This window comes from Leucopleurus acutus (assembly GCF_964270905.1).
Source record: "Leucopleurus acutus genome assembly, chromosome: 21".
Classification (NCBI taxonomy): domain Eukaryota; kingdom Metazoa; phylum Chordata; class Mammalia; order Artiodactyla; family Delphinidae; genus Leucopleurus; species Leucopleurus acutus.
In genome coordinates, this window is record NC_139163.1 from 25,845,299 (window position 1) to 25,916,318 (window position 71,020).

A 71,020-nucleotide genomic window follows, 5' to 3' on the forward strand; every position below is an offset into this window, starting at 1 on the left:
ACTAACATAAAAGGGTACGGGTATTTCTAGTATGACTTTCCTCTGATCTCTAAACCAGCCTTGCATAAGGCAGTAGGCTAGTGACAACCATCACACTGGTTCTTTACGAAGCAATGTAAACTATGCTTTTAACATACTGTTACCAAATCCAAGCTCCTACTGCCCGCTGCATGGCAGGCCAATGAATCAAAAGATGAGTTACTGAAGCAAGGAAGAGCAATTTTATTCGGAAAGCCAGCGGATGGAGAAGATAGTGGCTTTCTTTACACTAAAAGGGGAAGGGGTGTGGCTGACTGCTGCAAACTTCTTGGGGCCATAATTCTTTGTTCTTGCAGCCGTCCACTAGGTCAGGTCAGGATGCTCCTATTAGCCTCCAACAAGGCAAACGTTCTCTGCTCTGCAACTTTTTATCTCTATATGAATGGGAAAGGGTTACACCTTTAAAGGTCAGAGCCTTGAGGATGGGCTCTCCCGCATATTTCAGGCTACAGGCACCATTCTTTTAATTATTAAGCTGTAGCAAAAGCAAGAGAATACAAAGGTGAACGTAAAAGCAGCAGATCCAATATGAAGTCACATTTGTGCTTCTCTGTTACAATAATACCTGTAGTCCTTGCATACACCCATTTTTCTAATGGGAAACAGCTTTGCTGAAGGTTGACTGACGTGCCCCAAACCATCTAGTAAACTGAAGTTGGTTTTTATAACCTAAATTTGGCTCCCAAAACCAGTGCTAAATCAATGCTTTCTAACAGGGTGGTTCTAATGCCTAGTTTTCATCTGCATACAACAAAATTATACTATTTATGATATACTAAATTATTTTATAATGTGATATGCAAACTAAGGGCCATCCTTATTCTGGGATTGTGCCTTTCTTACTCCACTGGTATTGAAGTGGCTTTTCTTTTGAAAAACGGTATGAGCTGGTAAAGATTTTCTTCTTCCCCTGTCAAAAGAAAAAGCGCGGGGCGGGGGGAAAAATATCTGACCCAGGAATTTCAAAAGTCAGGACCCAATACCACACCAAACGGGGTGGGGGGGTAAGTGCGGAAGCGAGGGTCTTAAGTCTAAAAAGCCCGCGTTTGAGGTCCACAGACTCGGCGAAGGAGCGAGAACACTGCAGCCCCGACGGCCCGGAGCTGAGGCCCCGCCGGCGGCGGTGCGCGCCCCGCGGAGGGAAGGCCCAGCGGCCGGGGCCGGCGGCTAACACTCAGGGACCGTCAAACCACTCGCTAGACAGGGGCGCTCCCGGCGCTCTCGGCCTCCGCCCTTCGAAATGCCGCCGGCTCCTGCGCGGTCTCCCACGGGCCCTTAGCCGGGTTTACAGTCCCAAGGGGAGCCGGGGACAAAACCTAAGCGGTACGAGCGCGCGGTGACAGTCCAGTGGCGGCGGCAACCTGGCGGCGGACCCAGAAGTTAGACCGCTCCTTAGTCAAGGAGCGCCGCGTAATACCCGTTGCAGAACTCAGAACTCTCGCGATAGGCGAGACTGGGATTCCCGGAAGTGATTCTCCGGAAGCAGTATGGTTGCTTCCCTGTCCTGGCCAGGCTCAACCCGCTGAACCGCTGACAACATGCAGTCAGATGATGTGAGTCTTGTTGCGCTGCCACCCGGGTTTTATGAAGTGTGTCTCGCTCGCTTTAGGAGACTCAGAAGCCACCTACTCAGCTGGCCCATTAGCGTAGGGTGGCTCCGGAAGCGAGGCTTCCAGAGCCCTGATTTCCGAGCGTGGGGCCCTCACGTGTCTACCCGGACACTTCGGGGTTAAGGGGTCAGGACACCGCCACCTCAACCCCCAGGGTCGGTGTATCCAGGCCTTGGTGCCTAGCAAGGAAGGACTTTGCGTATGGTCCCCTGGGGACTCGGGAAGCGGCGGGGTAGGGGGTGGGTGGCGGCCTGGGGGACGGTACGGTGAAGTTTAGACACCAAATTTAAGCATCCTGTTCAACCACGTGCACCGTACTTTTCAACCTGCTTTTCCTGTGTTAGGTTTTTTTTTTTTTTACGTTTGCTCCACTCTCTGCCCGCGTCAAAATTTTGGAAGCATCCTAGACTTATTCGTTTAGTTATTTGTATGAGATATATTCAAGCGCCTACAGTGTGCCAAGAGTAATTACTGGAGATTTGGTTGTTATTAAGCCAGGCAAAAGACCTCTATTTTACTGTAGCTCTGGCGGGGGAGACAGTAAACATGTGAACAAATTAAATACAGTTGAACCGTGTAATACTACTATGAAAGAAACATCGGGTTGATGCGGATAGGGCTGATGGGGGAAGGTTTCTCTGAATAGAAGGTATCTGAGGCGAGATCTAAAAGATGAGAAGGAACCGCCACTGGGGGCTGAGGGAAAAGCAATCAATCTGGGCAGTAAGAACAGTAAAATACAAAGATCTGGAGGTAAGAGAGAAGGAATGTGGTAAAGGACATTAGTGTGACTGTGTTATAGAAATCAAGGGAAGAAAGGTAGGGAGTGAAGTTGGGTATCTTTGCAGGACAAGATCATGTAGAGTCTTGGAGGAGGTGTTTTAAGGCTTTTTTTAATGAGAAGTGACATCTGATTTACGTTTGTGAAAATGTCTCTAGTTGTGTGAAAGGCTTTCGAAGGAGAGAAAGAATGAAAGCAAGGAGACTAGAGCATGATGAAAGTAGCTTCAATAAGGTGGGAGTGGTTATGAAAAGAAATGGATGAATTAGAGATCTGTTTTATCATTGTAACCGGCAAGACTTGGTTATGGATGAAATGAAGAAGGGAAAAATCAAGGGATTTTTGGATTTGAACAAACCATTCAGTGGTGGTTTTATTTATGGAGGTGGGGAAGACTAGGGAAGGAACCCAGTATACTTTTGAGAGGTGTGGAATTGAGAGCTCCATTTGGACCTGTGAATGTGTTTGATGCCTTTTAGATATTCAAGTGGAGATGTCAAGTAAGCAGCTGCATATATATACAAATCTGGTGCTCTGAAGAGAAGTTTGACCAGGAGATGACAGTTTGGGAGTCATCAACCTGGAGATGATATTTAAAGCCACAAACCAGAATTAGCTCCTACTTCTCCAGTTTCATTTCCTCTTACCTGTTTCCCACCATCCCCTGCCAAACACACATCCTGTAAAATTCCAAAAAAGTTGTTCCATTCTTTAATGCTTCTTTGTGTTTTTCCCTTTAACTACTTCAGAGCCTTTCCCACTTCCTCCAGGCAGCTCACGCAAAGGCTCTCATGCTGTTACACACCTCTCCTGTGGCATTTAGATTGCTGCTTTGTGATACTTTGTTTACATCTCTTTTTCTGTAGCTAGAAAGAAAAAACTTTTTAAGGATTGTACCTTCCTTCATTCAGCACGTGCCTGAGTGCCTCCTGTGTGTCAGGACTTTGAAATGTCAGTGTCTTACATAAGTATTAAGTGTACAATAAATGCTGAATGAATATAGAGCATATGAGTTAGTGGAGGATAGCAACAGAGGATCTTCCTTGTCAATGAGGTAAAATCATGGCATGTGTGGTACGTATATCCAAAAATCTAGTAGTGTGTGACAACGATGCGTAATGACCACATTACGTAAAAAAAAAAAAAAGTCACTACTATATATATAATCTCATATTGTTTAAAATATACATGTAGGCATGCTAGTTGGTATAATATACAAATTAAAATACTACGAAATTGGGGCTTCCCTGGTGGTGCAGTGGTTGAGAATCTGCCTGCTAATGCAGGGGACACGGATTCGAGCCCTGGTCTGGGAAGATCCCACATCCCGCGGAGCAACTAGGCCTGTGAGCCACAACTACTGAGCCTGCGCGTGTGGAGCCTGTGCTCCACAACAAGAGAGGCCGCGATAGTGAGAGGCCCGCGCACTGCGATGAAGAGTGGCCCCCACTTGCCACAACTAGAGAAAGCCCTCACACAGAAATGAAGACCCAACACAGCAAAAATAAATAAATAAACTAATAAACTCCTACCCCCAACATCTAAAAAAAAAAAAATACTACGAAATTGTATCTCTGGGCAGTAAGGTTATGGTTATCGCTAATTTGTATTTACTTTTCCTACAAGAATCTGTTATTTGTGTAAAAAAACAAATAAATCAGACTGTTTTACAAAGCATTTCTTTGTCCTCTCATTCTTCAAAGACTCATTTCCTCAGTAAAGCAGGGTGCTGCCCTAGCGCATTGTTCTCTTGGATTAATATGGCATCTGCTAGGTAAGAGCAATTGAAATGGGTTTCTACTTTGTCTTGCAGGTTATCTGGGATACACTAGGAAACAAGCAATTTTGTTCCTTCAAAATAAGGTGAGTCTAGATTTTCAACTTGGATACAGATTCCGTCAGTTGCCCTCTTGGCATCCCATCTTAGAATCTTTGCTCTTTTCCTCTCATTCTAGAACCAAGACTCAGAGTTTTTGCAGAAATGAATACAGCCTGACTGGACTGTGTAATCGGTCGTCCTGTCCCCTGGCAAACAGTCAGTATGCCACTATCAAAGAAGAGAAAGGTAACTCCTCGGTTTTAACTTCCAAGAGAAGTACTCAACAGCTTTTAAAAGGATATTTTTTAGTCTCTCCGTAAATAATAATAAAACTATTTATCCTGCAGGACAGTGCTACTTGTATATGAAGGTTATAGAACGAGCAGCTTTCCCTAGGCGTCTCTGGGAACGGGTAAGACTTAGGACATAAAATCATGACGACCGTTGATCAAGAGCAAAAAGGCCACATGCTTTTCTCACTTCCTTGACCACGTCTACCTTAAATTCTTGGAGCCGTCCTTATTAGGCCCCATAAGTGTCGTTAACAGCGAAGACTTAATATGACCCTTGCCCTTCAAGCTTCCTTTCTGTTTAACAGGTCCGGCTTCATAAAAACTATGAGAAAGCACTGGAACAAATAGATGAAAATCTAATTTACTGGCCCCGTTTCATTCGACACAAATGTAAGCAGAGATTCACCAAGATCACCCAGTACCTAATTCGAATTAGAAAACTTACACTAAAGCGGCAGTGAGTACTGATCGTTCATTTATTTGTTTTTAGATTACCTTTCCATGCATCTTATTATGAAGCTGAGATACTGTGAAACCTCTAGTAATGTTTTCTGTTAAGTTCAACTTTGGGTAATTTTTTATGACATGCTAAGCAGCAGTAGCTTTACCACAGATTAAAGTTGTGCCCTTTAATTTTGCAGGATTTTAAAAACAGTAGACTACAACTTGATTATCAGCTTCAGAAAATTGTCTTTTTAACCCTGAGGGAATCCTAAAATTAGGGAGTTGAAAATGATCTTAAAAATGTGAAATGGAGTGTAAGAACTTTACTGTGGGTTCACTGAAAACTTACTTTTTTAAGTGATATGAAATCCACAGAATTAATTGCATGCCGTCTTTAAGGAGTGATAGGCCCTAATTCATTGTGACTGCAGAGAAAGCTAGAGATGTCAATCTTCTGTAGAAAATTATTTTTTCTTATCTTGCGGAAGCATTAATCTTTAGCATTGTAAATGCCCTCAGAAGTTTCAGGATGCCTAAGGCACCCTGAAACAGCCATGTATATGAACAATGTCAAATATATGTAAAAATGCCTGACTTTTTATAGCATTAACTATCTAGAAAATTTTATGTAATCTTGCTATATTTAGCTGAGCCCTACAAAATCAATTCCAATCCTTTTTTTTCTTCTATCTTTTTTTTTAAAGGAACGTGTAGAACATGTAATTGGGGTTTCTGATCATGTGTTTTATTTCCCGTAGGAGGAAACTTGTTCCTTTGAGTAAGAAGGTGGAACGGAGGGAAAAAAGAAGAGAGGTAACTTATTCTGATAATCGTAGGTTCTGTATTTTCATTGAGGGTAGGGCTGTAGTCAGGTAGTCAGGTCTCATGAGAACGATTCAGTCACTGCTGTCTGTGAACCGTTCGGGCCCTAGATTATGGACAACAGTATTAGTTGCATATGCTATCTGATATTCCATATCTGAAGATTATGACTTTCAGGGCAGGTTAAAATGTGGGTACTTTGGGGGTATGTGTAATGGAGAACAGAAAAAATACCTTAAATAGAGATCCACAACTCCTTGTCTGAAATTCTTCAGGTCACATTTAGAATTCTGGTATGTTGCCAATCTTATGTTTTACATATTACCCTCAGCCAGCTTTGAGCATTCTCATTAAGCACACTAGTAGCTGTGCAGTAAAATATAACAATGTTTCACTAGATGAATCCACACTAGATGGAATTTAAAAAATGTTTTTTTAAGGAGCCTCATGTCAGTTCAGGTCATATTAGGCATCTAAACTGGGTTTTTGGGGTTCTGAAATTGCTGGTAAGGGATTAATAGGGATTAATTGGGATTATTTGTTTCTTTGAAGTAAACTTGTCAGCTTTGTTACTGAAGTAGTGAACAGTGATGATAATATTTTGCTATCCATGGAGAATCTAGTCAGGAAATTCCAGCCTTTGTCATAGAGAGCAGTCTGCCAGTCCACCTCATGAGACCTCACTCAGGCTGAGTATTCTTATGCTTTTAAGACCCAGAAATTAGCTTTTCCTGACAAGTTCACATTTTCAGTAATTCTAGCTATTTGCTTTGCTTACCATCCTTCCACCAACAGACATTTACCTCATCATTTGTCATATCCTATCAAGGAATAGCTTTAATAATCTTGATGCTTTTGTTTCCATTAACCACATAGAGTTCTGTATCTCAAACCTGTTATATCATTCGTCTCCAAACTTATTTTTTTGGTGCCGAAACCCAGGATTGAATCTCCAAACTTTTTTGATCACTCACCCCATCAGTAAAATTTTTGAACATATGCTCCCCAATATATTACTTGTAAATGTTATTATACATGTATATTTGCACCAATAGGTGTATTACAAGTAAAAGTTTGTGATGTAGTGAAGTGAAGGTTTGGTTCTCAGCAGTGTAAATTTGCCTTTAAGCGCTGTTATAAGTGAGAGAGAGCTCAGAGACAGAGAGAAAGGAGGGCCTTTTTTTTTTTTTTGCGGTACGCAGGCCTCTCACTGCTGTGGCCTCTCCCGTTGCGGAGCACAGGCTCCGGACACGCAGGCTCAGCGGCCATGGCTCAGCGGCCATGGCTCACGGGCCCAGCCACTCTGCGGCATGTGGGATCCTCCCGGACCGGGGCACGAACCCATGTCCCCCGCATTGGCAGGCAGACTCTCAACCACTGCGCCACCAGGGAAGCCCAGGAGGGCATTTTTGAGTGCCTGCATTTAGTACTTGCTGTTCATTTTTCATTCTCCACCACCAATTATGCAGACATTTTTGTTTAAATCTGGCTAGTGAGTTTTCATCCTCCCTGAGTCAAAACAGGCATTCTTGCAAACCTTTCAGAAGAAATCAAAATTTTCTATTTTTACCAAATAAGTTTGAAGCCCTCTGAAATAGATTTGGAAGATTTTTAAATGGGTTAGAAAATGGCGTTTCCAAATTTTTTAAGTGTGTGATTGCAGCTTTTATAGAAGACACGTTTTCAGCAATGTCACATATAGATGTAATCACTTTTTTAAATGTTCTAGCCACAGAACAAGGTTTTTTTGGAAAAACAATTCTTTCAAACTCACTGTTAAAATATTGCCTTTCCTTTGAAAGAACAGTGAGTGTATTTATTTTTTAAAACTTCTGCTACAGAGGCTTCCCTGGTGGCGCAGTGGTTAAGAATCCGCCTGCCAATGCAGGGGACACGGGTTCGAACCCTGGTCTGGGAAGATCCCACATGTGGCGGAGGAACTAAGCCCGTGCGCCACAACTACTGAGCCTGTGCTCTAGAGCCTGCGAGCCACAATTACTGAAGCCCGTGCGCCTAGAGCCCTGCTCTGCAACAAGAGAAGCCACTGCAATGAGAAGCCCGCGCACTGCAATGAACAGTAGCCCCCGCTCACCACAAGTAAAGAAAGCCCGCGTGTAGCAACGAAGACCCAACACAGCCAAAAATAAAAACAAACAAAAAAACTTCTGCTACGTTACATACTGCTGACAGCCATCTGTCATCTTAGAAAAGGTTGACAAATCTGGAACATTTTTCTCTTTGTGAAAAATGCATGGTTCTTTAAGTTCTACAACTCTTTTTAAAGTACTAAATCATTAAATAACCAGCATACATCTTTAAAACTACTACTCCCTATCTTATTGCAAAGTATTCAGTATCATCTGTAAATCCACTTAACCAAGCAAATAGCTATAGGCTGCAATAATCTGAATAAAGGAGTGAGGCCACCACTTTCAAACTCTTGTGCAGTATTTTTTCCCTTGGCATATCTTGCTCACTGTAATGTGACACACAACTATTTCCTTTATGGACAGAGTCAAGGCAGCTATGTGAGTGTGCATAAAAATGTGTAATAGTTAGGGCTTCCCTGGTGGCGCAGTGGCTGGGAGTCCGCCTGCCGATGCAGGGGACACGGGTTCGTGCCCGGGTCCGGGAGGATCCCACATGGCGCGGAGCGGCTGGGCCCATGAGCCATGGCCACTGAGCCTGCGCTTCTGGAGCCTGTGCTCCGCAACGGAAGAGGTCACAGCAGTGAGAGGCCCGCGTACCACCAAAAAAAAAAAAAAAAGTGTAATAGTTAATATCTTAAAGAAAAAAATATACAAAAAAGTTTTGAGTATTTGCTTGCTACATCTCAGTGGATCACCCCTGAGGTGTGAGCACCCGCTTTAGAGAAAAATGTAGATCACAGTAACCTTCTAACTGCTCTGTGTGCTCCCAGTCTCCCTGCATTGTAATTGATCCTGTGCATTGTTCATCCTAACATAGCTTCAGTGTGTAACACTAACATTCTCTATGATTTTTACTCTCAAATTAATGCACAGTCTTTGGCAAGAAAGGCAGATTGAGGTTACATTTTTATGTTTTGTTTGTGTAAAGGTTGATACCATGTATCATTTCCTACAAAAGACCACTGAAGAGATTTTTTGATCTACTTTCTATCTATCACATGGAATCTAACACCGTTTTAGAAAGCATAAATGGGTGAAGGTCTCTGTTTCCTTTTCGCAGCTTTTATGGAGTCTGCTTCAGGACTTCTAATTTTCTGAGACACTTAAATGTATGTAGACCTACTTGCTTTGTGTATCTGTCAAAGAATTTGTAGAATTTAATTTAGAAATCTATTCGTAAGGGACCTCCCTGGTGGCGCGGTGGTTAAGACTCCATGCTCCCAATGCAGGGGGCCCAGGTTTGATCCCTGGTCCAGGAACTAGATCCCACACGCATGCCACAACCATGGAGCCCACGAGCCACAACTAAGACCTGGTGCAACCAAATAAATAAATTTAAAAAAATAAAAATAAATGATCAAACTATTTTTAAAAATCTATTCATAAAACCATAGGAATTTTTTTAAAGATACATATATCTGGTTGGACAGGCAGAAGTTCCTATTACAGTAAGAGGGAAAAGGGGATTACATCTTTCACATAAAAACTTGATTTCTCCCACTTCTACAGGCTGAAAAATGAGTCTAATGAAGTAAATGGGTTTGCTCTTTTTCTCTTACAGGAAAAGGCATTAATAGCTGCTCAGCTGGACAACGCCATCGAAAAGGAATTGCTGGAGAGACTGAAACAAGATACGGTGAGAAAGCTAGGAACTTTGGGGTACAGATTTTATTTTTTAGGTGGTAATATGCTAGGAAATGTAGGAATAGTGGGAAATGTGTTTTATTTTTAAAGATGCTAGAAAGATCTTCACCTTGATTTTATTACTGGAATAAAATAGATATCATATAGGCCCTGGCTTCCTCATTTTAGTTTCCTGATCAAGCACATAAAATACTTTAGTTACTCTTGATACTTCAGTAGAGAGACCTTTCCTTTTTTGCCATTATTCCCAACTCCCCCTCCCAAACACAACAACTCCAGATCTCTCTATAAAAGCCGTACAGTTTCGATCCTCCTGCCTATTCATCCTAGACTTTTAAGGTTCCTTAAAATGAATTTTTATTGTCTTTTGAAAAATTTGTCATTTACAGAAACAACATGAATAAAACTTACTTTTTCCTTACTATTTCCCCTTTATCAGCAAAATTACATTTGTTCCAATCCATGGGTTTTATAGACTATTAAGTTTTAAGTGATCTGGTATCCATCCTTCATAGAAGGTGCCTGTTTGGTATTAATCGCTGATTATTTAAATGTCAAATATGGGTTTTTGAAAGACACTGCTGGCTCTAGGCCTGACAATAATATAGTAATATTACTAATTATTCTTGTTTGATCACTGAGGAAAATAATATACTTGTTGGACAGTGGACTTCAAGCATAAGATCCAAATGTGGTTAAAGCTGACCCACGTTTATGTTCTTTAGTATGGCGACATCTACAACTTCCCCATCCATGCCTTCGACAAGGCCCTGGAACAGCAGGAGGCAGACAGTGGCTCTTCAGATGCTGAGGAAAAAGATGATGAAGAAGATAAAGTAAGCTTTGTGTTTTTGCTTTGTCAAGCAGTAATCTATGGGATAAGATCTTTTTTTTTTTTTTAATTTACTTATTTATTTATTTTTGGCTGTGTTGTGTCTTGGTTGCTGTGCACGGGCTTTCTCTAGTTGTGGTAAGTGGGTGGCTACTCTTTGTCGCGGTGTGCAGGCTTCTCATTGCGGTGGCTTCTCCCGTTGTGGAGCATGGGCCCTGGGCTCACAGACTTCAGTAGTCGTGGCTTGCAGGCTCTAGAGCGTAGGCTCAGTAGTTGCAGCGCACGGGCCCAGCCGCTCTGCTGCATGTAGGATCCTCCCAGACCAGGGCTCGAACCCGTGTCCCCTGCATTGGCAGGCGGACTCTTAACCACTGCGCCACCAGCCCGATGAGATCTATTTTTATGTAATTGAGAGAGAATATCATTTTCATTTCCCTAACCAAAATAGATATTTGGTTATTTTTTCCTATCATTTTTGATTAATTTGATTCAGAAGTGGCTGCTTTGTTCTCCAGGTTCAGCCAACAAACTATTTATGCATTGACAATTTGATCTTATTTATTAGCATTCTAAAATTTTTCCTGCAAGATGACAAATGAAGGGTCCTTATTAGCTGAGGGAATATAACATTAAGGAACCTACTGAAATTTACAAGGGGCTTAATTTTACTGTTAATATAGGGGAAGTACTTAAAGGGCAAATTTAACAAGTAGATTCACAATAGACTCACACAGGTACACAGATGTAACTTTTCCTAGTAGTAAACTATTTTTTAATATTTGAAATTAATACTTTTTGTTGAATGTGCAAAGAATTGTTTGCTCTTGTACTGTATATTGATTTTAACCATTTAAAATGAGGATGTTTTATCTCTAATGATTTAAATCAGGCATGAGAATTGATATCCCTGAAGTGTTTTAAATTCAGAAGTATTAAACTTGGAAATAAGTTGATTTTGCTTGCCTAGTAAGTAGACTCTCATTCTGTTTATGTTATTGATGCACTTATCAAAGAATAAAACCAGATGTCTAAGCTGAATTTTCATTATGTATCTTGAACATAATAGTTACATTTTATTTTAGGATGTGGGAAAAAGAGAGTTTGTGGAAGATGATGAAGTTGATGAGAGTGACATAAGTGATTTTGAGGTGAGGTTCATGGGTAAAAATCTGTCCTTTGGCTTCGGACAAAAAAGGGGGAGGGGAGTTCTGGTCACACAGAGCAGATAAATTCTCTAGTTTTAGTTCTAAATAGGCAGTATGGGGAATGAATCTAGCGTCTTTCCTATTTTTTTCCCTCCCCACATTAGGACATGGATAAACTGGACGCCAGCGGTGATGAAGATGAGGATGATAAATCCTCCAGTGAGGAAGAAGAAAAGGCCGTTGACACTAAACACAAAGGCAAAGCACCCTTGAAAGGACCTTTGAGGAGGAAAAAAGCATATGTAGAGATAGAGTACGAGCTGGAGACAGAGCCCGAGGCCAAGGCCAAAACCACGTGATTTCCCTTCAGACGTTTATAAACAGGACTGGACATTTTGAACTTCTTCCCTTTTTTTTTTAATCTTAAACACATACACACTTCTGGGTTTTGCTCTTTATCTTGTTTTTAACACAATATTTGTGTTTTTAATATTTATGCTACTTCTGTGGGGCAAAAAATATGGGAGGGAGTGGAGAAAAGCCTAAATTGTGAACAGAGTATTTTTATAGCATTGTTACGTGTGCTGGAGTAACAGCTTGAGCCCAAGAAACGTAACAGATGAGTTTGTGGGTGTAAATATTTCTAAATTTTAAATGCTACCCACCCGTTTCCTTGGTATCCTCCCCCTGCATTCCTCCCCCTCCCCCCTTTATTTAGAGATGTCCAGACTTCAATTTTTTCATGTTTTCTTTTCCCTACTTCTATGGGAGTAAAAAGGAAAGAAGGAAAAAGAAGATCTAAGTTATAATGTTTAATATAAATATACCTTTTTCCTGAAATGATTCCATTTAAAACAATTGGAACAGAAAGAAAATCTTTTCCTCTTCAGGAAAGTAATACAAGTCTTAAGTTGCATTGTAGGGAGCTCCTTCAGAAACCTGCTGCACTCTTCGGATATAGTTCCCCACCTTACTATCTTCACAGCTTTGGGGAATTTTAGCCAGGAGACCCTGAAACATAAAACCAAACAGTGTGTTTTTTGTTTGTTTGTTTGTTTGATATGTGTTTTCCTTTTACCTTGGTGGTTCTTTCTTGGTACCATACTCAAAGAAGGAAGGATGGATGACACTAGGGCACAGTTCACAGAACAGGTGTAACTTTAGAAACGGAAATGTCCTACTGGAGCACAGAGAAGTAGCTTACTACCAGTCAGGGTGAATCAGATTAAATCTAGGGCTTGAAAAGTGCCCAAGATTAAAAAGCCAAGTGAAATAATTTGAATAAACCATGCTACCCCTAAATATTTTTAGGATATGAATTTCTTTTCATGCTGCCTTATAACTTTCAATTGATTTCTAAATGGGGTAAGAAATGAGACAGTAATTTATAAATTATGTATACGTGGACACACAGCTATTGTATGCTATGGCTTTGAGAAGTTAACTTCTGTGGAATATGAGACCAAAGGAAGAATTCCCACATGGATAAGTAAGCATGTAGAAAACACAGTTGCCTCTGAAAAACTGGAAACATTTCTGGTAACTGAATTGCTTACTCTACCTAAATTATTAGTCCTTGGTGGTTTATAGCCCATTATTTCAACCTGTTTTTTTTTTTCTCATTCAGACCACTAGAACAGAACTTAAATTTCTCGATCATGATCCTTTTGCCCATTCTCTGTCCTGGCTCCAGAAACATCCACTGATCCTCTTGCCTTTTGGTCTAAACAGTTCTGAATAGCTTTAAAGGAAGAATAAGGTATTAATCAAACTCCATTGAAGGCTAGAAAGCTCAGAGGTAGAGACTCGAAGCCCCCACGTTCATTTACAGACTTGGTCAGGCACTTAAATGTAAATTAGAATCACAGGAATTACCTGAGGATGAAGAAGCCTATCAGAAGCCAAGTCGCAGACTGTCCCTTACCTTCACCTGTCCTTCAGAGCAGCGGTCCAGGAGAATCAGGCAGTCTGTGGCCTCTTCTAACAAGGCACTCTTAACAGATTCGGGTGTGAGGCTTGAATCCCTTGCCACATCACATATCAGTTTCAAGAGAGCCTTCAGTAAGACCACAAGTCTACAGGGAACTCTGGAATCAAGAAGAAAAATGATGTTCAGACTCCGAATCAGGATATTAAAACTGAAAGAGACTTCAAAGGCCATCTAGTAGAAAACCCTCATTTCATAAATGAAGGAACTGAAGTCAAAATTTAAGACCACAGAGCTGGAAGCAGAACTAGAGACCAGACTCCAGATTTCTGAACTTTAAGGCCCTTGGTTTTTTCTACAGCATGCTGCCCATACACACTGACATTCTGGCCTGCCCAGGAATACCTAGTTTCCCTCCATAAGCATGGTCCTACCGTAAGCAAACAGCCCCTCCTGAAAAGGGAGAACTGGGACCTCCCTTACCAGGGGCCTATACTTTTGACCAGAGAACAGGAAATGGTCCATAGTTCTTTAGCTTTGATGCGGTCTTAGGCCTGGAGATTAAAAATAGAGTGAGGGAAATAAGCTTGGCTTTTGAGACTTACGTGTCAATTTGAGTTTTCTGTCACTATATTTCTAGATCCTAGATTACCACCAGTTAGGCCCAGTCTATTTACTTCTACTTAGTGTTTCTAAAAGTTTTTATGATAATGATTACACAAAATTGTAAATGCACTTAATGCCACTGAATTGTACACTTTAAAATGGTAAATTTTATGTATTTTTTAACCACAATAAAAAAAAACTAAAAAGCCTTAAGGAAGCTGAAAAATAATTTAACTTGTAGTGTGGAAATATAAATAAACTATACTTCTGGGCAGAAATGTGACTGGGAGAAGAAAAGTTTCCATCCCTCATCTTGATCTAAAAAACATTAAGTGTTTTCCTGTAACTTGTGTGCTGCTCAGCCCTCCACCTGTCATCACTCAACACACAATTTGCTGTTTCCCACTCCCCAGGCCCCGGCCCCTCCATAATTGACATTCATTTTCTGACCTCTACGTTTGCTTGCTGACCTCTTCTACTTGGACAGTATTAGTCTGATTCAATTTCATTCATGCATCTATTCCAGTCACTTTAAAAATATCTGTGTACTTAATACCAGGTTCTGAGTAAGTTCTGGAGTTCTCAGTGTACTAAAGTGGTCAGTCTTCCATCCTCCTGGAGCTTCTAGTTCAGTAGAGGAGAAAGACAGTAAGCAAATAAATGCAGCCTCATTACAAATGTGACTGTGGGGTACATTATGAGGAGATGAGAGAATACGGCTCAGAACAGAGACACGCACGTGTTGCTGAGGCACTGGACTCTCGCTGAATTAAACATTTCATGCAAGAGAGCCTTCTGCAGACCCAACATGTTTGGGTTCCAGCTTGCTGTTCGGGACACCTACCTCGAGCCAGAGTTGGAATGCTAAGCAAATATATCCCAGATCAGTATTCTGATAACCACAGATGTTCAGTGATGTGCTATGAGTGCTCCATTCTCTATCAGATTTAAGAAACATTATGGTGAACAAAGTTAAGTACGTCTACTGTAGCACTGCTAAATGGCCTTTAAAATTCTAATATACATTATAAATCCAGAGAAATGTACACCTGAAGGAACTGACTATATTATATCTTCAATGCCACTTTCACAGTTCAAAATCCAATTGGTATGGAAAAACAGGAGGTATTCAAATATATGGCACGTCCTTAATACTTTGTACTGAATGTACACCTGGGCAAGTTCTGAAGGGAGTATCGGCTGAGTTTTGCCCCTCTTAGCACACCTGTCTGCTGGCTGTCATACCTGGGCCAAGTATACTGCATGAGAAGTTTTAGGGCTTCCAATATCTTCAATCTAGCCTCCTCCTCGGGTCCATCATAAACCTCCAGATAACCAATGATGACTCGATCCAGCCTCTTCAAGTGCCGGACAGTTAAGATCCCCAACCTAAAAATGACAGAGAAAATGTGACTCCAAAGAGTGAAGTTGAAGTTGAGTATGGCCACGCCCAGCTGCCCTGGGACTCACCTCTTCACGAAAGCCGGTAGGTTTCTTGCGTAAGTCCTGCGTAAGAGAAGGCGGTGCTCGGGCTCCATGTGCGTCAGAATCAGCTGCAGGACCTCGTCACAATGTGTGGTGGGTCGGGCTGCATCTCCCTTCCAGTGCAGGGCTTTCTCCAGGATGGGGAATAAATCCAGCAGACACAGGAGCACAGCCTAGGAGGAAGTAATAGAAAGGAATTGTAGTAAACGAATTTGTATTCACAACACAGATTTTTCTAGCAACTTCCACTAATCTACCATCCTTGGGGTCCATGTCATAGAATTCTAAAACAGTCTAGTAATAAGTTTAATGTATATTACTTTACATTTTCAAACTTTTTTTACATTCTTTTATCTCCATCGGACCGTCTCAAGTTAATACCTTCTCAGGATGATTCTTTGCTAATCTATAAAATTGGAAGAATAGCAGAGCTAAGACTTTAATCCAAAACTTAGGAGTCTAAGTCTACTGTCAGTAAATTCCTGAGTCTAAGTGATATTTACAAGTATTTACAATAAAACCACTCCCAAACAGAATCTCAGATGATCCTATTTGTATCCACTTCGACAGCCCTATCTGAAATTTCAATGTCTAGGCACTCCCTTTTAGCTCTCCCGGGATATTTGTTCTTTCTTTTATGTCCTTTTTCCTTTTTTTTTCCCTTAAATCACCATCTCAAGAGCCCTAACACCTTTCTGGCTGTTAGCACAGCCTGGGTTCTCAAAACCAAAAATAGTATTTAAAAAAGAAAGGTGACAGACTGAGGTGGGAGGAGGGAGACTAGGCATAAAATAAGAAACAAGGTAATTTCGACCTCTGATTTTATATAACTTGTTTCTTCTGTCTTCAGAATGTTCTCTGCACACCCCCCATAGTTGAAACTTTTTTTTAACATCTTTACTGCAGTATAATTGCTTTATATTGTTGTGTTAGTTGCTGCTGTATAATAAAGTGAATCAGCTATATGTATAAATATATCCCCATATCCCCTCACTCTTGCGTCTCCCTCCCATCCTCCCTATCCCACCCCTCTAGGTGGTCACAAAGCACCGAGCTGATCTCCCTGTGCTATGCGGCTGCTTCCCACTAGCTATCTGTTTTACATTTGGTAGTGTATATGTGTCCATGCCAGTCTCTCACTTCATCCCAGCTTACCCTTCCCCCTCTCTGTGTCCTCAAGTCCATTCTATACGTCTGCGTCTTTATTGCTGTCCTGCCACTAGGTTCTTCAGAACCTTTTTTTTTTTTTTAGATTCCATATATATGTGTTAGCATATGGTATTTGTTTCACTCTTTCTGACTGACTGCACTCTTTCTGACTTACTTCACTCTGTATGACAGACTCTAGGTCCATCCACCTCACTACAAAAAATTCAATTTAGTTTCTTTTTATGGCTGAGTAATATTCCATTGTATATATGTGCCACATCCTCTTTATCCATTCATCTGTCAATGGACACTTAGGTTGCTTCCATGTCCTGGCTATTGTAAATAGAGCTGCAATGAACATTGTGGTACATGACTCTTTTTTGTATTATGGTTTTCTCTGGGTATATGCCCAGGAGTGGGATTGCTGGGTCATATGGTAGTTCTGTTTTTAGTTTTTCAAGGAACCTCCATACTGTTCTGCATAGTGGCTGTATCAATTTACATTCCCACCAACAGTGCAGGAGGGTTCCCTTTTCTCCACATCCTCTCCAGCATTTATTGCTTGTAGGTTCTTTTATAATGGCCATTCTGACTGGTGTGAGGTGATATCTCATTGTAGTTTTGACTCGCATTTCTCTAATGATTAGTGATGTTGAGTACCCTTTCTTGTGTTTGTTGGCAATCTGTATATCTTCTTTGGAAAAATGTCTATTTAGGTCTTCTGCCCATTTTGGATTGGGTTGTTTGTTCTTTGCATATTGAGCTGCATAAGCTGCTTGTATATTTTGGAGTTTAACCCTTTGGTAAGGATTAAATCCTTTTTCCCAGTTGCTTCATTTGAAAATAGTTTTTCCCATCCTGAGGGTTGTCTTTTCATCTTCTTTATGGTTTCCTTTGCTCTGCAAAAGCTTTTAAGTTTCATTAGGTCCCACTTGTTTATTTTTGTTTTTATTTCCATTTCACTAGGGTCAAAAAGGATCTTGCTGTGATTTATGTCATATAGAGTGTTCTGCCCATGGTTTCCTCTAAGAGTTTGATAGTGTCTGGCCTTACATTTAGGTTTTTAATCCATTTTGAGTTTATTTTGGTATATGGTGTTTGGGAGTGTTCTAATTTCATTCTTTTATAGTAGCTATCCAGTTTTCCCAGCACCACTTATTGAAGAGGCTGTCTTTTCTCCATTGTATATTCTTGCCTCCTTTATCAAACATAAGGTGACCATATGTGTGTGGGTTTATCTCTGGTCTTTCTATCCTGTTCCAGTGATCTATATTTCTCTTTTTGTGCCAGTACCATACTGTCTTGATTACTGCAGCTTTGTAGTATAGTCAGAAGTCTGGGAGCCTGATTCCTCCAGCTCTGTTTTTCTTTCTCAAGATTGCTTTGGCTATCCGGGGGCTTTTGTGTTTCCATACAAATTGTGAAATTTTTTGTTCTGTGAAAAATGCCATTGGTAGTTTAATAGGGATTGCATTGAATCTGTAGATTGCTTTGGGTAGTATAGTCATTTTCACAATGTTGATTGTTCCAATTCAAGAACATGGTATATCTCTCCATCTGTTTGTATCATCTTTAATTTCTTTCATCAGTGTCTTATAGTTTTCTGCATACAGGTCTTTTGTCTCCTTAGGTAGGTTTATTCCTAGGTATTTTATTCTTTCTGTTGCAATGATAAATGGGAGTGTTTCCTTAATTCCTCTTTCAAATTTTTCATCATTAGTGTATAGGAATGCAAGAGATTTCTGTGCATTAATTTTGTATCCTGCTACTTTACCACATTCATTATTAGCTCTAGTAGTTTTCTGGTAGCATCTTTAGGATCCTCTGTGTATAGTATCATGTCATCTGCAAACAGTGACAGTTTTACTTCTTTTCCGATTTGAATTCCTTCTATTTCTTTTTCTTCTCTGATTGCTGTGGTTAAAACTTCCAAAACTATGTTGAATAATAGTGGTGTGAGTGGATAACCTTGTCTTGTTCCTGATCTTAGAGGAAATGGTTTCAGTTTTTCACCATTGAGAACAATGTTGGTTGTGGGTTTGTCATATATGGCCTTTATTATGTTGAGGCTAGTTCCCCTGACACCTACTTTCTGGAGGGTTATCATAAATGGGAGTTGAATTTTGTCAAAAGCTTTTTCTGCATCTATTGAGATGATATGGTTTTTCTCCTTCAATTTGTCAATATGGTTTATCACAGTGATTGATTTGCATGTATTGAAGAATCCTTGCATTCCTGGGATGAACCCCACTTGACCATGGTGTATGATCCTTTTTTTAAAAAATTTTTTAATGATCCTTTTAATGTGTTGTTGGATTTTGTTTGCCACTATTTTGTTGAGGTTTTCTGCATCTATGTTCATCAGTGATATTGGCCTGTAATTTTCTTTTTTTGTGACATCTTTGTCTGGTTTTGGTATCAGGATGATGGTGGCCTCGTAGAATGAGTTTGGCAGTGTTCCTCCCTCTGCTAAATTTTGGAAGAGTTTGAGAAGGGTAAGTGTTAGCTCTTCTCTAAATGTTTGACAGAATTCGCCTGTGAAGCCATCTGGCCCTGGACTTTTGTTTGTTGGAAGATTTTTAATCACAGTATCAATTTCAGTGCTTGTGATTGGTCTGTTTATATTTTCTGTTTCTTCCTGGTTCAGTCTCAGAAGGTTGTGCTTTTCTAAGAATTTGTCTATTTCTTCCAGGTTGTCATTTTATTGGCATACAGTTGCTTGTAGTATATCTCATGATCCTTTGTGTTTCTGCAGTGTCAGTTGTTACTTCTCCTTTTTCATTTCTAATTCTATTGATTTGAGTCTTCTGCCTTTTTTTCTTGATGAGTCTGGCTAATGGTTTATCAATTTTGTTTATCTTCTCAAAGAACCAGCTTTTAGTTTTATTGATCTTTGCTATTGTTTCCTGCATTTCTTTTTCATTTATTTCTGATCTGATCTTTACGATTTCTTTCCTTCTACTAACTTTGGGGTTTTTTTCTTCTTTTTTCTCTAACTGCTTTAGCTGTAAGGTTAGGTTGTTTGAGATTTTTCTTGTTTCTTGAGGTAGGACTGTATTGCTATAAACTTCCCTCCTCGAACTGCTTTTGCTGCATCCCATAGGTTCTGAGTCGTCGTGTTTTCATTGTCATTTGTTTCTAGGTATTTTTTGGCTTCCTCTTTGATTTCTTCAGTAATCTCTTGGTTATTTAGTAATGTATTGTTTAGTTTCCATGTGTTTGTATTTTTTATAGATTTTTTCCTGTAATTGATATCTAGTCTCATAGCGTTGTGGTCGGCAAAGATACTTGATACGATTTCAATTTTCTTAAATTTACCAAGGCTTGATTTGTGACCCGAAATATGATCTATCCTGGAGAATGTTCCGTGACACCTGAGAAGAAAATTTATTCTGTTGTTTTTGGATGGAATGTCCTACAAATATCAATTAAATCCATCTTACTTAATGTATCATTTAAAGCTTGTGTTTCCTTATTTATTTTCATTTTGGATGATCTGTCCATTGGTGAAAGTGGGGTGTTAAAGTCCCCTACTATTATTGTGTTACTGTCGATTTCCCCTTTTATGGCTGTTAGCATTTGCCTTATGTATCGAGGTGCTCCTATGTTGGGTGCATAAATACTTACAATTGTTATATCTTCTTCTGGGGTTGATCCCTTGATCATTGTGTAGTGTCCTTCTTTGTCTCTTATAATAATCTTTATTTTAAAGTCTATTTTGTCTGATATGAGAATTGCTACTCCAGCTTTCTTTTGATTTCCATTTGCATGGAATATCTTTTTCCATCCCCTCACTTTCAGTCTGTATGTGTCCTCAGGTCTGAAGTGGGTCTCTTGTAGGCAGCATATATGTGGGTCTTGTTTTTGTATCCATTCAGCCAGTCTATGTCTTTTGGTTGGAGCATTTAATCCATATACATTTAAGTTAGTTATCAACATGTATGTTCCTATTACCATTTTCTTAATTGTTTTGTGTTTGTTATTGTAGGTCTTTTCCTTCTCTTGTGTTTCCTGCCTAGAGAAGTTTCTTTAGCATTTGTTGTAAAGCTGGTTTGGTGGTGCTGAATTCTCTTAGCTGTTGCTTGTCTGTAAAAGTTTTAATTTCTCCATCGAATCTGAATGAGATCCCTGCTGGGTAGAGTAATCTTGGTTGTAGGTTTTTCCCTTTCATCAGTTTAAATATGTCCTGCCACTCCCTTCTGGCTTGCAGTTTCTGCTGAAAGATCAGCTGTTAACCTTATGGGGATTCACTTTTATGTTATTTGTTGGTTTTCCCTTGCTGCTTTTAATATTTTTTCTTCGTATTTAATTTTTGATAGTTTGATTAACATCTGCCTTGGCATGTTTCTTCTTGGGTTTATCCTGTATGGGACTCTCTGCAATTCCTGGACTTGACTATTTCCCTTCCATATTAGGGAAGTTTTCAACTATAATCTCTTCAAATATTTTCTCGGTCCTTTTTTTTTCCTCTTCTTCTAGGACCCCTGTAATTCGAACATTGGTGCATTTAATATTGTCCCAGAGGTCTCTGAGACTGTCCTCAATTCTTTTCATTCTGTTATCTTTATTCTGCTCTGCGGTAGTTATTTACACTATTTTATTTTCCAGGTCACTTATCCTTTCTTCTGCCTCAGTTATTCTGCTATGGATTCCTTCTAGAGAATTTTTTATTTCATTTATTGTGTTGTTCATCTCTGTTTGTTTGTTCTTTAGTTCTTCTAGGTCCTTATTAAATGTTTCTTGTATTTTCTCCATTCTGTTTCCAAGATTTTGGATCATCTTTACTCTGAATTCTTTTCAGGTAGACTGCCTATTTCCTCTTCATTTGTTTGGTCTGGTGGGTTTTTACCTTGCTCCTTCATCTGCTGTGTATTTCTATGTCTTCTCATTTTCCTTAACTTACCATGTTTGGGGTCTCCTTTTTGCAGGCTGCAGCTTCATAGTTCCCATTGTTTTTTGTGTCTGCCCCCAGTGGCTAACGTTGGTTCAGTGGGTTGTGTAGGCTTTCTGGTGGAGGGGACTGGTGCCTGTGTTCTGGTGGATGAGGCTGGATCTTGTCTTTCTGGTGGACAGGACCGCATCCGATGGTGTGTTTTGGGGTGTCTGTGAACTTAGTGTGATTTTAGGCAGCCTCTCTGCTAATGGGTGCGGCTGTGTTCCTGTCTTGCTAGTTGTTTGGCATGGGATGTCCAGCACTGTAGCTTGCTAGTTGTTGAGTGGAGCTTGGTCTTAGTGTTGAGATGGAGATCTCTGGGAGAGCCCTCCCTGATTTATATTACATGGGGCCAGGAGGTCTCTGGTGGTCCAATGTCCTAAACTCGGCTCTCCCATCTCAGAGGCACAGGCCTGACACCCAGCCAGAGCACCAAGACCCTGTCAGCCACACAGCTCAGAAGAAAAGGGAGAAAAAAATAAAGAAAGAAGGAAAAATAAAATAATCAAAATAAAAAAAATTTGTAATTGTTAAAAATAAAAAAAAGAAAGAAGAGAGCAACCAAACCAAAAAACAAATCCACCAATGATAACAAGCATTAAAAACTATACAAAAGGGCTGCCCTGGTGGCGCAGTGGTTGAGAGTCCGCCTGCCAATGTAGGGGACACAGGTTCATGCCCCGGTCTGGGAAGATCCCACATGCCACAGAGTGGCTGGGCCCGTGAGTCATGGCCACTGAGCCTGCATGTCCGGAGCCTGTGCTCTGCAACAGGAGAGGCCACAACAGTGAGAGGCCCGCGTACCGCAAAAAAAAAAGAAAAAACAGACAGACAGAACCCTAGGATAAATAATAAAAGCAAAGCTATACAAACAAAATCACACAGAGAAGCATATACATGCACAGTCACAAAAAGAGAATAAGACAAAAAGTATACATATATGTATATATTAAAAAAAAAGGAAGAGAGTAACCAAATCAATAAACAAATCTACCAATGATAATAAACTCTAAATACTAAACTAAGATAAACATAAAACCAGAGACAAATTAGATGCAGAAAGCAAACCCCAAGTCTACAGTTGCTCCCAAAGTCCACCACCTCAATTTTGGGATGATTTGCTGTCTATTCAGGTATTCCACAGATGCAGGGTACTTCGAGTTGACTATGGAGATTTAATCCACTGCTCCTGAGGCTGCTGGGAGAGATTTCCCTTTCTCTTCTTTGTTCGCACAGCTCCCGGGGCTCAGGTTTGGATTTGGCCCCGCCTCTGCGTGTAGGTCACCTGACGGCATCTGTTCTTCGCTCAGACGGTACGGGGTTAAAGGAACAGCTGATTTGGGGGCTCTGTCTCACTCAGGCCAGGGGCAGGGAGGGGTGCGGATGTGGGGCGAACCTGCGGTGGCAGAGGCCAGCATGACGTTGCAACAGCCTGGGGCACGCTGTGTGTTCTCCCAGGAAGGTTGTCCCCAGATCACGGGACCCTGGCAGTGGCAGGCTGCACAGGCTCCTGGGAGGGGAGGTGTGGATAGTGACCTGTGCTTGCACGCTGGCTTCTTGGTGGCTGCAGCAGCAGCCTTAGCGTCTCATGCTGTGTCTGGGGTCCGCGCTGATAGCCACGGCTTGCATCTGTCCCTGGAGTTCGTTTAGGCGGTGCTCTGAATCCCTTCTCCTCGCGCACCCCAAAACAATGGTCTCTTGCCTCTTAGGCAGGTCCAGACTTTTTCCCGGACTCCCTCCCGGCTTGCTGTGGTGCACTAGACCCTTCAGGCTGTGTTCACGTAGCCAACCCCAGTCCTCTCCCTGGGATGCGACCAAAGCCCGAGCCTCAGCTCCCCGCCCCTGCCTGCCCCGCCGGGTGAGCAGACAAGACTCTCGGGCTGGTGAGTGCCGGTCGGCACCGATCCTCTGTGCGGGAATCTCTCTGTTTTGCCCTCCGCACCCCCTGTTGCTGTGCTCTCCTCCGTGGCTCTGAAGCATCCCCCTCCTCCGCCACCCACAGTCTCCGCCCGCAAAGGGGCTTCCTACTGTGTGGAAACCTTTCCTCCTTCACAGCTCCCTCCCACTGGTGCAGGTCCCATCCCTATTCTTTTGTCTCTTGTTTTTCTTTTTTCTTTTGCCCTACCCAGGTACATGGGGAGTTTCTTGCCTTTGGGGAGGTCTGAGGTCTTCTGCCAGTGTTCAGTAGGTGTTCTGTAGGAGTTGTTCCACATGTAGATGTATTTCTGATGTATCTGTGGGGAGGAAGGCGATCTCCACGTCTTACTCTTCCGCCAGCTTGAAGGTCTCTTCACAGCAGATGCTGTGCGCCGCAGCCTGCCCAGGACCCTATCGTTTACGTCTGTCCTGGTGTGATTCCAAACACCATGCCTGAAACTCTTATTCATCCTTTATAAGCAAATATCACCTCCTTACCCGATCCTCTTAAAACCACCCCAATACCACCAAACCTCGTTAGCTGCCTACTGTTCAACACCCACTGCACTTTACAGAAAACTTTTAATAGATTTATTACTCTGTACTGTATTTACATATACAGTATATATATTTGCATAAATGTCTCTCCAAAGGATTTCTTAAAGTCAGAAACCCTGTCCGACTCATTCATTCTTGGAACCTACAATGGTTACTGGCACACAGTAGGTACTCAATGTCTACTGGATGAAAGAATAAATGACACAAAAAACCCAACATACAAGGAGTTCCCAGAGTGTGTGTTGATATAAAAGCAGCCCAGAAGTAAAGACACTTAAAGTAATAAAAATGGAACATTTTTGGGAGTTCCCGGTCAGCCAAGTGGTTAGGACTCGGTGCTTCCACTGCAGGGGGCTTGGGTTCAATCCCTGGTTGGGGAACTATATCCTGAAAGCTGTGTGGCCAAAAAGAGAAAATAAAGAAAAAGGAGAGCAGAAAAAGAACCCATCTCTCTTTTGCTCATAAATTGGTGAGACTAAAAAAAAATTAAAAATAAAAAATAGAACTTTTTCAGACATAAAGCTGCCCCCAAGTGATATATAATTGACCCAGATGAAGATAAAACACTGGCTTTTCTGTGGAGACTCAGGAATGTGGATGTCTCTTGGTATTGAGACATTTTCTAGTCATTTGCTACCCCCATATTTTCAATTTGTCAGTGGTTCTCAGTTATCATCTTTACCTTCCTAGAAGAGTAAAATGTGTACCAAGTATTCTTATTCACATAGTGCCACCTTCTACTCAAATTTGAGAGCTCAGACTCAGAGTTATGAACAAATCTTACCATTACCTGAATGAGGTGGTGCTCCCGTGTGTACAGGTGGTTGAAAAGGGCATGGTATAGGACTTGGGCCCTGTTGTACTGCAGCAAATCAGCAGCTGGCTGCAATCAAACAAATTACCCAATTAAAAGCTTCCCAAGGTTGGCAAAATGTTGATAATTTTTGAGATTGAACGTGGTACATGGGATTCATTATACCACTCTCTCTATTTCTGTGTATATTTTAAAAGCTCCATAATATACAGTTTAAAAAAAAAAAAGCAGTTTCCTTGAGTAATAGATTGCACATTTGGGTATAATCTCTTTCAGCTTCTGAATTTTTTGTTCCTTGAAAGTCAGTTGTTAATGACTCAAAGTCTGGTTCTTCAGTATGACGATGGTCCACGTTTCTTATATACATCACCTATCAGATACAACCTACTAGGCTGGCAGAGGAAAATACAGAGAGAAAAATATAAATTAGTGAAGTGAGAGTCACATGACAGCATTAAAAGAAAGCCAGTTAATAAAAGATATAAACATGGGCAGCAGTAGAGCAGTGATGTCATGAACGAGGAATGGCCATGATGACTCAGCCTGCACCATCGGTACAGATGACAGAGAACGGAGGCCACTTACCACATTTAGCACAATGTGATGGAGGCAGTGGACACCCAGGATTTTGTTCTCGGTTTGATAGTCATCTGAGATGAGCAATGACGGGGGAAGTACCCTTTCCAGATGTTGGCTCAGCCAGGGTCGAGTGACCTTTTGCAGAGTCCATGAGAAAACATGTTTGGTGGCTGGGTTACTCTTCCAGGAGTCCCTAAATGGAAATGTGAAACCACATTAAGTGACATGGTGTCCAGTTCAAGCTAACTATATTTTCTTATACTTGAAAGAAAAATACATTCCACATAAGATAACTCAATGTTAACAACATACATTTTTAAGATTTAGATCAAAATAACGTACAGAACTTACACTAAATACATTTATCACCCAGGGCTCTGGGTCTAAAGAATATCCGATGAAAAGTAGCCAGTTATAACCACAGCTATGTAAAGAATCTGTGGTGATGGTGGTGGTTACAGTGAGAAAGTGTTGAGAAGGGAGAGAGGAGGAAAGGAAATGTCTTCAGTATCACTATTATTATTACCACATGGGAGCAAATGAATCAATATTCAAACAGCAATTTATAGCTTATAAAGTGAGTTTACACACATAACCAATCTTCAAATACGGTGTAACAGGTAATGTTATCTTTGTATTGCAAATAATGAAACTGGTCCTATTCAGAAGCAATAAAAAGAAGCAAGAGACATCCTCAAAACTAAGCCTTTTACCTCCACATTCCTGGTAAAAAGACAGTTATGTACTCACTTTTTTCTCATCGCTCCAGTGTCACAAACACAAATGTACAAAGTAGCAAGTGGAAACTCACAGAAAATACTTTAGCTAACAGCAATCTAAAGGACTTTTATTTTTTCATCCCAAACACGCTTCCATATCTAATAAGTAGCGATGAGCTTCAAGATCCCTAAGTTTAAATTCAAACCATAAGTTTAAATCTTCTCGAAGTTTAAATCTTCTCCGAATCCCCAACCCCACCTAACTGAAGAAAGCTAAGTCTAAATAAATGGGACTGAACTTCCAATTTCAGGGCAGTTGTCAGGACTGGAAAAAGCACTAGAAAATCAAGTCTGAAGACCTGGGTTCTAATGTCGAACTTGCCACTACCGAGTTAACGTCATCACAATCACAACCGTTCTGGGCTTACAACACCTTTATGTCGCTGATGCAGACACAAGACTCCTTTGAGCTCTAACCTTCTAAAACATTAGTCTGAAGCTTAAGTCGGTGGCCCTTACGGCAGGAGTACTCACTTATTCAAATCGGGTTTGAGAAGCCCCATGACCGCAGTAAATCTCCCTTTCTCATCTTCATTTTCTCCGTGGAGGAATCCAGCCACAGAACCACACTCAGTAACCTGAAGCAGTAAGGCGAGCACCTGTCCAGCGACGCCCTGAGATTTTGGGCTGGTCCATGGTTGCTCCAAGTTGTGTGTGATGGCAAAAATATAGATGGGTCCTGCCAAGTGACGGAGGCCTGCCTTCCATGCAGGGCAAACCAAGGAATTCTCAGCGGTCTCAACTTTCCTCAACAGCTTAAGGAAGAGTAACCCAACTGCTGCCGCTTTCTCGGCCACTTCGGAGTGACGATCACCTCCCCCTTCCGGCCCCTCGGGAGGAGCTGCATACTTCCCCAGGGCTTTTGCCACCTGCCCCAGCATCTCGGGCATTCCACGGAGCGAGGTGTCACTCCCCGCAAACAACTGATCACATTCTTTGGCATCTAGTACAGCACTGAGGTCCCGAAGAGCTGCATTTCTGGCCTTGCCCCGTCGGGATTCCTGACCGGCAAACTGGTGCAAGATCTGGGAGAAGGCCTGTCCGAGGGCGGAGGAAGGCCACTGTCCAGGAAAAGAAGAGCCCTCCCGGGGTGGGGATTCCCGAGAGCCGTCAGGCTCCATGCCTCAGACCGAGGACGAGGATGGAGGCGAGCGGGGGTCCGCTAAAGAGGGAAGGAAAGATAACTCCGGGGCTGGGATTCTCTCAAAGAACAGAACTAAAATCAAATAAAACGGCGAGACGTCTTGGAGGACCGAGGGAGAGTCTAGCCCGCGGAAGAGTAAAGGTATAAAGGAAAAGATGCGGGAAAGGGGGTTCTCTGAGAGTAACAGAAGCTCAGATTCCCAACAGTGGAAGGGAGAAATTACTCTTGCCTCTCTGAAGACTCAAAAAAAAAAAGAAGAGAAAACAAAAAAATCCTAAAGAGCCTGAGAAATAAATCTCTAAGGCGTGACACTAACAGGGCCGCCGTTACCTTCAGCCCTTCCGGCACGCCTGCGCCTATCAGGATCCGACTTAGCAAACGTCGTTGCCGCAAAGCACAAGGCTAGCTTCCGCCATTACCGCGGCTACGCTCCGTCATTTCACGACGTACTACCGTAAAGCAATAGCGACCCGGGTTCAAGAGAGGGTGGAGCTATGGAGAGTATATTTGCATGGATAATAGCCGCATCGCTATTTGGTTTCTGTTTTCACTTACTGAGATAGAAACAAAAGAAGTATCAGGCAATATCGGTGATCGTGATAAAATATACAGGACTTTTTATATCAAGTCTAAGTAAATATGCACTACATCTGTCACCCTTACTGTGAAGTTAGTGGGTCGTACCCGGGGCTCCTTAGCCGACGAGTCACGTTGATCCTTTTGTAGTTCATAAGTGTGATGATTGGATGTTCACGCGCTTGTGTGACATGTGCCTCCTTCCAACCTTGTTACGACTATGGCACATTACCCGTCTGACATGAACTATGAAGGATCCTTTTAATCCTGCGATGGTTTGGTTGTTGATAGTGCTTATCGTCCTGTGTCTAGTACGTGATTGTAAGGCACGTTTGACTCCGAATTCTGCGTTAGCTTTGATTTTTCTTTTTGTGCAGCTAGATTTTTAATGTTGATTGCCGTGGGCTTTTAAAAAGGAAAAAAGGCGAAAGTCGCTGGTAAGCGAGGAGTTTGAAAATGGTCTGCGACGACGGGGGTTTCGCTAGAAACGCGGCTGATCCGGGTGTGGCTCGGGCCCGCCCGCGGGTGTGCACGTGAGGTGTTTCCCCGCGTGTGTTCGGGCGGCTCCCGGGGCGGGGTCGGCACCTTTAAGTGGTAGGGGTGGGGGCAGCGGAAGGAGCCACGGCCCCGTGCGTCTTTTTCCTGGCGGGTCTCTTGCTGCGGCTACTCGGACAGCGGAGCTGAGAACCTTAGATCTTGGGTTCCCCGGGGGCCGGTCACGGTCCCCGGCTTTGCCAGGGCGTCTGCCGGTGACTTCTCATAACTTTCGTTGTGTGGTAGGTGCCCGGGGAAGCACACCGTATTTGCGCCAAGACGTAGGCGGGAGCGCCTAGAAACGGGCGGCGGACACCGGAAGGAGTCGGAGAGCAGGCGGCGCCGCTTTTCGTGGAGGCGTGCGCGGCGTGCGGCCCCGCACCGAGGCTCAAACGCACCTTGCCCCGCCGGCCGGCCTAGTTTGCGCCCACCGTCCCGCAGGGCTTTGGGATTTTTCTGGCCCCCCGAGCCGCAAGGCGCCTAGAGCATGACCTACGGGGTTTTCGGATCTTGGGGTGGAGAGGCCGCGCCCGGAGAGTGCTAAGAGTAGGCTCTGGTCCCCAGGGGGCTGTGAGAGTGAAGGGAGACTTAAGGGCTTTCTTCTCGCCTTGGAGACAGCACCGCTTACAGATAGCCGATCTGCGAATCTTGACTGCGAGTGCTTTCTCGCTCCCAACCCCCCTCGCCCGTTCTGTGACCTTGATGGAAAGTTCGGCGACCTCCGTGCCCTAATTTTTTTCGAAGGTAAAACGTGGGTAGTAATAGTCCCTACTTCGTAGGATTGTTAAAGTTAAATATACTTAAACGGCTTAGAGCAATTTCTGGTCCGTGGTAAATTTTATACAGGTGTTCTTACTGTTAAACCACAGCTCCTGTATTAACTTACATTTTTTCTTTTCAGGGGAATTTTATGGTTAGGACCCTTCCTTTCTACGTCTTTCCCTTGGTCTTTCTTTCTCCGGCCAATTGGTGGCACTCATCATTTTCTAAGCAGTTTCAAACATTGATTAAAAACTCCTCCCAAGGGGATTCTCCCCTATCAAGATCTCCCAGATATTGACCCCTATGGGAGCAAGATGGCAATCCACAGTTACTGTATCCCTCCTGTGTGGGACACTGTCTTCCGTGTTCCATGTGCCCTTTGTGCTAAGTGGATCCAAGATCTCACTCCCTTAGGAAAGTACTTGCATTGCAAGCGTTCACCCTCTCTACACTCTGAGTTTCCTGAGGCCAGACACCATGCCTTGCTCTCCAGTGCCTGGCACAGTTTAGTTATGCAGTAAATGTTTGTTGAGCCCACATGTCCATCCACAGAGGACTGGTTGAATAAAGCACGATATATCCACACAATGCAGTTCTGTGCAGCCGTACAAAGGAATGAAGACCATCTCTGTGGAGGCCATGGGACGCTAGGATATATTGTTTAAGTGAAAAAAGCAAGGCCGAGGCCATGTATATGTTGCTTCTCTCCTAAGAAAGGTGTGGTGCATTTGCTCACATTTTAAAGCAGCAGCAATGGCAGACTAAATTACAAACTAATAAAAAAGGGTTACATATAAGAAAAGAACAAGGTGAAAAACATGGGAGTGGAAGCTAGACTTCGTTTCGTATACTCTGTCTTATAGTTTTGACTTTGGCATCATGTAAGTACTTTACATAATTAGTTTTTAAAAGAAAATGCAAAGTATTTCCTAAAAGAAAAAGAAAGTCATGAATCAAAGTATATTTCAAGTTACTGGCATAACCGCATGGAAAAATAAGAAACTGACTTTACAACTCATGATTTTGACTGTATATCCTTAGTGGGACTTATCCTAAGAACAGAAAGGGGGCTTCCCGGGGGCTTCCCTGGTGGCGCAGTGGTTGAGAGTCCGCCTGCCGATGCAGGGGACACGGGTTCGTGCCCCGGTCCGGGAGGATCCCACATGCCGCAGAGCGGCTAGGCCCGTGAGCCGCGTCCGGAGCCTGTGCTCCGCAACGGGAGAAGCCACAACAGTGAGAGACCCGCGTACCAAAAAAAAAAAAAAAACAGAAAGGCATGGCAAAGAAATCAAACTGCATTTAGTAATACTAACTGTTAGTAATAATACCGGTATTGTTAATTAGATGCTGTTGCATGTATATTTTACACATATGTGTGTATATACAATAGCAGGTATCGTAGTGTTGATAGAAACCAAGGTCTGCGGTGAAAGATAAAGAGATAACAGGTATCAAATCAATGAAATTAGATGTAAATTCTATAAGCAAAAGTTTGAATTGGCAATGGTAGTATGAATTCATGATTAATTTTTCTCTATTTACAAAATACGTATATCCTAGCTGTGTCCACTGAAAGGCCAAGAAGCAATGACAATCCAATGCCTATGAGCAGCCCTAGTGTCCAAATTCATAATCTAAATGCCACTGCCCACTAAGAAGAACCAGGACTCCTTTAGGAAATGACTGATTTTAGAACGGGGGCAAGCAAGGATGGTGTAAGATGAGCTTGTGACATTTTATTATGACAGAAAGCAAAGTAGCTATCAAATACTCCTGAGGTTATGTCAAAAGAACCCAAGAGCAAGGTTGAAGGGGCACCCTTTGGCCAAAGTGGAACAGTTTGGGCTTAAAAAAAGAATAATGACTAATGGATTGAAACATAATCTAATATATACAAATCCATCAATTCATTCATAGTAATACTAACAAAGAAAAAAATCATCATTCATGCTTGGATCACCTACTCTTTATTTTGAAAATTGGTAAAAGGAAAAAATCAAGCATTTATTCTGCTATATATTTCAGGATATCCAAATAGTTTGTAAGGGCAACAAATGACACAGAACTAGTAGAATTAGAAAGTTACTGTTCACAGGTCCTAATGAAGCCCTGGGACTAGGCAACAAACATTCATGGCTATTAGAATTATGAAGTGGAACATTGATGGGAATCTTATAATAGCTGGATCAAGCTAACAAAACCTGAACCCACCGATTTATCTTAACATCACTAAAAGTGAGATAACCCGATCCCACGTGCCTCTTGATGCAATGCAACAGTATATACGCACCATCTACGAAATACTGTTGCACAAAAATTGACCCTGAACCTAATCAGACTTCTAGATCTAACTACAAAATGGCAAGAAATAGGAAGGACACAGAGACAGATTAAGATACCAAGACGATATGATCAGCCAAGCTAAGGATACAGGAAATTACACAAATTACCCAGTTTCTTCAATGAATAACTAGCATGAAAGAAATGGAGTGGAAGAGAGAATTGATCTAGTTTTTAAAGACACCTCAATCAAATGCAATGTTGGATATTGTTTTCAATAAACATTGTAAAGATATATTTAAGACAACTGGGGAAATCTGAACATAGTTCTGTTACAAGGTGTTCATATAATTTGTCATCTAAACAGGGCATATTGAGAGTTAAAGGAGACACTTTAAATAGTTATGCTGGTACAAAGGTGTAAATTGAGTCTGTCCTAAGCAAGCTTGATTACCGCGGTTTCAGAAAACTTTGTGAAATTATTGTTAATTCGATAGTGTTATTATGTTTATTTTTTAACATTAGTTTCAGCTGTACGACGTAATGATTCAATATATGTATATATTGTGAAATGATCACCACAAGAAGTCTAGTTAACGTCCATCACCACACAATTAAATTTTTCTTGTAATAAAAACTTTTAAGATCTACTCTCTTAGCAACTTTCAAATATACAATGCAGTGTTTAATAATTATAGTCACCGTGCTGTACATTACATCCCCAGTGCATATCTATTTTATAACTGGAAGTTTGTACCATTTGACCACCTTCACCCATTTTGCCTGCATCCTTTCCCACCTCTGGCAACCACTAATCTGTCCTCTGTTTCTATGAACTTGTTATTTACAAAAAATGCTTTCATGTTTTTTTAAAGTTATTTGTTAGAAAAACAATTCTCAAACATTTTAGCCTCAGAACCCCTTATACGCTTTAGAAATTATTGAATCCTACAAAGATGACCAGGATCAAAAACACAGAAAATAAATTTTGGTAAGGATGTTGAGATAGTGAGACACTCATATACTGGTGGTTGAAATGTAAAATGGTGCAGCTGCTGTGGAAAACAGTTTGATGGTTTCTCAAAAAGTTAAATCTAGAGTAACATAGAGTTAATCATATGACCCAGCAATTCTATTCCTAGGTATGTAGCCAAGAGAACTAAAAACATGTATTCATACAAAACCTTAGACACTAATGTGCCTAGCAGCATTATTCATAATAGCCAAAAGTGAAAACAACCTAAAAGTCCACCAACTGATGAATGGATAAACAAAATGTGGTATATAGGTACAATGGAATATTATTCAACCATAAAAAAGAATGAGGTTTTGATATCTGCTGCAATATGGGTGAACTTTAAAGGCACTATGTTAAGTGAAATAAGCCAGGCACAAAATACTTCATTTATATGAAATGTCCAGGATAGACAAATCAGTGGAGTCAGAAAGGGGCTGAGGAGAGGGAAGAATTTACAGTGACTATTAACAGGTATGGGGCTTCTTTTTCGGGTGATAAGAGTGATCAGGAATTAGCTAGTGGTAATGGTTGCCCAACTTGTAAATATACTAAAGCCTACCGAATTATACTGTGAAGTGGTGAATCCTATGCTATGTGAAGAATTAAATATCAGTTTAAAAACTAATTTAAGGGCTTCCTTGGTGGTGCAGTGGTTGAGAGTCTGCCTGCTGATGCAGGGGACACGGGTTCGTGCCCCGGTCCGGGAAGATCCCACATGCTGCGGAGCGGGCTCGCTGAGCCTGTGCGTCCGGAGCCTGCGCTCCGCAACAGGAGAGGCCACAACAGTGAGAGGCCCGTGTACCGCAAAAAAAAAAAAGGAAAAACTAATTGAAAAAAGTAGAGGATCCCAAAGAGCTTTCTTTACATTAGATAAATATTTTGATAGATATATTTTTTCTACATTAGAAAATAAAACTGACAAATTTTTAATATATCCATTTAATTATTTTAAATATAGCAATAATGAACCCATTACCTGTTAACTAAAAACTTGTTTTTTTGAAAAGTGATTATATTTTTCAAGACAAAACAAACATAGAGAAGAGTAGCATTATTTTTGTACACACAGTAGCAAATTTTTGTAAACAGATCAGTAAAAATTTGCAACTCTCATACCTAGTTTAATAGGAGGAAGCTGGATTCTCAGATCTGTTGCTGCATTCAGTCTGTGTTGGAAAACTCCACCATACATTCATGAGAGAATGAGAATGAAAAAGACAAACAATATATTAACATTATTATAAAAACAGTTTTGACCTGGCAGACCGCCTGATAGGGTGTTGAAAACCCTCAGGGTCTCCAGATCACACTTTGAGAACTGCAACTGAAAATTTACACAAGTATTTAACAATTGATATCATGTGATATCTGAGATTCACTTTAAAATACTCCATAAAGAGGGGTGGTGTGAAGGAGTGATCAAGAGATGAATGAAAAAATCTGGTCAGGGTTTCCCTGGTGGTCCAGTGGTTAGAATTCCGTGCTTTCATTGCTGAGGGCCTGGGTTTGATCCCTGGTTGGGGAACTAAGGTCCCACAAGCTACAAGGCAGAGCCAAAAAAAAAAAACCAAAAAACCAAAAAAAAACAAAAGGTTAAACACGTGTTGACAGTGTTGAATGTGGGAGTGGATCATGGGTGTTCTTTATGTTAGTCTCTCTATCATAGTGGAAGTCTGATATTTTCCATAATAAAAGAATTGTTCTTCCTCTCGTTTTTAATCAATGCTGGTTTAACTGAGCAAAAGACCTTAAGGTAGTTGGTAGAAGGGAAAACCAAGTGAGGATATATATATCCATCTGGATATATAAAGATGCGGCGAGGGGACTTCCCTGGTGGTCCAGTGGTAAAGATTCTTGAGCTTGCACTGCAGGGGCCATGGGTTCCATCCCTGGTTGGGGAACTAAGATCATGCCACGCAGCTGGGGGTGGGGAAAAATGCAGCGATGAATTCGATGCAGTTCCTGCCTTCAACAGGTTTTCGTCTGCTGGGGGAAGAGAGATAATGAAGGCATCTGAGAAAAAGTGGCACCTGTAAGGAGCACCAGGCAGTCTGCTCAGGGCCTCAAGTCCGTTGCTTCCTCTTCACAGCCACCCTAGGAGGCTGGCATCATTATCTCCATCCTGCAGATGAGGAAACTGAAGCTCTGAGAAGTTCAGAAACTTGCCCAAGATCTCACAGTGGAAAGTGGTCAAGATGCAATTAAAGGTGAGTCCGTTGGACTTCCAAGGCTTTTTTTTTTTTTTTTTTGCGGTACGCGGGCCTCTTACTGTTGTGGCCTCTCCCGTTGCGGAGCACAGGCTCCGGACGCGCAGGCTCAGCGGCCATGGCTCACAGGCCCAGCCGCTCCGCGGCATGTGGGATCCTCCCGGACCGGGGCACGAACCCGTGTCCCCTGCATCGGCAGGCGGACTCCCAACCACTGCGCCACCAGGGAAGCCCTCCAAGGCTTTGCTCTTCCCGGTTCTACCCCTTTTTTGTAGACCCGCCAGGTATACAATCCCCAATGTCACTGCCACTGTGTACCTCGTGAATGCCCCCCACCAGCAGAGACCCAGGTGGTGACCTGGGGAGCCCACAGTCTTTAGGAAAAGAACTAATAATAATTGTCAACTGTACTGGTCTTTACTCTGCACCTGTCCCTTCATTCAATCCACACAACTTAAATTCATGGAGTAGGCGTGTTATCCACATTTGGCTTCCTCTCCTTGACTCTCCTCCTCCAGCTTTTGGAAACCAATCTGGCAACATCTCTTAACAGAATAAATGAATGCAGTGACAACTGTAGTCTTGAGACTCTATCGGATACAAATAACTCTATGTAAGGATATGGGTTCAAGACCACAAGGATGAACAATAGGTTCTTTGTGTGACTGTTCATAGGGCAAAAACCTGAAAACAAAGTGAAGGTTCAGCAAGGACACATCCCCACTGGGGAATCATCCAGCTATTTACTAAAAGAATAAAAAGTGGAGCTAAGCCAGAGGACCAGGAGGGGTTTCCACAAGGCGTTGCTCAGTGATGAGTGTAAGATGCAAGAGATGCTATGATATCCCAGTTATAAGACAATGCCTTAAAAAGTGAATGCCAGGACTTCCCTGGAGGTCCAGTGATTAAGACTCCATGCTTCCAGGACTTCTCTGGTGGCGCAGTGGTTAAGAATCTGCCTGCCAATGCAGGGCGCACGGGTTCGAGCCCTGGTCCAGGAAGATCCCACATGCTGCGGAGCAACTAAGCCTTTGTGCCACAACTGCTGAGCCCGCGAGCCACAACTACTGAAGCCTGTGCGCCTGGAGCCTGTGCTCTGCAACAAGAGAAGCCACCGCAATGGGAAGCCCGCGCACTGCAACAAAGAGTAGCCCCCACTTGCCACAACTAGAGAAAGTCCGCACGCAGCAACAAAGACCCAACACAGCCAAAAATAAATAAATCTTTTTAAAAATTAAAAAAAAAAAAAAAAAAGACTCTGCGCTTCCACTGCAGGGGGCCCGGGTTCGATCCCTGGTCAGGGAATTAAGATCCCGCATGCCGTGTGGTGCAACAAAAAAAAAAGTGAATGCCTTCAGGTCTAAGAATACTTGCGTAAGGAGGACATTTGCGAGGCTACATTCCAGGTTCTCTGCACAGACAAACTTGGGTGTTGATGTGAGGTAAAGAAGGGACAGAGGACGATGGAGGAGCTCGGCAAAACCAAACTAAACAGAGAGAAAAAATGACCGCATCTTTTTACAAAGCATATATGTGGTTATATTTTTATACTTCTGTAAAATTATGTATTAATGTGGTTACGTATAAAGAGATTAGAGCTTTAAATATTTCTTTTAAGGAGAAATGGAAGAATGCAGTAAATTCCAGAGGTTTTGTGGCTAAACATTTAGTAATACCTCTCAGTTTTTCAAAGACCATAGGATTGACGATTTAAGGTGAAAACCTCTTCATAAGGAAAAACAAAAATGAGAGGAAGTAAAAAAGAAATGTTTGCTCCCTTTCATTCAACCAAGAGTAAAAACTGATGTGATTACAGCTTTACTGTATTCCAGTCACGTCTTTCAAGGTTCGTATGGTCTAAACATGGTTAATAATAGGATTTGCAAACACACTGTAAGATTACTGCTTGCAGCAGAGTGACATTTCTGATTATAGGCCAAATAGAAAAATGATAATACTGTGTTTACAACCCTTGAATACCCGTGGAGAGTGAGGTGACCACTAGATCCTTTTGCATACAAGCCTATAAAATTTTTAACATTGATTATGACTCTAACTCTTGGGCTAAAGAATATACTAATTATTTTGAAGGTTATATATTCATTAAGTTTGTAGAACAAGTACCAAATGGCTCTTAATGAACCGAAATTCTTTTGAAACAGTATAGAGAGCTATAAACCAAAAGAATCTTGTAAACATGGAATATCCATCAAAATAACAAAAGTCGTAGCCATGTTGAAAATTTGGCTAAATGAGTGGGCTTTAGCTGTGACAAGATCCCATTACATCTCCAATATAACTTTCTCCCTCCTAAGATTCTCGGTTCACTTAGCTTCCTTTCTGTGTCTGTGCTGTCAGTTTAATATTTCTACGGTCATTTCTTTTATTAAGATAGTATATGATCTAAGAACATCTTACCCACGGGCGGTTCCTTCCTCAAGGGGTGTGGATCCTGCCCGCTTGTTTTTCCTCAGGGACCTCATTCCAGTGGCATGACCTTCCTATGTTCTCTACTCCATCATTCCCATTGGTTTCCAAAAGGCTCACTCTATTCCACCATTAAAACATTCTCCGTGGGACTTCCCTGGCAGTCTAGTGGTTAAGACTTCTTCCAATGCAGGGGGTGTGGGTTCAATCCCTGGTTGGGGAGCTAAGATCCCACATGCCTCGAGGCCAAAAAACCAAAACACCCACAGAAGCAATATGGTAACAAATTCAATAAAGACTTTAAAAATGGTCCACATAGGGCTTCCCTGGTGGCGCAGTGGTTGAGAGTCCGCCTGCCGATGCAGGGGACACGGGTTCGTGCCCCGGTCCGGGGGGATCCCACATGCCGCGGAGCGGCTGGGCCCGTGCGCCATGGCCGCTGGGCCTGCGCGTCTGGAGCCTGTGCTCCGCAGCGGGAGGGGCCACAGCAGTGAGAGGCCCGCATACCGCAAAAAAAAAAAAAAAAAAAAATGGTCCACATCAAAAAAATTTAAAAATTCTCCCTGATGCCATTTTCCTCTGGAGCTACCACCCTGCTTCTCTGCTCAGCAAAATGTCTTAAAACAAAACGGAAAACAACAAACATATTCATGTTGTCTCCAACTCTCCACTTACCAATCACTTAGATTTTTTTTTTAATTATGGAAAGTTTGCACCTGGTTGTATCTCTTAAGTTTTTAAAACTTTATAATACTCCCCACTCTTTAAAAAAAAAAAAAGGCCATTGAAGGAGGGCCATTTGTTCTGTAAAAGGACCCAAACTCTGAATTCGGCAGATTGCTCCTTCTTGGTGTCATTTAAATTGTTCCTCTATCTCCCCCACCTCCTATGAAGAGCTAGTTGGATCTAGAGGCAGGATTACATTCACGGTCAGTCTTGGGGGGCAGGGCTGTGTACTGACTGTATCACAGGAGGCATGTAATTTCCCACTGTTATTGATAAGAGAGAAATATCTGATATAAAGTTCCTTATCAATCTCTACCCTGGTGGCATTAGCAGCCATAGATGATCTTTGCTTTATTAGAGGTTACCAAATGGCAATTCTCTAATTTTATTACAGGCAGACCTCGTTTTGTTGCTTTTTGCTTTATTGCACTTTAAAGATAGAACGTTTTTTACAAATTGAAGGTCTGTGGCAACCTTGCATCAAGCAAGTCTATCAGTACCGTTTTTCTAACAGCATTTGCTCACGGTGTGTCTCGGCATCACATTTTGGTAATTCTCGAAGAATTAGAAGTGGAGCCTGAAGATGTGACTGAATTGCTGCAATCTCATGAAAAAAGCTAACAGTTGAGGAGTTGCTCTGTATGGATGAGCAAAGAAAGTGGTCTCTTGAGATAGAATCTACTCCTGGTGGAGATGGTGTGAAGGTGGTTGAAAGACAACAAAGGATTTAGAATATTAAGTAAACTTAGTTGCTAATGTCATGACAGGGTTTGAGAGGACCAACTCCCGTTTTGAAAGAGGTCCTGCTGTGGCTTGAATGCTCTCAAACAGCAGTGCATGCTAGAGGGAAATGGTTCATGAAAGGAAGGCAATGGATGCGGCCAACTTCACTGCTGTCTTAGTTGAAGAAATTGCCACGGCCACTCCAACCTTCCGCACCCACCAGCCTGATCAGTCAGCCGCCATCAACATGGAGGCAAGACTCCACCAGTCACGTGAAATAAATTTCTTTTTCTTTATGGCTATGTGACCAACTTGGTATACATTTAGATGCACTTTTTATTTCTTTCCAGTTTTTTAGGAGTGGCTTCTTTCTTGCTGCTCAATCACTTTTCAACACACTCAAGCACGCCTTCACCCCCCGAAATCCAGCAAAACTGCTCTCGTTCAGGCCATCAGTGGCCCCCTCGTGGCCAAATTCAGTGGGCACTTCGATATCCCTCTTATCTGGTCTCTAAGAAACATTTGACTCTTGACCTGCCTGTCCTTAACACTGTCTCTTCTGCTTGTGGTCAGCCCACCCCTCCTGGTTGTCCTTCCATCTCTCTGTCACTCCTCCTTTCCTGGATCCTCTGCTTTCTCCTGGTCTTGAAAGCTTCTAGTTCCTCAGATCTTGTCAGGGACCTTTTTTTCATTGCCAACCCTCTCTCCTGAGGTGATCTCGTGCTTCCCATGGCCTTCAACACCATTGATGTATGTCTAGCCCATACCCATCAGTGAGCTTCAGAATCACACATTCAAATTTCTACCTCTATCTCCTTTTGCAGTTCTCATGGGTAAATTTAACATCTCTTGTTTTTTCTTTCTTCTTTTTTTTTTTTTTGGCCGTGCTGTGCTGCATGCAAGATCTTAGTTCCCCAACCAGCGATCGAACTCATGCCCCCGGCAGTGGAAGTACAAGAGTCCTAACCACTGGACCACCAGGGAATTCCCTAAATTTAACATTTCTAAACTGAAATTTGAACCTTCGCCTCCAAAGCTTTTCTTTCTATAACCTCATTCCTACTGAATAACTCTTCCATCCACCAAGTCATTTAGCCAAAAACCTGACTGTCATCCTTGTTATTCCCTCCCTTCCAGCTGGCCTGTGGCTTTCACTCTTATCCACCACCCCATCTCCATTAAACAACTAACTCAAACAATGTCACTTCTGTTCTTAAATCCCATTATCATAAGTTAAAACTCCTCACCGTGGCCCTTCCATGATCTGACCCCTGTGTCCCTTCAACCTCGTTTTGTACTGCCTTCCCCGCCCTCATTAAGCTCCAACCAAATGGAATTTGTTCTCCAATAAGCCAAGCTCTATTTTGCCTCAAAGTTCTCACCTATGCTCTTCTGTCCGGTCTTTCCCCAACTCTTGCCATTCTTCTGGTCTCAGCTTAAATGCTTCTTGCTCAGAAATGCCTTTCCTGGACTCACCTCCACACCCCCTCCCAGTTTAATTCAGGAAGGCACTGCATACTTTTTCATGGTTGGCACGTGTATATGTTAACGTTTGTTTAGTCTCTGTCTCTTCTGTTACACCGTAAGTGTCTTAGAAATAAGGACCATGTTGGTTTTTGTGTGTTGGCACAGGGAGCAGTGGCTGGCACATAGTAGGCACTCAATTAATATGCACTGGCAGCTGAAGAAATAGGAAAATTTTGAAATATATGCTTTTCAACGTTTGACTCTAAGTACAATTATCCGTATCAGACTTCTCTACAAATGGCATGTTCAATAGGTATCGGCTATGCCCAGTGAAGTAAAGCAAATCCTTTTTATGCAGAATGAAGGCAGCACCTGCAACATAGTATATACTCCATAAAGGATGCTGCATTCATTAGGATGACTAGGGGAAATACACAGGCTTTCTTATTTCTGATAGACCTATCATTTAGTCCCCTTATTTTTGGAGACTTTTTAGAAACAAAAAGAGCTTATATTTGAGAATGACTTTGAGCATTTATTATGCATTCTTTTTTTTGAATTTTATTTAATTAATTTTTTTATACAGCAGGTTCTTATTAATTATCTATTTTATACATATTAGTGTATATATGTCAACCCCAATCTCCCAATTTATGCATTATTTTATGTACTCTTCCTGACCACACTCTGAGGCAGTTACTATGATCTCCATTTTACAGAGGAGAAAAGCGAGGCTTAAAGAGAGTAAGAAACAAAGCCAGGGCCTCCCAGCTAATTAGAGGCAGAGCTGGGTTTAAAACCCATTCTTTGGATTCCAATGCTGGCTTTGTTTACTCCACTATACAAATGAACCTCATAATGAGGAACAGAAGGGAGAGGACCCCTGATTTCCTAAAACACAGCCCCAGTTCATCACTGACTCTTACCAGTGAATCTTTTGTTTCTCAACTACTGAGCCCTTACCCCTTTTAGAATGAATAACTATGGACAAAAATTGTTCATTCAAAATGGCTCTTTCCTGATCCGTGCTAGCTACATGCATTGCTCTTTGTAAACCAGACTTTAAAGAAATTCCTTCTAATTTATTTTATTCTATAGGCACGGCTCACTTAAAAAAAAAAAAACACAGATTTTATATGAAGATTTTCGTGTTTCAAAGTATATAAATGAAAAAGTGAGAGTCCTTAGATCTCATTTTTAAGACCTTTTTAGTCATTAAAAACTCAGAATTCCTTTTAAATAATGAAATCCACCTGGCACAGTTAAGGCAATTATTCAATTCAGTGTGCACCGTGGCCAGAACACACAAAGCCTGGAATGCATGGCCTGTTTCTCAATCTGAATGTATAAGTTTTTAATCTTACACACCTGTAATGAATTTGCTGGGGCACTGTCTTTGCTCTATCCTCAGCATACAATAGAGGAGTCTGCTTCTTTGCAGAATTAAATTGAGGCCATTGCATCCTAACCACAAGGAAATGCAGATTTCCCCCTCCTCAGCGTCTTCCTTTCAAAAAGGTTGCTTCAAGTGGCATTTAAAAGATAATTCTAGCTTGCTAAATTTAGGGTGTGGAAAGAGTCCAAAATGAGAATATTCCATGGATAATTGTGCAAGAAATGTTAATATGTGCAGTAAGAGGAGGATGTCTTACACTTTTGATGCACTTCTCTATCTCTCTCACCCTCTCTCTTCTTGCCTTGACACCCAACATATAATTTAGCAAGGTGAGACGTTACCTGAGGCAGTGAAGGATGCTTTTCCACCGCGACTGCATTTTCAGTATAAAATGATTTCATATCTGAGTTATTTCTCAAACCAGCCTGAGTCAGAGCCACTCGTCAAAATTTATCCACAAGTTATCAGAAAATGCTTACCTTCTTCATATTCGAGGTAGATTTCCAGTTATACTCAGTAACAAGTTCACTTGTTAAAAAAATAGTTAGCTGTACAATTTAAGTTACCTGTACAAGAAATGTACTGGTATCTGAAGCTTGCTTTGAAATGCATTGAAAAGTACCTGGATTAAGGCTAGATGGGTAGATAGGGGATAAAACAAATATTGCAAAACGTTCATTGTAGAATGCAGGTGTTCACTCTACAACTAACACTTCAATCTGAAAAGGATAAAGGTGGGCAGTCCCCATGGATTCTGCTAAACATCCTACAAGGCAGCCCTACAAGAAAGAACCAGTCCCAAATGTCACTTGTTCTGATGTTGAAAAAGCCCTGAACTAGAAAATCTTAACATAGATTAATAGTAAGACTTTTAATTAGCCAGTAACTGGAGAGAACAGGCATGAATAAATGGAAAGCTAAGAATGAAGATAAAATGTCGGTCTAGGATTTATATGGGATTCCCTGAAATCACTCTAGATGATTAAATTCATATCTACTAGCAAATAACATTTTGACTTGGAATTTTGTCACTGTGATTTGAGACTTTCTGTCTTTCGATCTGTAAACATATTTTCAATACTGTGAATAATATATCTGAATACATTCTTGGAAAAAAAAAATTTAAAAGGTGGCTGGTCCCAAGGTTAGTGGGAATCTGCACCTTAGCTCCTAGGTAGCACCCAGGAGATGGTGCCGGTGGAGGCAACTGTGTGGGACATGGAAAAACTGGGCCCTTGACATCGCAGCAAGCTTCCCATACTGCAAACCGGGCACAAAACCAGTGATAGAGGCAGGGTCTCTGGGGACCAGCAAACAGACCTATCCATGGTTAAATAGTGTTTTCAGAAGGATGGAGGGAGAGGGCTGATCTGTGTAAGACTCTGACTCATGAATAATTTGGGGAGGAAGGCAAGCACTGCAGATGGGGAGAAAGCCTGTGACTCAGGGTCAAAGACAACTTAAAGAAAACAATACGTTTCTGGAACGTCTGAGTTTGTGATGTTGAAGGTCACCACTAAGGTCTTGCCCCTTGGTATTTATCCATCCACACTTAAAATACTCCAGCTTCTTTCTCATGGTACTTTTTATAGCTTCTGTTTTCTTGCAGCATAAAATCTGAGCAAAATAATCCCATAGAGATCTGCTCAATACTGAAGGCCAGGAGGATGACTCCCCGGCTGGGTATAGTAGTACTATTGCATTTTGGATTTGTTTGGGTTTTTTTCTGACTTATGCCCAACTTGACAGCCACTGTGCTTCCAGATCCATTTCTCCCACTGATGCAAACCCGGTTTTTCCTTCTTTGGGGTTTGGATTTTTTAGCCTTTCTCACATTGATTGCGTCGTGTCCTTAATGTATCAGCATCACCATGGATTCTATTTCTGCCTTTGAGGATATCAGCCGCCTGCTTGAGACTGAATGAACATATATAATATGAAATATATAGAAACTCAGAGGTGGTCCCTGGGGTTGCTTACACAATCATTTGGGTATAAACCCTTTGGAACTGGTGTTTCTTTTGAACCATTCATGACAATGATGGCCTGTCAGGAGGACTCTGCAATGGCTTTGGGGCTCTCCGTCGTATCAGGGAATAGGCTGGGATGAAGCAAAAGAGGGTAAAGAGAGGAAGAGGGAGAAAAAAGGAATGAGAGAAGAGAGAGGATGGATAAGAAAAATGTGCTGGGACTTCCCTGGTGGTCCAGTGGTTAGGACTCCACACTTTCACTGCTGAGAGCCCGGGTTTGATCCCTGGTCGGGGAACTAAGATCCTGCAAGCCGAGAGGTGTGGCCAAAAAAAAAACAGAAAAGAAAAAGGAGAAAGAAAAATGTGCTGAGTTGCAGCACCAATGGAGAGGTGATAGATTGTGATGAACAGTCAGAAGCCGTCAAACACGTTTTCTTGGGCTTCCTGGTGCTGTTAGCTTCCCCTTTGTCTGCAGAGCACAGGCCCTAGTTTACAGCTGAGACTGTCACACGGAGACAGGATCCAGGGCCGTGACAAAGCACGAAGGTGACATCGGTGACGTCCTCCCTGTCCACAGAGCCTGCCAGTTTATCAGGGAAGGAGCTGAATGCCCATGATGCTTTTTAAACTCGGATCAGTAGGAATCCAATGCCGTTGTTGGCCTGGGGCATGGTAAACAGCTAGTCTCTTTTCCCATGAATGGCTTTGTTGTACAAGCTTGCATGACTGGTCATCAGTTTGTCCTTCTTGCCTCCAGTTTGGTCACATCTAGCCCTCTGGATCTGTGTGTATGGCTTTAACAGAAGATTCACCTGTGAGTGATAAGGTCAAGGGCACTCCAGATGTTATTCCGACGCCCAGGGAGACAGAAGAGGGTGGTAGAATGGAAGTCAGAGGATGGGTTAGACTTATGGGGAAAACATGGCACAACTGGGGAGGCATCAAAGGCCCTAGTGAGAAGGGGGAAAAGCCCCAGTGGGGATGGAAGAATTGATGGGAGAAAGGGGGCATGCGAGGGCACAATTCTTCAACATCAGTTGCCCCATTCTCTCCAAGTCAGTGATTTTCAAATTCTCCTCTGAGTTCTCACCCCACTTTAATTAACCATTGTGTCAAGGGTAGAGCCACGTAAGATTTCTTTAGAAGAAGCAGCAATCCACTGCAGAGTTAAAAAAATCTGTAATCCTGGACAATGGCAAGCACAAATCCTTTGCGTTACCCGGGTTCCCTGTCCTCCACGACTGCCTCAGCCCGGGAACTAAAAGCACCTGCTACTTTGAGTATCTTCGTAGCAAGTAATCTGCTGCCAGAGCTATGTGGGACGTGGAAGCCAATGATGCTTAGATCCGCACGATCGGAGTTTGTGCCTTGGTTCCGATGCTTCTGTCTGTGTAATTATGAGTAAGCCATTTATTTGCTTTCCAACGCTCTTTTCCTGATCCCAGACGCAGAGGGATATACACAGAAAGGAAAGCAAAATGTATTTTGTGAAAGAACTTGGTAGGCAAGTGCTTATCTTTTGATTGACTCATGGTGTTTGCTTGCCATAGATAAGCTCATTGAAGTCGGAATCCTGGTCTGTACGATTATCACCCAGCTTCTTTCCATTTTTTACCCTTTGAAACATGTCTAGAGTCAAATTTTTCAGTAATGGGAATAGTACTAAGCACAGTAGTTGCCCATCATGAATATTGTGCGCATGGATAAGATCATTGGCTTTGCTCCCAACTGATGGGCAGGTTTGAAAGAAACTTTAGGATTCTCACCCTGTCAAGTCCCAGGTTCCTTGCACTACACAGAACTCTAACCCCCAACCCTTTCGCACTCCCACTTCACATGAATTCTTTGCACTCTCTGGCACCCACGGCGGTTAATCCTTGTGTCTTTTTCTGCATGTTACTCTCTCAAGCTCCAGCTCTCGTCATGTTTCCTTGCAGGCACCCCTGCTGTCACTTCCACACCAGTTGAGCTAAAAGAGTCTCTCTACCATGAGTTCCTCACCCAAATTAGTGTGCCTATGCCCTTCCCCAAGGCAAGGGCTGTCCTGTCTTCCAGCACCTGGCACAGTGCCTGGACCAGGCAGCAGATGCTCTAGAAACTCTGAACTGAGTAACAAGACCACATTTATGACTATAAAATTGGGACTTGTGACTATTTAACTTGTGATCAGCTATTGATCAAATTCCACCTGATCAGCCAAAAAATACCCAGTGTCCCTGTCTCTGTGTGCTGTAACACCATTCTACCAAGCTGTGTTGAAGCCTCAAAGGTAACACAAGGCATTCTTACCATCGTTTTGACGTCAAGACAGTGCTATTCAAATTTGCAACACAGACATTCTGGTGCTAACATTTTACTCAGAATACGCCAACACTGATGAGTTTTCCTTGAGATGAAGGGAAGTGGTGAGGGAGGAGCTGGAAAGGTTGAGGCCCACCTGGAAACCACCTGTTTCCCACCTCATTCCAGTGATGCATCCACCAGGAGGCTGCGGCAGGAACTGGTGCTCTCAGTGAAGAGATCCAACCCTGCAGGGTTGGCAGCAACGAGCAGGGGGTAGAGGCTCCGAGGAGCAGCTGTTACTTCTCAGCGTGTGAAGAGGTGGCAAGAACAGGCGCACCGTGGGGCAAAGGACGCCACCAAGACAGGTAGCGACAACTTCACCAGGACTGTCAGATGCCCAGGTGGCATCTCGGGTCTGCCCTGCCATGAGCACCAACTGTGCTGACAGGCTCCATGGCTCAACTGCAGGGCTGGGAGGGCATCAGACCTAACCTGTAGGTCTGTCTTCTCTGGAAGCATAGGCATCTTTTGTATGTCTGTGACCCACCACTACATTAGACTTTCTTTGCTCAAGACCTACCAGGAAGTGGAAGGTGCGTTCCTAAGCAGCACAGTTGGGGAAACACATGAGTTTGTGTTCTGTTTTACTGCAACATTGATTTTTTTTTCTGTTAAAGGCAAACAATAATGCCTTCTACTTCTGAGATATTGTCTCAAATGACTTTTTAAAAAAGAAAATAAAATCTTGGAAGTATGAGGGAAAAAAAAAAGAGATGCTGGACCATTGGCCCTGCCCTGTTCCACTGAGCGGGGGGCCGACCACAGCCCAGCTGCTCCCTGCTTGTGATGGCTACGAAAATTGTTCCTGGCTCTCTCCGTCCATTTTGCAAACGCACGATCAACTCAGCACCCCTTTAAGACGTTGGCAGAGCACAGTTGGAGGGCATGGGTGCCAGACCTGAGTGCAGCTGGGAGCATAAAAAGTTAACAATACTTCTAGATGTAGTACACAGGGTAGGATGAGTCAGTGATTGTCAGCTAGTGGGTGAGAAAAAAAAGTCTAATGAGGGAAAGAAATCAAGCCTCCATGGTAGCAATGTGGACCTTTCCTGTGTTAAGAGCTCAGTGGCTTGAATTACAAGGAGAATTCTATGAATGACAAGTCTTGGTAGCTGGAATGCTGTGGTACCACACATCAGCTTTCTTTCAAAATATTCTAGAAATCATGTGAATGAGCCTGGCTCGGTCAGGTCTTCAAGCATATTGATGTGAGTCCTAACCTATGCTGAACAGGTAATAATTAATACCTGAATAATTCTTGTCAAGGATCAGGAAACTTTGTGCACGTGTATGTCTGCTCTGAGCATGGCAAAGTGAGAAGAGGCAGTTCAAGAACCTTGTTCCCTCTGTTGGCAGAAAAGGGCCAATGGACACAAGCCACAACCACAGGCAAAAGGTTAGAGAAACTTGTTATTAAATTTAATTTGCTTTAAATACATACCTTTTTCCCACCCTCACCCACTTGGGGGAGGAACAGAAAACCCCTACCCCTTCCATTTGGGGGATTCCATGTATAAAGCCTGAGATGGTAAGGATGAAGTATAAAAATACTATTTACAAAGGGGAAGAGGGTGTCCACCGCGACCTTAATATCCAGACACCCCCATCCCCAGGCCCCCTTTTTGCTCCTTTAGAAAAAACCCCTGGGAATCCTTTTGGGTGTAGACCAAGCCCTTCCTCTGGGGCGGTGGATACTCAAACCCCAACACGGAATAGGAAGCTCTGAGATCAACCGAGGAACAGGGAACGGATAGCACCTCAGATCTCGGAGGGGCAGGGGGCTGCCCTCTACCCCTCTGTAGTCAGCAGGCCGGCCAGCCAGCCTTTGTTTCCATAGGTCCCATGTAAACATTGACTTTTCTTCTGTTCATCCCTGCTCTTCCCATTTCCTACAGAGCCTCCCTCGCTTCCACTGGAGGCACTTGGTTCCTCCATCTTTCCTTCCTTCCCATCTAACCTTCCTCTGGAAGGAGTGGGGAGGTCACAGGTGGGGCAGAGCCCATCTCATCCCTTCTTCTAGGTCAGGGCAGCTTGTCCTCCTCAGCAGAACCGTCAAGGGGGTGTGCTCTAAGTTCTTGGCCAAATAGGAATGGATTTCTTTTCCCAGAGCAGGGACAAGGCGGGCAGATAGTCCAGTACCAGGATACAGTGGTCCTGATGGGCAAGACCATCAGAACTGAGTAGCAGGGAAGCAGGCTTCAGGAAGCAGAGAGGTGGGCAAGTCTAGTCTCACCCTGAGGCCGGAAGACCAGCCCGGCACCCCCGCCCCTCCAGGTGAGCATGCCCATCACCACCCAACAGTCTTGTTGCACTGCGGCTTCGCGGAAGGACCAGGCACCCGTGAGGCTAGAGGTCTTCTCCAGGCCTTGGTATGAAGGCAGCACTCACACCAGCTCATCCAATAGGATCCCGATGCTCTGGGTGGCCTCTGAGGGACCAGCAATGGGCTTGTTACACATGGGGCAGACACAGCGTACTTCCAGCCACTTCACCAGACACCTGCGGGCAAGAGACGACCTGTTTTTCCCTAAGAAGATACCAATCTGCTCCAGCTGTCTTTTCATGGAGCCCAGCTGCTTCTCAGGACAAGAACCTCTCTATCCTCAACCTGGTCTAACCCCTCTGGCTTGCTTGGTGTCCAGACAGGATGAAGGGCATCACCGGCAAAGGGGAGATGGGAGGGGTCGGGATTGGAGGCTCTGGAAGATGCTCCCTGCTTATTTCTTCCAAAGCCACCCCGGGACACACATATCCACTGTGGACACTTACTTGCGGTGAAAGGCGTGTTGGCATGAGAGCACGCCCAGCTCATCCTTCCCCTTGAAGTCTTCCAGACAGACTGCACAGGTCTGCTGTGGGGAGAAAGGGGCCGCGTGATAAGAGATGGGGGAGAGCCTCACTCCTCCATCCTGAATACCCAGCACCTCATCCTCCAAGAGAGAACATCCACCCAAGAGAGAACCCACCCTGACAGGCGGTAGCCATGAACCACAGGGGACTGCTTTAGATTTAAGTCGACCCAAATAAGCTGAAATTCAACATTTAGTTCCTCAGTCACACTAGCCACATTTCAAGCGCTCAACAGCTGAGAAGTGGCAAGTGGTCCCCACACCGGATGGTCAGATAGAGAGCATTTTCTATCCTCAGATTTCCACTGGGCAGTGCTGTTATAGAGGAACCTTTTTTTTTTTTAAACTGAAGTATAGTTGAATTACAATGTTGTGTTAATTTCTGCCGTACAGCAAAGTGACTCAGTTATACATATTATGTTTTTTCATATTCTTTTCCATTATGGCTTATTATAGGATATTGAATATAATAGTTCCCTGTGCTATACAATAGGACCTTGTTGTTTATCCATTCTATATATCATAGCTTGCACCTGCTAATCCCAAGCTCCCAATCCGTCTCTCTGCTACCCGCCCCCCTCCCCTTGGCAAGCACAGGTCTGTTGTCTGTGAATCTGTTTCTGTTTTGTAGATAGGTTTATTTGTGTCATATTTTAGATTCCACATATAAGTGATATCACATGGTGTTTCTCTTTCTCTTTCTGACTTACCTCATTTAGGAGGATAATCTCTAGGTCCACCCATGTTGCTGTAAAGAGCATTATTTCATTCTTTTTTATGGCTGAGTAGTTCTGATTTTTAAGCCTTTCTAGCCTAGGACCTTTGGTGAGGGGGCACTTATCAATAACTAAAGGAGGGGGGTCTGGTGTATGGTTTACATTCTTTTTTTTGTGATACGCGGGCCTCTCACTGTTGCGGCCTCTCCCGCTGCAGAGCACAGGCTCCGGACGCGCAGGCTCAGCGGCCATGGCTCAGGGGCCCAGCCGCTCCGCGGCATGTGGGATCTTCCCGGACCAGGGCACAAACCCGTGTCCCCTGCATCGGCAGGCGGACTCTCAACCACTGCACCACCAGGGAAGCCCCGGTTTACATTCTTTAAGTCCAGCCTTACATTCCAATATATTATAACCCCTTCAATCCCAGCTGAATTACTCTTCTGGAGGAGAGCTAAAGAAACATTGGAACTTGTGGACATCATGACAGTGGACCCCAAAAAGAGGGATGAAATGAGGCCATGTCCAGGCAGAGTCTTGTGTGTAGTGAGACCTGTGATCCTCCCCACTCATACAACCACACACACGCTCTCTGTAGGAGTGTCCGTGGTTATGGAAGGAAGTCTTGGGAAATGAGTTAGGTGACCCCAAAGGCATAGGTGGGAAAGGAAGAGGAAATGGTGTAGTCCTAAATGAGTCAGAGTTGAGGGGCCCCAGGGAGTGGGTGTGATGCGGGAGGGGAGGGGAATGGAGGGAAACAGGGAAGAACCTCAGGGCTGGACACACGCATCAGATCCAGTCACTACGACAGAGCACACACAAAGGTAACCTCTTTCAGACCAAGACCTGGGGTCTGAGCAGGGGAAAGTCACCGAAATCTGGCATGGAGTGGTCTTACCGTCTTCCCCATTAAGATTATGCCTAGTGGGCTTCCTGGGGCCGTCGGTCACACCATGTATCCAAACCCTTTTGTGATCCTTTTGTTTTATGCCTGCGCTGGTTCAGTTCCAGACATAACGGATTCTGCATATTGATCACCTCCTGGGATGAGTTTTATTTGGCCCAAGGAAATAGGAAGGCAGGGACTAAAAGGGTTCCTGAAAAGGTCAGGCTGAGATTGCTGGAGAAGGTTTGCCTTACCCGCCGGGCACTCCCGCGACCTGTCCCAATGCACTCACCCCATATAACTGTAACTTCTTGGCATCACCTTTAAGCACCACCTGGGGAAAAAAGTGGAGGCCTGGTATCAGACGCAACCAAACACAGGGGCCAGGTGGTATCCGCCGCCAAGGAAGGGAGGGAGTCTTTGGCCCCACACAGGAGTGCCCCCGTGATCCTCCCGTGAAGGAGGAGGGCTTTGGGCCCTGCCTGGGCCCAGCCAGACTTGAGGACGGGGAAAGGAGTTAGCCTCAGAGGGGGCCAGGGGTGAGGCCAAGGGGGAGGCCTGTCCAGCTTAAACCTGCTCTCTCCCCACACCTCCTCCCCAAGCAGGGCTAATAGTGGATGAGGTCTCGGGGCAACACGTAGACTTTATTTACCTCTTTATATCCGTATCGTTCACTCTGTGCCTGGTTCCGGAGTTTGCTGAGGAAGCAAGAAAGAGGGGAGAGAAGAGATCATTATGTCTTTGCACAAACAGCCATTCAGAGCAGGAGAGGCCGGCTGGCTGCTTGGGGCATCCTTTTGGGGGTGGGGAGGTGTGCTTCCCATAGACACATGGAGTATGCGCGGGACCCTCTGCAGGTCACCAGAGTGGGTTAAGGACTCAAGACTCTTACTCAGGTTCAACTGCCTCAAAACTCACTGCCGGCTCCCCCAGATTGGGGGCGTCTCTGCAGAGCGCGCTAATCCTGAGTTGGCCAAAAAGTTCGTTCGTTTTTCCATATGATGCGATGGCAGACCCGAACGAACTTTTTGGCCAACCCATAGTTCATTCACCCTCCCTGCTGTCTCTGGTAGGTCACTTCCTTCAGGCTCCCCAAATATACAGGTCAACCATCTGCTCGCTGACTGTATGGAAGTAAGATTTTTTTTTTTTTTTGGCCGTGCCACGCAGCTTGCAGGATCTCAGTTCCCTGACCAGGGGCTGAACCCACGCCCTCGGCAGTGAAAGCACGGCGTCCTAATCACTGGACCACGAGGGAATTCCCAGAAGTTAGATATTCTTAAGAGGGACATTTCCACCAAGCCAGGGGAGCAGGATAAAGTCTGTTGAGCCTGGGGAATTTTCCACTCAGAGAACACAAGTATTCTGGAACCAGAGCACACGCCTGCCCCACTTCACAGCGCCAGGCCAACACAGGCAATTCCTTCTTTGTTTTCCTCTTTTTGTTTCAAGCTGGTGGCCCGCATACAACTGGACTCTCAATGGCCAAAACACAATGGCCAGAACACGCCGTTACTAATGGCAGGAGCATAATTGTGATGGAGGATTTGCAAAGCCTGATGTCTGCACCAATTCCAAACAACTTCCAGAGGGAGAGACGTCCCTTTTTGCAGATGAGGAACACGGCGTCCAAAGAAGTTAAGTAACTTGCCCAAATGCCAGAACTGGCTGGCAGCAGAGTCTGGATTTGAATCAAAGTCGATCTGATGACAGAGCCCGAGCTCTCCAACACACACTGTGGCCTGCTTCACCAATTAGGTGGCACATACCATGGTCCTGAGAATATGAGATGGTTTTGGGAAACGCCCTTTCATCAACAAGCCTCCGACTCTGAATGGCTTACTATGCAGATGGCTAGGGCCATGATCACACATTGATCATAATTATTATTCTTTTTTTCTGTTTTATTTTCAGTGAGGGAAACCTTCTGAATTACGCAGGGAGCTCTATGTCCTCCTGTACTTGGGGCTTTCTCTCCCACGGATCATTTCTACCAAAGAGCTGTGTTATTGGAAGGAAACCTGAGAAAACCACCAGGTTAGGTAGGATAGAGGTAGCAAACCACGGCCTCCTGAGAGCCAAATCCAGCTGACTGCTTGTTTCATAGGGCCTAGAAGCTAAGAACGGTACTTATTCTTAAATGGCCGAAAGCGGGAATCAAAAGAATATTTCATGCCATGTTAAAATTATATGAAACTCAAGTTCAATGCCTATAAAATTTTACTGGGGCAGAGCCACGTTATATTGGGTTGGCCCAAAAGTTCATTTGAGGGTTTCCACAACATCTTATGGAAAAACCTGAAGGATCTTTTTTTGGCCAACCCAATAGCTTAGGTACCATCTATGGCTGCTTCCACACAGTAGGGCTGGGTGGTTCAGACAGAGATCATATGACCCGCAAAACCTATAATATCTGGCCTTTTGCAGGAAAAGATTGCTGGCCTGAGTCAGAGGCAGGGAATCTCCACGAGCCTCAGTCGAAGGGAGCGAGGTAAGATGCCCCAAGAGCAACACCGAGACACTGGAACCAGAGCGGAGGGGGGTGCAGAAGGTCTGGAAGAGCCGTATCTGATGCACAGCCAGGGGACAGGTTACGATCGGGCTGCCGCCACCTCCATGGCTCCTAACAGGAGGTCAGGGGACAGGTGGGGCAGGTGTTCCCCTGCCTTGGTCTGAGGGTGGGATCGGACAGTTTCTGGTCATTGGAGGGTTGGGCTAAGGGCCTAACCAGGGCTTGCACCATTCCACCCTTCCCTTTTTTTTTTTTTTTTTGCACGGGTCTCTCACTGTTGTGGCCTCTCCCGTTGCAGAGCACAGGCTCCAGACGCGCAGGCTCAGCGGCCATGGCTCACGGGCCCAGCCGCTCCACGGCACGTGGGATCCTCCCGGACCGGGGCACGAACCCACGTCCCCTGCATCGGCAGGCGGACTCTCAACCACTGTGCCACCAGGGAAGCCCCCACCTTTACCTTTGTACTACTTTCATATATACACTGTGTCCCCACTTCCAAATGAGAGGGGCGGGGAAGGATGTACCCAAAGCTTAAATGATCAAGTGCGACCTGCCTGATATTGGGTTAATCTGGGGAAGAAAGAAAGTGATCTCATCGCCGGGTGCTCACAGCCGCCTTCTGAGGGAGACGCAGCTGCTCTGTTAGCAGGTATGTACAGAGTAAATAAGGAAGTGGTGAGGAGTTGCTTCCTGACTCAGAACGAGGGGTTGTCCATCTCTTAAGCCTCGCCCGCCTCGCCTGCAACATGGCTACACTTGCAGAGTACGTGCAGGGCCTTTCTGCTTGCTGTGTCGTAGGGTGCCTGGGGTGCCCTCCTTCTCCACCCTCGGCCCTTCCATCTGCCGAGCTCCCTTTAATGGTCTCACCTGAGGATCCTCCAAAAGCCTGACTCTTAGAGCCGAAGACTATCTCTCGGAACAGTCAAGCGCTTCAGAGCCGCATTCTATATTCACTCTGCATGTAGATTTCCATGTCAGGAAGGTATAGATTGTGATGAAATGGGGCCAAAAGGGTTGCAAGGGAAACAAAGCAAAAAGCAGAGATCCTGGGCCATCCCAGCAGGGGATCGAGTGCCAACAACTCTGGACAGGTGGCCTTCTCAGCTGTTGGGTGAGCAAAGGAACTAAAAATACCCTGAATTCAATGAGACCATTTCTAGCCGCTGCCAGTGGGCTCTCCCCAGCTTTTCCCCTTTTGCAACAAACAATGCAGCCAGGTCCCGAAAATAATGGTTCCTTTCCTGCCCAGTTGTACTTCACGGGCCCCTCCATCCTGTGTAGGGCAGAGATCAGCTCCTGCAGTCGGGGGATGGGAGGCAGGGAGACAGAGGGGGAGCAGAGGCTCGCCTTGGCCGATGAGCTCACCAGGTCAGGAGGGGGGTCACGGGCCTATTTTGGCTGAGGAGGAAACCGAGAAGCAGGGAGAGGAAGTGGCTTCTGTGCTTGTGTGTCTTTCTATATATAGACACTCCCAGGCTGCCACATGCCAGCAAGCCAGGGACAAACTGGCTTCGGGCAGACTGCAGGACAGAGGGCAGGGTGGCAAAGGGGCAGATTACTGCAGGAGGAACAGGTGGCGCCGAGCAGCCCCGCAGTGGGGAAAGCTTCTGGTATCATGTGGTTGCAGCTCTGTTCTTTAACTCCAGCCAAACAAAAAATAAATCAGCCATACCCAGAGCTCCCAGCCCGTCCTTCTGCAGGACCACAATCTCTAGCTGCAAGGCGGTGGCCATGGATGCCACAGCTGTTCCCATTCAAGGAAGAGGAATCCGAGAAGACCAACATCTAGAATCTGAAAGACTCTCCCTAACTGTCATCAGACTAGCTCACCTCTCCATCTTCCTGGATATAGGACCATCGGCAGATCTGTTACTGTCTGAGCATATGCATTTCCTCATTTATGAAGGAGAAGCAGGCTGATACCGAAACTGGAGGCAAGTTCTGAGAACTAAGTAAGCTAAATGTTTTACAAAATGCTGACCATGATGCCTGGCACACAGAAGGTACCTAGTAGAGAGTAGCTAAAACCCTAAGATCACACCTATCAGTGGCAGCATCGGGAAATGAAGCCCGGTCACCCACATACTGGCTCAGAGTAATTTTGTAGATTTTCTTCTCTTGACCACGTTTGCAGCCTGGCATGGGTGTGCCTCTGTGTGTGTGTGTGTGCAGGGGCCAAACAGAGTTGGTTTTACAGCCTCCTGCCAGCGTCACACAAAAATCTTTGCTATGTCTCCATCTTCCGTCTCTGGGGAGTTGTATAAATTGCTTCATATGGGAAGAGCGCAGTGGTTGGTGGTCAGGAAGACGAAAGAGTTTGCAGAAGAAAACTTAGGCTTGGGGAAAGGGGAGGGGTGGTGAGATATGGGAAATCTACCCTCACTTACTAATTAGATGCAAATTTTAGACTCTACCTCTTCTGCAAAGACTTGTAAGTGGAAAATTCCAGTCCCGGGGACTTTTTAAAGTCCTGAGAAAGAAGGAGCCCAAGGTATGGACGGGGAGCACAAGAGAGCAGGGCCCACGGGTACCTCCCCTTCTTAAGAGGGAGCTCCTCCAGCCCTAGGAATCCGGACAAGTATCTACCTTCCCCCAGCCTCCTGCCAGGTGAAGCACTCAAACCCACTGGGACATCTCAGCGGGGAACAGGAACTCCTTTTTCCTTCATCTTAATTTAATCTTCTTAGGTGATTTGATCAGACACCAGCCTAGACCCCAGCTGACATCCGTCTACCCAGGCGTTGGGTGATCACGTGTTTGTGTGTGGGGGGTTGTGTGGCTTGGTTATCACAATGGCTCTCAGGACCATTAGCACATTCTAATGGTCAGGGGTGTCCAGTGTTCCCCAAAGCACAAGACAGTCCCATACAATGAGGAATTGTTAATACCAACAGGGCACCCTAGTCAGAAACACTACTGTATTTTCCACTCTGAATACCAGGCATGCCCCACATTTTTTTTTTCTTTTTTTTCCCTGCCCCACATTTTTTGATAGAAAACAGCCACGAGTTCCCTTGTCTGCAAGTGAAGAAAACAGTTCCTGGAGCTTGGCTAGCACAGCCACGCTCAAGAAGGGATGGTTTTCGGTTTTTTCTCTCTCAAACATAAGAGCTTACGAGGCAGAACAAATAAGCGGCTCTGCAGACACCAGCTTGCTAATATTAGCCTCTGGAGGGATGACAGCAGGACTTCCCAGGAGGGCAGAGGATCATGACATTGGTGTAATGATGCCTCCCGTCCCTGGCCATCCAGAGAGTGTGAATGGGCGGAGAGAGACAGCTAGGGACCACTGATGATATTACCTGGACGGTCATTCTAGGCAACCTGAGAATAACTGGCCAAAGGGTGGGAACGCAGCCCAACCCATGTTGACCTTATCGGCTCTCCGACAACTTGACAGGCTGACGTAAATAGAAACACCAGGCCTCAGGGGCCCAGCCAAGGGCAGGACCAAGGCCTGTCCTCAAAGCAGCGGCCCCGGCTGGAGGCTGGTGACTCTGCGACTGGAGCCTCACTCAGCTCACCCGACCCACGGCCGCCGCCTCCTAGACTCCCCCAAGCCCAGGTCAGCCAGCAAGCCGCCCACCTGATGAAATAGCAGCAGAAGATGAGGCTGAGCATGAAGACAAAGATGCCTGTGCCGAAGATGACCATGTAGATGTTGAGGGGAAGGTCCTGGAAACTGATGGGTGGCATCGAGCAGGACTTGTTGGTGCTCACCAGTCCCAGGCCGCAGAAACACCCTGCAAAGAACGGGGAGGGAAAGTATTACGACAGTGGGAAATTTACCACTGGGGCCACTCTGTGTGAGCAAGGATGCAGGGAGAAACGGCAAACCTCTGACTCGGGGGCTTCCTTTTTTTTTTAATTGGAGTATAGTTGATTTACAATGTTGTGTTAGTTGCTGGTGTACAGCAAAGTGATTCAGTTAGACATATATATATATACTTTTTCATATTCTTTTCCGTGATGGTTTATTACAGAATATTGAATATAGTTCCCTGTGCTATACAGTAGGTGCTTGTTGTTTATCTATTTTATATACAGTAGTTTGTATCTGTTAATCCCAAACTCCTAATTTACCCTTCCCTGATTCCCTCTCCCCTTTGGTAACCATAAGTTTGTTTTCTATGTCTGTGAGTCTGTTTCTGTTTTGTAAATAAGTTCACTTGTATCATATTTTAGATTCCACATACAGGTGATATCATAGGATATTTGTCTTTGTCTGACTTACTTCACTTAGTATGATCATCTCTAGGTCCATCCATGTTGCCGCAAATAGTGTTATTTCATTCTTTTTTATGGCTGAGTGATATCCATTATGTATATATACCACATCTTGATATCCATTCATCTGTGGATGGACACTTGGGTTGCTTCCATGCCTTGGCTATTGTAAGCACCGCTGCTATGAACATTAGGGTGCATGTATCTTTTCGAATTAGAGTTTTCTCCAGATATATGTCCAGGAGTGGGATTGCTGGATCATATAGCTATTTTTCGTTTTTTAAGGAACCTCCATACTGTTTTCCGTAGTGGCTGCACCAATTTACATTCCAGGGGCTAATATCTGTACCCTAGTTCCAACACTTACTAGCTACATGATCTTGGGTAAATTATTTAACCAATCTACGAAATGGGATCATACACACAGTACTTAAACCAGCATCCCCATCTAGGGGATCAAGGATTCAGGCAATGGGCGGAAAATGGAAAACTCATTTCCATCAGGGAGAAGCCTATACAGTGCAGTAGGAAAATGAAGAGCCTTAGGTGAGGAAAGGTACACTTGGGCTCCAATCCCACCTCTCCCTAGCTATGTGACCTTTAGGAAATTACCTCGCTAAGCTCCACTTTGTCACAGGAAAACAAGCAATGTGCAGAGAGTACCGAAAACGATGGTGTAAGAAATGCGCTTTGTAAATTGCAAAGTGCAGTTGCAAAGGTCATTTGTCATTATTAAGCTACCTGCTCCGGAAGCCAAACTGCACCAGGGCCAGAATAGAAATTGCTCACTCTGAGGCTGGGCCAGCATTCCAGAAAGGCGCGGGGGGGTGAGGGCAGGGAGCTACAGCTAACTTTTACTGGCCACCTTCCCCCTTTCTACTCAAAGCCTTGCCATGCAGTCCCCTAATGGCAGTGGCATCCCCAGAGCTCATCAGAAATGCAGACTCTCGGGCCCACCCCCACTGAACTGACTCAGAATCTATTACAGTTTAACAAGGTCCCTTCAGCTTGGGAAGCACTGGTGGCCACTGGATGCTTCCCTTTCTCACATGACCCAGGGCTAAATCCTGATTGGTCCAAAGGTGGTAATCACCTTGCCCTTGCCAGGGGTTTGGTTTTGGTGTAGGTATGTGACAGAGTTCTGGCTGAAGAAACAAAGAGCAGATCTGTTGGAAAAGACAAGATTTTCTTTTTTTTTTTTGGCGGGGGGTGGGGCGGGGCGGGTCACATCTCCCCAAAACAGCTGGAAGGGTGGCAGCCAAGTTATAGCTGGAAAGAGAGAAGTTCAATATCAAGCTGGTGGCAGAGAGGACAAGGAAAGAAGAAAGATGTTGTCGGTTGAGTTGCTGGATTAAGCAATCCTAGAGCCACTATCTTGGGACTACTGGTTCTGAGAATTAGTAAATTTTCTATCATGTTTATAAAGAAAAATAAAAGATAGGATTTAACCACAAGCCAGTTGAGTGTTTTTTCCTGTTTGCAGGCAAAAACTATCAATGATCTGAAAGGTAAGCCTCAAACTCTTGGATTTCAGAAAGTGCTGGGACAAGAAGCCTAGACTTTACCATACACCTGCTATCACCCAAGCACATTCTCAAGCTATAACTTAACCTTTGTAATAAGGCCACTGTGAAATGTTACTCCCCACCCCGCCATGGGGAAAAAAGACTCAATCATCATTAAACAATGTGTGTACAGTCAAACAGCTAAGAAAGCCTGGCTTCAAAGCCCTCTGGGGAATTCCCTGGTGGTTCAGTGGTTAGGACTCCATGCTTTCACTGCCGAGGGCACGGGTTCAGTACCTGGTCAAGGAATTGAGATCCTGCGAGGTGTGCGGGGGTGGGTGAACCTCTCTAGACTCAAGCCCTCAATGTGGGTTTTAAGTACTTTCCTGACGTCGTGGTTAGGAGACAGATCACCATTAATACACTTTGGAATCCTACACTGTAATTAGCGAAGCAACCCCAACTCAGCAGAAAGACTGGCTTGAAAGACTGGAGTCATCTTTGACCTCATATATCTCAGCCCTCTTCATCCCCGAGATCAATCTAGTGATCGATATAATGAACCTCCCCCTCCAAACCTCTTTCAGATTGTGTGCCAACTGTACTGCCAAGTCTCTATTCCAGACAGACTTTGGAGCCCAATTCTACTCCAAGTGCCTATTAACTAATGTCTAGTCCCTCCTCTAATTTAGCCCACATGTCTGACATTTCCTTCCACTTGGTTTCTAGCGTGTATTTCCCAGACTCATGACTGGCTTCAAGTCCTCCTAAACACGTGTGTGTTGGGTCCCCTCTTTACCTCCCCGACTCAGTATCCTCCAGCATCACCCCAGGTGGGCCAGCCTCCTCTCTAATTCTTGCCCATCTCTATCTTCACCTGCCTCCACACCTTCGTTCACGAAGCTTTCTCTGCCTGAAACTCCCTTTCCTTCCCCAAAGTCCCCCAAACCCGGTCTTTATGATATTCCAGGGACTCCCCACCCCGAAATCTGTAGTGCCCACAGCCTGTATCACGTGTTCCAGCTCTGGCACACTCTGTAACCGTCTTATGTTGCCCAACTGTTCCTAGAATCAACTTCATTTAACTCGAACAGGCATTAAGCAGTGATTACATGACAAGTACCACAACAGACACTGAAGATAAAAAAGCAAAGAAGAAAGACAAGATGATTTTATCATCTAGGGAAGAAGACAGACACAAAGGTTTTCATCATACAAAGTGAGGGCCGTGGTAGAGGTGTGATTATACACAATCCTGAGATCAGAGATGAGGGATTCCAACAAGCCTGAGTGCTGCTAGGTCTGAGGACAGCAAAGTGCACTTCTGTACATTCTCCAGTGTCTACCCTCGTGCTTGGCGTGTTTTCAACAACTGGTTAACAGATAAATAACTCCTAATTTTTCTCAAGACGATCTGGTCATCTTGGCAAAAGCTCCCACTTCAAAGTAAGGAGACTGAAGTTTGGGAGAATTGCCCAGAAACTGCCCTCAGCTAACAGATGACCAGTCAAGCAACAAGTACTGCTGCTGGCTTGATCTATACGCCGACCTAGGCACTGTGGGAAAACAAAAAGTAAAAGTAGTTCTTATCCTGAAAAGACTTTTTGGTTAAAGATGGAAGTAAATTAATGAGCTACTAAACTGTGTTCAGCCTTTGCTTCTGAGCCTCCAGCTTGGGTTAGAAAGTTTTCACCACTCCTTCACCCTCCACTTAAATATTTGATCTCTGTGGGTCAAAAGAGATCAATTTTCCATGAAGACATCATGGTGGACTGGCCAGGGAGGGACAGTTTTCTGTCTACTCTGGAAAGGGGCCTTTCGGCTTCTCTTCCATGGAACTCTGTCCTCAATGCCAAGAGGCCTTCTTCCCCACCAGGCACATCTCCCTAACCCTGTCTCATCAACTGTTGATGCCGTAAGAGAGTCTAACCCTCAACCTGCCTTTGCTCTCCATGAGCTGGATCCCGGCATCTTTAGGGTCCCAAAGAACTTCACTGGGTTCCCTGTTCTGGGAACTTGCACAGCAATGGCCATAGCGAATGCAGAGGGTTTACATGTATTCACTCTGGAGGCACTCTGGCCTCAGCACTTTATCAGTTTATCTTGACCATGTTATCTTACTGAGAGAAGCTTCCCCTGGGGCTCCAGGATTGAGTCAGTGAGTTTGGGACTTTCTGTGATAAAGAAGTATGGGGGAGGGCTTCCCTGGTGGCGCAGTGGTTGAGAGTCCGCCTGCCGATGCAGGGGACACGGGTTCGTGCCCTGGTCTGGGAAGATCCCATATGCCGCGGAGTGGCTGGGCCCGTGAGCCATGGCCGCTGAGCCTGCGTGTCTGGAGCCTGTGCTCCACAATGGGAGAGGCCACGACAGTGAGAGGCCCACGTACCGCCAAAAAAAAAAAAAAAAAAAAGTATGGGGGAGAAGAGCTTCATAGCTGAGAAGAGATGGTCCATTTGCTTGCATTCTGATTAAAAAGAAGTGAGAAAAGTATACCTTGGGCTAAAACCTGACAGTGGAGTAGTTTTTCCTCTAAACTTGTAAGGACAGAATACCAACCCCAGGAAAGAGGGGCTTTAGATATTTTTCACAAAAGTGTGCGGAGAAGGATTGCTTCTTCACTGGAGTCAGAAAAGTCATCTCTCTGTCACTTTAAGAAGTGACAAGAGGGACTTCCCTGGTGGCGTAGTGGTTAAGAATCCACCTGCCAGTGCAGAGGACACGGGTTTGAGCCCTGCTCCCAGAAGATCCCACATGTCGCAGAGCAACTAAGTCCGTGCGCCACAACTACTGAGCCTGCGCTCTAGAGCCTGTGAGCCACAACTACTGAGCCTGCACTGTAGAGCCCGCGAGCTTAGAGCCCGTGCTCTGCAACAAGAGAAGCCATCACAATGAGAAGCCCGGGCACCACAACTAGAGAAAGCCTGCACGCAGCAATGAAGAACCAATGCAGCCAAAAATAAATTTTTAAAATTTTTAAAAATTTAAAAAAAAACAAAGAAATGACAAGAACAGGGAACTATATTCAGTATCCTGTGATAAACCGTAATGGCAAAGAATATTAAAAAAATGTCTATATGTGTAATAACTGAGTCACTTTGCTGTACAGCAGAGATGGACACAACATTGTAAATCAGCTACACTTCAGTAAACAAAAAAAATTGAAAAAAAAAGAAGTGAAAAGAAACACAACACTGTAAATCAACTATACTTCAATAAAAATCAAATAAATTTTTAAAAAAAAGAAGTGAAAAGATAAAGCAGCAAGTCCTCTTCTGGTCTAAACCCTCACAGGAAAGGGGGCTGCCCAGAAGAAAGGCTAGTGTTAGTGATGGCCACCTTAGTTCTTCTCCTGAAGTCTGTTCCATTGTTTCCCCCGACCTATGAAAGCCTTGACATCAGAATGTTTCGTATCTGAGCAGCGGGCCGGGAGCTGGAGTGACGTCAAGAGAAGGGCTGGCCAAGAAAGACCAGTGGATCTGGGAAACGCTTCTCCTTCCCAGCCAACAGGAATCTTTCCCAGATGCTGGGATGCACCGTCCTTCCTCACCCCACCCCCTCATCCCCACTCAGGCAATGCTGCCTATCACACACACAGCTGGGTTCATTTTCAGGAAATTAGATCCTACCAGCAAGAGGAAGAGGGGGATGGGGGCCCCCTTATACACATGCTGCCCAAACCCTGCCTTAAAACAAAAGCCTCTTGAAATAATTAATGCAAGATCTGGCAAGAGTCTGCTCTCAATAATGGATTCCCACCCCCCTAACTAACCAGCCTACCCTACTGAGAGATAAAGCCAGCTGCTTGGGTCCCCCCGGTCCCCTTCCCCCTTTCACCAGAAGTGCCTCCGCCGCGCTCCCCCATTTCACCAGAAACTCTCCAAGCTTTAGAACAACGCAGTCAAGATCCTAGGGCCACTGGAGGGTATCAGGAGCCGAAGTTTTGAACTGACCCGCCCAGAAGGGCCCTCTCTTCAGGTAGCCTGGGCGAGGAACCAGACCCAAGCCCAACCTCTATGCATCACCTGAACCGCTAAAAGCCTCAGGTGGGATGAATTTAGCATCACCCAGGCCGGGGTGGGAGGGGTGATCGGGTCTGGAGGCGCGGCCACCGCCGAGGCACAGGAGCTAGTCTGGCCTTGGGGCCCGAGAGCACAGCTCTCCAGGCAAGCCCTGCTCTCAAGGGTAGCCGGACGCCGAAAACTCTGCAAGGCTTTATCAATCCAATAAAGCCACGCTCATTAGTCCGGCGTCTTCCACCGTCACAAAGCCCCCTCCGCCGCCGGTGCGAAGCCAACAAAGGCGCAGAGGAAGCCGCCCCGGCGCGCCACCCCGCACGCCGCACTGTATACATATTTAAAATAGCCTGAAAAGTTTCAGGCCAGGAACTTGAGCTCCTCTAGGAGATCCGAGCCCGAGCGCGGATTTAATTCTCCGACAACCACAACAAAGAACAGAGTTTGAGCGCACAAAGCCAAGGGAAGGGGGTAGGAGTGCGAAGCCGCCACACAAAGGCCGGGAACCCCTCGGCTCCCACGCCCCCCCCCCCCGCCCGCCCGCCCGCCGCCCGCCCGCCGCCCGCTCAAGAGATCCTTCCCAGCCCTGGAGTTAAACCTGAATATTTTTTTCCCCCCAAATTCCGCGGTGTGCAGAGCAGAGTCGGGCGCCAGGACGCCTCCCCGCCGGTCCCGTTTCAGGAAAAACTTGGCTCGAGAGGGAGAACGAGCCCTCGGATCTGAAGCCTGGCGCCCCGCTCTCCGCGTCTCCGGCCGGCTCCGCGCCCCTCGCCTTCTCGGCCCGGGACTCACCGTTACACCACTGGAATGGGTGCATCAATGAACTCTCGGCTGGCTTCCTCAGGCGAACGAACGCAGGCGGCGGGTCTGGCAGGCGGGGTGGGCGCGCCGGCTGGCGGGGTCGCGGGAGGGGCGGATGAGGTGCGCGGTAGCCGCCTTCCTCTGCAAGTCGAACTCCCTCCGCAGCGGGGGGCTTCGGCGAGGTGGGTTTTAGAGCAACAAAGAGGAAAGAAGAGAAAACAAACAGAAGGGCCCCCGGATCAAAGCACCGCGGAGGAAAAGCAGGAAGGGCCCCGGGGCTGGTGGGGGGCGGGGAGCTGCGGGGCGCCGCAGGGCCGGGTGGAGGCGCCCGGTGGGCAGAGGAGGGAAAAGCCTTAGCCCGAGGCGCGATCCAGTTGCCTGGGCGCAGAAGGTAGAAGCCAGGGACTTCGAAACTGACACGGTGCGCGCACGCCCCCTCCCTTATACTCCCCAGCCCCCTGCCCCGGGAAACTCCGCCCCCTTGCCGTCACCCGCCCTCTGGCCAATGGGAGCCTTCCTCTGGTCCCCGGGCATTATTTGCAGGTCTGCCCGGATCGGAGGGTGGGGAGCATCTTTGCTCCTCGGGCGCCTCCCCACTTCAGCTTCCCAGTCCTTGGGATACTTGAGAGAGAAGCGCGCGGCGCGGTGGGATGGCCGGAGCAGCCGGGGCCAACCTCCCCCGCTAGGAGAGCGGAGGAAACGGAACAATTAGTGCCACATTGTTTTCTGCCTCCAGATCTGTTACTGTTTAGCATTTCTATAGCTCTTTGAGAAGCCAGCTCCGGGGAGTGGTTACATTTCTGCCCAGAGGGCAAGAACTTGGTCCTAGGTGGCGGCTCGCACGTTCCTTTGCTCGCTTCCAAGCGAACTTTGCAGCAACAAGGTTGGACCAAGAGATTATCATGCTAAGTAAAGTAAGTCAGATAGAGAAAGACAAATATCGTATGATAAACCTTATATGTGGAATCTATAAAAAATGATAGAAATGAACTTATTTACAAAACAGAAATAGACTCACAGACAAAACAAAGTTATGGTTGGTTACCAAAGGGGAGAGGGAGGGATAAATTAAAAGTTTGGAATTAACAGATACACACTACTATAGATAAAATAGATGAACAACAAGGACCTACTGTACAGCACAGGGAACTATATTCAACATCTTGTCATAACCTATAATGGAAAAGAATCTGAAAAAGAATATCTGAATCACTTTGCTGTACACCTGAAAGTAACAACATTGTAAATCAACTATACTTCAATAAAATAAGTAAATACATTAATAATAAAATAAATAGCTGAATAGAATTCCATTGTATGACTATAACAAAACTTTGTTCACCAGTTGTTGGATATTTGAGTTATTTCCAGTTTGGGGCTATTAAAAATAAAGGTTTTCAGAACAAAACAAAAAGAAAAAAGAGGGAACTGAAGCCAGGATTTGAAGCAGATGAATTAGGAAGGTGAGATCTGGAAAGTGCTTTAGCTGTCTTCTTATTTTTGGAGAGCCGTCACCCCACCACCCACCCCCAGTTTTATAAACAAGGAACTAAGGCCTGAAGCTTAAGCTTAAGGTAGACTTATCAGGGCTCTAAGCTCCTGAGCAGCAGAATCAAACCCAGACATCCACATTGGCAATACCATAAGGGCAGCATCTTCAGCATCTAGCACCACACAGGTGTTGAAGAAATAGTAGTTGGAAGAAAGGCTGAATCTCTTAACTTCCTGTCCACTGTGATGATTTCTTTTACCTGACATTGCATTGTTTCTGTCTCTCTTTCCCTTTCTTCCTGCCTTTCTTTATCTCCCTTCCTCCCTCCTTTCTCTTCCTTCCTTCCTTCCTTCCTTCCTTCCTTTCTTTCTTTCTCTCTCCCTCCCTTCCTTCCCTCCTTTCTTTTCTTTCTTTCTTTCTCTCTCCTTCTTTTTCTATCTTCCTTTCCTTCTCCCTCCCTCCCTCTGTCCCTTCATTTGTCTCTTCCTCTGCCTCCTTTTTCCTTACTTTGTCTTTCTGTCTGTAATTTTTTCAGAACATATTCACTGAGAGCCTACTTTATGCCAAGAACTGTTTCACTGGAGACCCATCAATGTCCTCAAGCCTGCTCTCCTGGGATTTACATTGCATGAGGAGGTAAACAGTAGGCAAGCAAGAAAACAAATAAGAATGACTCAATCTAATCTTCCTATTAGACTTAACGTCTTAATTGAAGCTAAGTACTTTCCCTGACTCTTGAGAGTTTGTAACTCTCAGATAAGACTATGAGAATCAGTACTTTGTCATTTAAAAGCATGATGGTTAAGGTATCAAATGACTTGGCCAAGATCACTTAGCAATCTGCAAAAATAGTTTAGCACTTACATAATTGTCTGAAAACAATTGTTTTTCTTTATGAGCTACTCTGGAAGGGCATCATGGACAGATCCAACTCATTTCATCTCCTAATTGGACAATTACAAAAGCTTCCTAATTGGTCTCTCTGTCTCTAGTCTATGTCTTAGACTTTAAAGCCTGCAAGAATCACTGTTATGTGAGAGATGTTACATATGCAGACTCTCGGGTCTCAAGCCTGGAGATTCTGATTCAGTAGTTAAAGGTGGTCCCCAGAAGTGTTCATTTACCATGCCTTCCCTGCTCCACCACCAAATTCTCATGCAGTTATGCTGAAAGAAATAATGCTCTGATCTTACTCTCAGATCCATCCTCTCTGCTGGCCCCAGAGTTATCTTTCTAAAACATAAGTGTCATCATTTCTTTCTCTTGCTTAACGACGTCTATTGGTTCCTGGTGTTTACAGGACAAAGTTAAACTCTAGAGTGTGCCATTCAAATCATTTCTTTTTTTTTTTTTTTTCTGCACTACGTGGCTTGCGGGGATCTTATTATAGTTCCCCGACCAGGGATTGCACCCGCCTGCTTGTCAATGAAAGTGTGGAGTCCTAACCACTGGACCACCAGGGAATTCCCTCAAATCGTTTCAGTCTGGCCTTTGCTTGTCACCCTAATGCCAAATGCACCCTCTCCCTCTCCATACACTTAATCAGCCACAAAGCTTCTACTGTTGTTCCTTGAATATATTCTTTCTTGACTGCGATTTTGTCCATGGTAGTGCTTATGTTTGGAATGCTCTTTTTCTTTCTGTGCCTGACATTTTGTAAGATTCGCTAAAAATTCACCTCTTCTGTGTCCGACCATTGTCAGCTTTCCCCTCTCTACGTCTCTTTGAACACGTTTCATGTACAATGTAGTATGTAGTGGGATTATCAAAATAATTATATGATTTCCTGAATTTGATCCCTTCATGAGCCCTCCTCATAAGAGATTTTTCAAGGGCATGAATCATTTTTGTGGTGGTTCCAGTGTCTGTTTCAATAAATTTTTTTTGGAACGTATGTGCGTGTGAGTATATAAATTACCATACAATTTGAGCCATATTCTCAGCACACTATAGAGGATTAAAACAACAACAACAGTAGGGTTGTTACTCATTCAATAGTTCTATTTATTGGCTCAGGGGAAAGGTGTTGATAGGTGAGTCAGATGGTATTAAGGAATTCCTGCTAGGTGCCTCTAGGGCACACCTGTGAAAGAGGTCGAGCCTTTGAAGGGAAAATTGACAGGAAGTGAGGAATACCTCTTCCCTGCCTTAGGCTAAGGAACCCAGGTGGGAAGACGCTCTAAAGGTAAGAATAGTGGAAATTCTCATGGAGACACAGCTGGTCAATGAGGGCAGTGGACATGGGCCATGAGTACAGTCACCAGAAATTTCTTTAACAATTCACGTGTTAAGCCTGACGTTTTAAGCATTCACTAAGGTCTTCTGAGGCACTCAAGGACTCTAATTTAGGAAACCCAGTGCTTCCATTCCCAATCTCCCACCCTCATCCCTCCTGGCCATTGTGGCCTTAGGGCAGTGCCCCCAAATAATGGCTTAGATTGGGAGATACAGGTTGAAGGAAGGGCTTTGGTCTTGAGCATGCTTCTCCAGTGGTTAGGGCTCCGGGCTTCCACTGCATCCACTGTGCAGGGGCATGGGTTCAATCCCTGGTTGGGGAACTTAAGTTCCCACATGCTGTGTGGTATGGCCAAAAACCAACCAAACAAACAAAAGGTTGGTTCAGTGCAGCATTTTCTTGGACTAAAGGGCTGTATCAAAAAGAAGTTGATTTCTCACATCATGTCAATACAATTTAGATAACTCACCTTCCCCCCGACCTCAACCAATGATGCTTCATATGCCCAGCTTCTTGCAAATCAGGAAGACAAGTCTGGTTGTTTTGTGAGGAAGAAACGGAAACAGTAAAGAAGATGATGGATTCCACATCCAAAGCCAAAGCCACTTGAGAAGTCTGAAGTAGAATTATGTTTCTAAATCTTCCATGGCAAGAGAGAAAAGTAATACTAAACCCCCAGAAAAACTTCTAAGGAGTCAGGGACTCTCTTCATTTTCAAGGCCGCACCTCAACATCCTCTTATACACTCCCAAAGCCCCCTCATTTTAAGGGCTTGTTAGCACTAGAGAATCGTATTACGGAGAGAGAATTAATTCTGTGGAAGAGCGTTGAGACCAGAAACCTTAATCCCATCATTTTACCTTTATTAAGAAACTCTCTCTTCCATGGGCCTCCAAAAGCAGCCCTAAAATATGGAAGAGAATACTAACCCTGGTTGGTTGTAAAAAGTGATAATTAACCCCAAATAATCATGTCATACTTCAAAATTAGACAAATTGTCACATTTCCCCAAGCTTTTTCATTTCTGAAGAGAACAATTGTCAGAGGAACATGCAATTCTGCAATTCTTTAAAGGGGTTTAGAGTTGTTCATTTTATATTTGGGCAAATGAGGCCCTTCACTCACTTTTCTTTTTTAATTTTATTTATTTATTTTTGGCTGCGTTGGGTCTTTGTTGCTGTGCATGAGCTTTCTCTAGTTGTGACGAGTGGGAGTTACTCTTCGTTGTGGTGCACGGGCTTCTCATTGCGGTGGCTTCTCTTGTTGTGGGGCACAGGCTCTAGGCACGCGGGCTTCAGTAGTTGTAGCTCGTGGGCTCAGTAGTTGTGGCTTGTGGGCTCAGTAGTTGTGGCTCACAGGCTTAGTTGCTCTGAGGCATGTGGGATCTTCCCGGACCAGGGTTCGAACCTGTGTCCCCTGCATTAGCAGGCGGATTCTCAACCACTGTGCCACCAGGGAAGTCCCACCCTTCACTCATTTTATTCTTAAAAGATCTGGCCTTCCTCTGTCCAGATACCCTGGAGATCTCAGTACCAGGATGCTTGTAGGGGGTGATTGATGCAACTCTTTTTTTTTAAATTTTTATTTTATATTGGAGTATAGTTGATTAACAATGTTGTATTAGTTTCAGGTGTACAGCAAAGTGATTCAGTTATACATATATTCATTCTGTTTCAGATTCTTTTCTCATATAGGTTATCAGAGAATATTGAGCAGAGTTCCCTGTGCTATACAGTAGGTCCTTATTGGTTATCTATTTTAAATATAGCAGTGTGTACATGTCAATCCCAAACTCCCACTCTATCCCTCTCCCGCACCCTTCCCCCCCTGGTAACCATAAGTTCATTATCTATTTGCAAATAAATTCATTTGTATGATGAATTTGGCCAAAGGTGTTCATAATTTTCCTAGCAAAGCCCAGGTCCTGTCTGTGTTTCTCTAGGGAAGTGAAACAGCAATTTCCCCACCCCTGCCCCCATCTCCCGACCCACCTGGGAAATCCAATAGGAGAATAAGGCTTTCATGTGACCCTGGAGGCAAATCTTCCTTTCTCTCTCCCGGAGGCTCCTCAGTTCTGGGGTGATGGCCCAGGCTTTTCCCCAGGTATCTCTTAAGCATCCCTGATGATGATCCTAAGTACCAGCGGAGTCCAGAAGGAAACAGAAGCTATGGGGTTCAAGCTAACCTGGTTTCCCAGGAATCCTGCACGGTCCTGCTATGTCTTTGGATTTCTGGAATGAAGACAACACTCTAGGCCAGAGCTGAGCCATCATCCCATGTGTGAGAGCGGAGATTGGAGAATAAAGCAGAGGAGGAGAGAAAAACGCCTTTGATTGACCACCTACTGCATGCCAAGCTCTGTGTTCAGTGCTTCACATATTTTCATGGATTCCTCACCAGAACCCTCGGGGTATGATTATTTTCTACTTTCTTATGAGATAAAATATAAGCCCAAGAAGGTTAGGTTTCCCCCCTAATCACATAAGTGTTGTTGACAGAATTCCACCTGAACTTGCTCTCCATGAAACATGCTCTTTCCCTAAACACTTAACTGTAATGAAAGCTCTGGAACCTGGCGTGGTACTAACTTATTTTCTCCCCTGGAAGATTAGGGCTTGTCATACTCCACCACAGAGGGTCATATGAGAAAAAAAAAGTTTGATGAGAGGGTCATACAAGAAGCAACATGTTTGAAAAATGCTTCGCATGTACCTGGTCCGTAAAAAGCCCCCAATAAATGTTCATTATTATTATCATCGAACTATATCATGAAGCATCATGGCTCAGAAGGAGCCAGCACCTGTAGTGTATTAATTAGGATGCAGACTAAGCTATTGTGGTGGGTTTGAAAATATGTCCACACATTTTTAGATACTCCTCCCTTCAAAAGGGGGAGCCTACTTCCCATTCTCTTTCATGAGAAGAGGTTGGGCTGGACTTGCAGACCCTTCTAAGAAGCTGAGTGAAGTTGAGGTGACAGTGGTTGATTTTGGAGACTGGGTCATAAAAATGCATTGCGGTTTCCTTCTCTCTCTCTCCCTCCCTGCCTCCCCCCCCCCACACACATCAGTCACTTGCTCTGGGGAAGCCAGGAGCCATGTCACAAGGACACTCACCTGTGAAGTCACATGGCAGGGAACTGAGGTCGCTGCTAGCAGCTGTGTGAGTGGAAGTGGATATTCTGGCTTTAGTCAAGCCTGGAATGACGGCAGGTTCTACCAATGTCCTGGCGGCAGTCTCTTGAGAGACCCTGAGGCAAAACCACACAGTTCAGCTGCGCTTGAATTCTTGCCCCACAGGAGCTAGGAGACAACCAATGTTTGCTGTTCTAAGCCACTGAGTCGGCGGGTAATTTGCTATTGAGCCATAGATAAACACTATAGTCACTGTCACAAAGAGACAGAGAAGTACAGAGACGGGACTTCCCTGGCGGTCCAGTGGTTAAGACTCTACGCTTCCAATGCAGGGGGCGTGGGTTCGATCCCTGGTGGGGGAACTAAGATCTCACAGGCCGTGCAGTGTGGGAAAAATTTAAAAAAGGACAGGGGCTCCAACTATCTAGTTTATTTCTGTCTCATGAATATTCCAAAGAAAGGAGGTAGGTTCTGCTTCACGAGGCCATCAGAGACCCGGTTTCCTTTCTCTCGCTGTTTGGCCACGTCCTAAGATATGTTCCTTGTTCATATGGGGAAGCTGACTTACCAGTTACACAGCCGATGTTTTAACCCCAAGGGAGGGGATGAAAGAGTGGAAAGACAGCATTTTCCTTGCAGGAATTCAAGTTTTAACTTTTGTTCCCATTCCGTTGGTGAGAGCTTAGTCACAGGGTCACACCTATTTGCAAAGAAGCCTGAAGAATGGAGACTCCTGGACAGTCGGGCTGAAGC

The 71,020-nt window shown here is 44.3% G+C and overlaps 3 protein-coding genes across 5 annotated transcripts; 1 reads left to right on the forward strand and 2 right to left on the reverse strand.

Moving 5' to 3' along the window:
- Positions 1-1,531: 1,531 nt before the first annotated feature.
- On the forward strand, positions 1,532-12,021 carry MAK16 (MAK16 homolog; the record flags this gene model as incomplete). Of its 2 annotated transcripts, XM_082863711.1 has the most annotated exons (10): positions 1,532-1,592; positions 4,244-4,293; positions 4,386-4,495; positions 4,597-4,661; positions 4,848-4,999; positions 5,745-5,799; positions 9,520-9,594; positions 10,328-10,438; positions 11,517-11,582; positions 11,744-12,021. In XM_082863711.1, the coding sequence occupies 10 exons, from the start codon at positions 1,578-1,580 to the stop codon at positions 11,936-11,938; spliced, it is 894 nt and encodes a 297-aa protein (XP_082719837.1). In that variant the 3' UTR covers positions 11,939-12,021. The 2 variants fall into 2 exon arrangements, with proteins under 2 accessions (XP_082719837.1, XP_082719836.1); XM_082863710.1 differs by lacking the exon at positions 1,532-1,592 and having other exon boundaries at positions 4,220-4,293.
- A 355-nt stretch (positions 12,022-12,376) lies between these two features.
- Positions 12,377-27,853, reverse strand: TTI2 (TELO2 interacting protein 2). Its single transcript, XM_082863709.1, has 7 exons — positions 26,801-27,853; positions 25,554-25,740; positions 24,945-25,037; positions 15,583-15,770; positions 15,358-15,501; positions 13,504-13,666; positions 12,377-12,590 (listed from the first exon to the last, which is right to left on the reverse strand). The coding sequence occupies exons 1-7, from the start codon at positions 27,445-27,447 to the stop codon at positions 12,486-12,488; spliced, it is 1,527 nt and encodes a 508-aa protein (XP_082719835.1). The 5' UTR covers positions 27,448-27,853; the 3' UTR covers positions 12,377-12,485.
- A 20,114-nt stretch (positions 27,854-47,967) lies between these two features.
- On the reverse strand, positions 47,968-63,421 carry RNF122 (ring finger protein 122; the record flags this gene model as incomplete). 2 transcript variants are annotated; one of them, XM_082863659.1, is made up of 6 exons in its annotated part: positions 47,968-48,398; positions 48,669-48,748; positions 50,640-50,681; positions 51,000-51,045; positions 56,446-56,602; positions 63,397-63,421. In XM_082863659.1, the coding sequence occupies 6 exons, from the start codon at positions 63,419-63,421 to the stop codon at positions 48,284-48,286; spliced, it is 465 nt and encodes a 154-aa protein (XP_082719785.1). In that variant the 3' UTR covers positions 47,968-48,283. The 2 variants fall into 2 exon arrangements, with proteins under 2 accessions (XP_082719785.1, XP_082719784.1); XM_082863658.1 differs by having other exon boundaries at positions 48,669-48,751.
- Positions 63,422-71,020: the final 7,599 nt, after the last annotated feature.

What these genes read in the sequence shown, in the direction of transcription:
- TTI2 (XM_082863709.1), bottom strand. Translation starts at nt 27,447, where the DNA reads ATGGAGCCTGACGGCTCTCGGGAATCCCCACCCCGGGAGGGCTCTTCT. An exon ending in CTCAAACCCGATTTGAATAA is followed by an intron (nt 25,741 to 26,800) that starts GTGAGTACTCCT and finishes ATTTCCATTTAG; the next exon opens with GGACTCCTGGAAGAGTAACC. An exon ending in ATGCAGTATACTTGGCCCAG is followed by an intron (nt 13,667 to 15,357) that starts GTATGACAGCCA and finishes TCTTGATTCCAG; the next exon opens with AGTTCCCTGTAGACTTGTGG.